This window comes from Haliotis cracherodii, unplaced genomic scaffold (assembly GCF_022045235.1).
Source record: "Haliotis cracherodii isolate W230 unplaced genomic scaffold, xgHalCrac1.p SCAF_27, whole genome shotgun sequence".
NCBI classification, from domain to species: domain Eukaryota; kingdom Metazoa; phylum Mollusca; class Gastropoda; order Lepetellida; family Haliotidae; genus Haliotis; species Haliotis cracherodii.
Window position 1 is genome coordinate 774,033 of NW_027266283.1, and position 60,948 is coordinate 834,980.

General features: G+C 39.5%; 5 protein-coding genes and 2 pseudogenes across 5 annotated transcripts; 3 read left to right on the forward strand and 4 right to left on the reverse strand.

Moving 5' to 3' along the window:
* Nucleotides 1–24,255: 24,255 nt before the first annotated feature.
* LOC139473124 (ice nucleation protein-like) lies at nucleotides 24,256–29,547 on the forward strand (annotated as a pseudogene).
* Nucleotides 29,548–29,563: 16 nt separating this feature from the next.
* Nucleotides 29,564–32,121, forward strand: LOC139473125 (ice nucleation protein-like). Its single transcript, XM_071255643.1, is given in 3 exon segments — nucleotides 29,564–29,567; nucleotides 29,777–30,769; nucleotides 31,052–32,121. Coding segments are annotated over 3 exon segments (2,067 nt in total).
* Nucleotides 32,122–32,137: 16 nt separating this feature from the next.
* LOC139473126 (cathelicidin-B1-like) lies at nucleotides 32,138–32,508 on the forward strand. Its single transcript, XM_071255644.1, has 2 exons — nucleotides 32,138–32,141; nucleotides 32,231–32,508. The coding sequence occupies exons 1-2, from the start codon at nucleotides 32,138–32,140 to the stop codon at nucleotides 32,506–32,508; spliced, it is 282 nt and encodes a 93-aa protein (XP_071111745.1).
* A 44-nt stretch (nucleotides 32,509–32,552) lies between these two features.
* LOC139473128 (cornifin-A-like) lies at nucleotides 32,553–32,903 on the reverse strand. The gene has a single exon (XM_071255645.1). The coding sequence runs from the start codon at nucleotides 32,901–32,903 to the stop codon at nucleotides 32,553–32,555; it is 351 nt and encodes a 116-aa protein (XP_071111746.1).
* A 66-nt stretch (nucleotides 32,904–32,969) lies between these two features.
* On the reverse strand, nucleotides 32,970–33,359 carry LOC139473129 (proteoglycan 4-like). Its single transcript, XM_071255646.1, has one exon. It carries the CDS (start codon nucleotides 33,357–33,359, stop codon nucleotides 32,970–32,972), a length of 390 nt encoding a protein of 129 aa, XP_071111747.1.
* A 1,931-nt stretch (nucleotides 33,360–35,290) lies between these two features.
* LOC139473181 (serine/threonine-protein phosphatase 6 regulatory ankyrin repeat subunit B-like) lies at nucleotides 35,291–54,063 on the reverse strand (annotated as a pseudogene).
* Nucleotides 54,064–54,801: 738 nt separating this feature from the next.
* On the reverse strand, nucleotides 54,802–59,604 carry LOC139473289 (uncharacterized). Its single transcript, XM_071255821.1, has 2 exons — nucleotides 59,580–59,604; nucleotides 54,802–55,886 (listed from the first exon to the last, which is right to left on the reverse strand). Exons 1-2 carry the CDS (start codon nucleotides 59,602–59,604, stop codon nucleotides 54,802–54,804), a joined length of 1,110 nt encoding a protein of 369 aa, XP_071111922.1.
* Between the last annotated feature and the right edge of the window lie 1,344 nt (nucleotides 59,605–60,948).

Consider the following 60,948-nt stretch of genomic DNA (forward strand, 5'->3'; position numbering starts at 1 on the left):
AGGCAATCTAGGCTTGCCAAATCGTTCTAGACTTGAGCTGGATTCCTTTTAAATTTATTCTGTATGGTCTGGGAGACGAACGGGCGTCAGTATCGCATGGAGAACTGGGACAGCCTTAATCAGTGTAATCGGATATGTTGTGGAGTTTCGGTTTTGGGCTGTTTGCTGAATATATAGAATTGCGAGTTATGTATACTCTGTATTCTTTCGTCATGGTAGCATATATATTTTCTATGTTGCTTTTTGAATTATCCACAAATAATGAGAACTACAATGTAAACCTCTCTCTTAGAGATATGCAATAATACTACTGAAGGGCATATCTGAAAAATGGGTCTTCTTGACAAATATTTCTCTCTTAAATACTACCCGTTACAGCCATTCTGATTATTATATCATACTTTGTACAGTTTAAAAGTCCAATAATGGCAAATTGTGTATCTTTCTACATTTTGAATTAATTATATTTTCTGAAATAAAACCTAAGCATCAGATAGTGATATACACGAATATGATCTATACTAATATAAATGAATTATCAATTTCGTATTAAGAATTAGATAAACAGAAATATGATAGTAAAACAAGTTATTTTAATCTATTCTTGTGAATAGGTAACGAGAGATCTAGGCAACGCACTAACGTAGCCATTTATGAAAAATGAAATATTAAAAGTTTAGGGGTTTGAACATGCACATTGGATGACAGGGAAGAAAGCAACGCAATAATTAAATTATGAATCAAATTATGTTATAAATATAACAGAATATTTAGAAAATATAAGTTTAATTTCTCATTGTTGGAAGGTGTTTAATAATTATATAGATTTTGTTTGATTGTTTGTTGTTTAACGCCGCACTCAGCAATATACCAGCTATATGACGGTGGTTCGTAAATAATCCAGTCTGGACCAAACAATTTAGTCATTATCATCAAGAGCACCGATCTACGCATTTGGGATACGATGACATGCATCAACCAAGTCAGCGAGCCAAGTCGCCTTCGTACAAGCATGGGTTGTTGAATGCCTATTCTAACCCGGATCTTCACGGGTATTTTTTAAAATAATAAGGTAGAATGAAATTCTGTATATGTCCATAATAAGTGTGTATAAGTAGATGGATAATATGTCCATACACGCCAAGTAAATGGTATATGCATTAATTTAAATGCAAATGATTCAATGATGAGTTCTTTCACAAGTCCATATTTCAAGGCATGTTTTTGATATTCATAATAACTCCACAAAAGCTACACAATGGCAACAAAACGGTACCAGCATCACAGACACCAATAATACATGAGATACATATTATTACTTTAAAGTTAAAACATGTATCTAAATAGAAAATTAGAAGGATACCCTTCCGACATTTTTCGTATTTTGCACTGCAAACACGAAAACGTCGTTTTTTTCCGTATATGGTCATTGGACGGAAAAACGACGTTATTTGGACGTTTTCAAACCATCGTTTTTCCGTCCAAATAACGTCGTTATTTGACATCGGAATTTACTGGGAGAGAACGATAGCGTTAAGCTCCTCCCTTTCTTGATTGACATTGTCAATCAAGCAACAGCGTCTACCGGTATTTCTACTTCTCAGATTTCATTGGTCAGTCCCCGCGTGTTAGATTACAGGCCCGCGTTTGACGCTGCACTCGAAGCGCTTAGCGGAAGTACTGAAATCAATCGTTCTGCGCATGCGGATTACTTAATGCCTTGACCAAATTTTCCGTTCTTTGCATGCGCGATTTCGCGTATTGTTTCCTAGATTTAATGTCACCACTATTTGACAATGGTTCATAAACACAGTCACGTGAAGGTTCGGAATCGTAACGAGTAACTCCATTTAAATTGAAGAAGATCCCCAGTGATATGGGAGATTCCAAGATGAAACTATTCTATGGCTATCTAGGCTGCAACCCAAACCGATCTAAACGGGACCCGATAGCTTATTGTATGCTATATAGTCATATGGAAGTGGACAAGAACTATACATTGTATTCTGGCCGATTGTTCTTGCATTTACTTATAAGTCAGGAAAATGGACTTTAAAGGGGAGTTGTTGAATGTAATTATTTTAATTATTAAATGTTGCCTATACACTAATCTGGACGAACTTCTCATTGTTCTGTTTATGTCATCCTATATACTATTAGTATGTTACCGTTCTAAAGTCAACCTCTCACATAACATTATATTGTTCATAGTATCAAAGTTTAATCAACAATATCAAGAGCAGCGATTTAAACCACTGAAACACCCAATCACAAGGCTGTTATCAAGCGCTAGTGCAGACGTGATGCATCGTAAAAACTGTATCGTGATGTCTTCAGAAATTCAATTATACTACGAGATAGTACGGCTAACGCTGACTCACCGGTGGAACAAAGACAATATCGCTAATACAGATATAACGTATTTGAATGTTAATACTAAAGACAAACAATAATTATTTTTGCAGTGACGATACAACACGTATACACGTTTATTGTTAACTTTCATCAGTTTTGCTCTTCATTTTAATAACTTTGTTTTCACATATATATGTAGCAATACCCGACAAGCATGTCATACATAATTATGGGGCAGTTTTCAATCTTGTACTGACTTACTCTGGTGTTAATGAGCGAAGTTTATTGGCTCGTGTGTAAAACCCCGTTTTTCTGGTAATCCTATTATTACTTAGTTTATTTCTATCTAATGACACCCTGTTCTCTGGATCATGGCTCCGTGACTATCTATAACAATTAAGATGAACATTCAGTTCAAGTAAATGAATGAGTTTGTTTTGACGCTACAGTCAGTAAAAAAACCAATGATGTGAGGTTTGATAACACACTTCTACCAGGTCGAACATCGTGGATCCTCATTTTCTGCCTGAAGAGAATCATAGTTCATATGCTAATCCATCTGCGAATACCCTCCCACTCAAGATGACCTTACTTGTTGCTAAATCTATGATCTACCCCCCAAATCTCACCCCCACGCCCCCCCCCCCCCCCCCCCGCCCCCTGCCCCAACCCCCCACCCCCACACGCACACGCACACACACACACACACACACACACACACACACACACACACACACACACACACACACACACACACACACACACACACAAACAACTGACCTAAATAACATGGACAGGAAATACTGCTGATAGCCTCTGGTTTACTCAGCCGCGCCACCGCAGAATGTTCGTCCAACTCCGCAGGGGGCATTCTCAGTGGCTTCAACCGCGCTGAAATGTTTTCGCCTTGCATCCAAGATGGTGGACAAGTGAAATCGTATGAAATTTGGCTATTTTAGGTCCTATCTCTTTTTTGATTACCCAATAAAGTCAATTCATAGTTACACGGTTGTGAAGAAGCTTACAACTTTATAACACTTATTCATCTCATTCCAAAAAAGCTACTCGCGCTCACATAAAGTTGTAGTTATTATGTCACTGTTTTATTTCTTTAAAAATATATTACATGTTCAACAATAACAATTAAGATGAACATTCAATTTCCGATATAAGTAAATGAATAAGTGTGTTTTACGCCACAATCCGTCAAAGACCAACGTTGTCCGGTCTGATGACACACAATCTACCAGGTAGCACATTGTGTACACCCTATCCCCATTGAAATCTCCACTGTGGGTATTCCTGGGGACGAAAAGGCCCCATGTACCTAGGAATTTCATCAATACATTCATGCGCGGCATTCTCTGCCTAAATAAGATCATATAGTTAACATGCTAATCCAACACGAAATACCATCCCGCTCAAGATGAATGTTTTATGTAACATCCAACAGGCCCACATTTACGCACGCACGCACGCACGCAAGCACGCACGCACGCACGCACGCGCACACACATATTTGGATTTACCAATCCCTGAATTGAGAAGACGTGCGTTACGAAGCTCCTCCAAGTCATCATCAACATCCGTATATGTCTGTGATATCATTACCCATCCAAAGCCGAATATACATTTATTGTGTTTTCTTGACAACAAATGTTATAATTGGGATAACACTTTCTGAGTAAAGTACAGATTCTCGTACTTTCTTGGGTTGAGTCCCGTCCGGGATTTGAACCCACACTGTGAGTGAGGCACCTAATCGCCAGAACACAAAGTTGGCGATCTAACCCAGCCACCGAACCAAAAATGTTAGTCCAGATGACGTATACTTTGTGTACTCCTCTGACAAGAGAAAAATGGCACGGCTTCTATGACCGAAAGCTTTGAACCAACAATGCCATTAAGAAAGTGGTCAACAGTGACACACATTATATTTGGATACCACTTTCTCAGCAAACTACATATTTTTAGGGTGGAGATAATAGACGTTGATGGTTGATTATCAATGGACAAATTAAAGCCAAAACTTAACTTATGAATGATTGGTAATGGGAAATGGACAATGGGCAAACGGGAGGCGGGGTAATCAGCGCCATGCCAGTTATCTGTTGGCTTCCCTTGTTGCGTTCCCTTCTTTGCTATCTTTTTACTTTTGTTGTTCTTACAGGTACAAATATATGTTCTCTGCCTCATAGCATTTAATAATATGCACCTGATGAAGGAGAAAGTATATATTCCGAAACGCAGTGTTCCTCCGTTGACATCCATAAATAGTTTTCCTTGTGTGTATCAGTTCTTAATGCCCTTTAAAGACTCAATCTAGCTTTGTTTTTAAATGTGGTGATATTTGCGTAGAATATAATATGGTCATGCCTATATACATTTGGGTCTTTGTCTACATAAGCATTTAGACATACAATTTAGAGCTAAGGACATTGCTAATTCTGCAGGCATGAAGTACACGTCATAGCAAGCTGTGATCTTTATTCATACTTTAGATATTCGTAATGGAGATCTGTAACTGAAGTTTACCGTAATCTTCCGCAACTCTCACCTCCTGACCAGTTGAACGTCTTAGTGCATTCAGATGCCATTGTAAAATTCCATGCTGCCCCTCTTTCTGTGATGTTTTGACGGATGAAATCTATTGCGTTATAATAATCTCTGTTTGCTGATATATGATATGTACATGTTGTAAAATATTTACGATATTTTAAACGTGTAATTCGATGCATATGCAATGCAATGTGAACATAAGTGCGGATGCACGAAGGCGGTTATAGTCATAGTTATACTGCGATGGATGTAGGGGAATGGTAGGGGGGTGTATGTATGTATGAAAGCACGAATACCGATAGATGAGGGCGGATATAGTTATAGTTCGATGGATGTTGGGGAATGGTGGGAGGATGGATTATGTATGAAAGCATGCGCATGGATCCATGATGGCTGACGTAGACATAATGGTGGGGAAAGAAGAATATGTGTGTGTGTGTGTGTGTGTGTGTGTGTGTGCGTGCGTGTGTGTGTGCGTGCGCGTGCGCGTGCGTGCATGCGTTGTGATACGAGGGTTGGCGAACATGTTGTCAGATGATTGTGTGAGTAAGTTAAGTGGTTGAGGATGTGGCAGGTATGAGTATTGATACATGCAGACTTGGGGTTGGGGGACTGGGTGTGCCTGTACTGAGGTCTTTTGTTTCACCCACTTATAGTGTTTTCTTTCACTCAAATACTGTTTTAGGCATTTTAATGACTGAAACTGTAGTGACTCAAAGGTCATACTGGCCGGGCATTCAACATATCTACCCCAACTACATACGTAGCCATTTTTATGGTGTACAATTATCCTTCTACCTCACACACACACACACACACACACACACACACACACACACACACACACACACACACACACACACACACACACACACACACACACACACACACACACACACACACACACACACACACACACATTAATTGTTTTATTAAATGTATCTTCGAGAGTCAGAAAGAAACTAGAAATAACTGCCTTTGTTCTGTAAACCTCACCAAGTTTCAGCTTTCGCCTCTTCCTTTGTGGACTGAGGTTTCACATTTGTAAAATGATCTCTCTTATCTGTCTGTACCATCAACTTAACTGCCCTCACCCCTTGCAGTTTTCTCGTCCCATATTGCCAAGCAGGTGACCCACAAGGAGGAATACCGCCCTCCCTCAGTCCAGTGATACTGTGCCTAGCATAGTCTGTCTTACAGACCCTGATACAAATACATATCAAATACAGCCCATGCAAGTCTATAATGTTTGGCAAGTCTAGATCACTGCAGTATCAGGATGAAGAGAGTCACTGGGCTCCTTTTTATTATATTTTTATTAAGATAACTAAACAACTGTTTTTTATGTACGATATGTTCATTTCAGAGACTAGATTTTAGTCTATGCCTAGCACAATATGTTGGGGATACGTAGCCTTGCTGTGGGCAAACATTTTGTAACAATTTGGCAAACTTTGATATGTAAACAGCAAATATTATTCAGTTTTATTTCAACAAAAACGGAAAAAATCGGATCCTACTTATTTTGTGGATACCATAACAATAAATCAAGCCAATAGATCTTTTGAGCTGGCATGAATATAAAAAATAATTAGCAAGTCGATAGTCATAATTCCCTCTGTTGGTCCCACGTGAAATGTTCTTCATGAATAGAATAGATGGCTGATAGACGTTCGACCGAATAATACCATTTGCTAACTTCATCTAATTTCCATGAATGTATGTTACATAGTTCATATGTTCATGGGCTTCTTCACTGAATGTATAGTGTGGACGACTACTTCACTTGAGGATAAGTAACATACATAATGATGATAATTATGATAGTATTGCCATTATTATTCCTTCAGGTTATTAAAAAAAAATGTATTATGTTTTCATAGAGAGAAAGAGGTATGGAGATTGTGAGATTATTTTCAGCATCGGAATTGTTAACATAATTCTTAAACATATTATGTTTTGTTTGTTTGTTGTTAAATGCTGCACTCAGCAACGTAAGGATATTAAAACATTACATCTAGGTTCAGTTGTATTTTTATATTTGTATCATTTTGCAAATGTTACAGGGACCTGATAAGGGATGTATAATAATGTATAGTCGCTATTCTTAAAGTAAGAATATGTTAGATTTATCAACCAGAAATATTGCACACAAGAGGATAATCATATTTCATGACACTTTTCAACGTCGAAGTCAACGATATTTGTGTATGTTATTGCTACATGACACGGATACGTCATGATAAAGCAATTAGAAATTGGCATTTGATGATATAAGATAGCTACGCGATAAATCACAAAGAACAAAGAAGGAAGCGATATTTATTTCACGATAAAACATTGTTCTATCATGACGTCATTTATTGAGATTCGAACATGCACTCGCAACTTGAAAAGTAAAATTTGTTAATTTGACCTTATTTTTGAGAGGTATGTGTCTAGTGAGTTGTTCCCAATAAATATTGCTGGAGAATCCGAAAGTGAGAGTGATATGACAATCGGTATTGGGAGAAAAGGTACAGATGATTGACGAGAAAATTGTGAGAATATGCGGGACCAAACTCAAATCCTAAAATGGATTTATCTAGCATGGCCGCTGTCGGATTCTATTCAAGGAATCATCATTATTTAAGTACGGGTAAATATTGTAAAGCGTGTATTTTTTCCTAATTTAACACCCTAAAAGAGGTTGTACGTAATGTTGATATCTCATATAGAAATAAACGAGTCTCGGTCGTTGTTTATCGTACAATAAACAACTCCCACTCGTCGTTTGTTTCTTAATTACATGACCATATACACTAACATGATATATTTTCATGTTTATCGGTCAACAAAAGCGACATAAGCATTTCCATTATCATGAGAAACCCTTGCCAAAAGTAGCGCCAACTGCACCATTGCGACAACATCAGGAGCATGTTTCATGATTCATCATAATGAATGATGACATTAGATGCTCGCAAAAACGCGAGCTCATTCCGATCCACTAGTGGCACGCGCCACAAACACATCCAAAGGCAAGCCAGTTGTTCACCCGAAAAGGCAGAGAATTGCATCTCACTCTGACATCATTTTTGTCATTGATACGTCAAACCTGGAAATGCCGTCTACACGTCCAACACAAAGCCCAAGCCAGGACCCAAATCCTTCAAACCCGGCCAAAGTTCTGTTAATTACATACATTTCCCCCTAACCTTAAATAATCTATACTAGTTCTGAAGTAAATCGTATATACCCGTATGAATCGTCTTATGTTATTTATTGCCGATAAACAGAATATGCACACTTTCTGAAAGTACTGTGTGATAAGTCACGCACCAAACCTATACTCTCGATATACATGCTGCTCTTACTTAAAAAAGAATATTGGGTTAACAAGATACGTATATTAAAGTACCATGCTTTCCTGATGTGCTCTCATTCTAATTTGAAATAATGGCATAAATAGTTACCACTCATCTTTCAATATTTTTCAAGGTTGGGTTAATCACGAACATATTTGAATATGTACAACATCTATACTTACTTATCTTTATACTTAAAGGCATCAGGTTTGTCTGTCATAAGACCCCCAAAACAAATATGTCCAACACAGCCCAATATTTGACTCTTGGCTCCTTGTTCTTATATTTTATAAGTATTGTTTAAACAACTGTTTTTTTCTGTAAAATATGTTCATTTCAGAAATTAGATGTTATTCTAGCATTAGGTCTGTGGTACGTTTACTGCATCAGCATTACATTAAAACGATATTTACATATATAAATACATACAGAGGAAATGCTTAACATTTATCTTTTTAAGGAAGAGTGCAGGACGACTTGCTTTATACATATAAATGTGGACATATATGTATGGACATTTGGATGATACAGATATACCTCCTTAAAGATAGTGTTCGTAGATGACTGTAGAAAATGGAATAATTATGTGAGTAATCGGGTTAATAACACGTTCAGCAATATTTAGCCATATTGCGATATTGGTTTCCAACATACAAGACGGACCATGAAATTATGACTTGAATTTGGACCTGGCTTTCTGGTGTGATGTAACACCCCATAATCTCCTGTAGAAAAAGGGCTCAAAGCAAGAATTAAGAACACGAGATGATACTGATGTATGCATCTGGACATGTATTTGCGTAGTATTACTACCTTAATTCATAAGTATATATGTATTTTGCATAAAAGGATCTTATAGGATCGACGCTGACATGCGCATATAACCTATTCACCAGTGCTGTAATATTTCATTTCTTCTGACACATATCGACACGAGAAATTATATTTAAATTTAAAAGGAGCCCAAGTGGGATAGAAATTTGAGTCTGAACCTGTTGAACAAGGCTTGTTTCATTTTGGGCTATAGCATTGCCGCAAGGCCTGGGCGGAAGGGAACACCTGTTTGCACCCATCAGATACCAATCACAAATTCTATCTCAAAACGAAAACAAAATACGAAAAATGTCGGAAGTGTATCCTTCTAATTTTCTATTTAGATACATGTTTTAACTTTAAAGTAATTATATGTATCTCATGTATTATTGGTATCTGTGATGCTGGTACCGTTTTGTTGCCATTGTGTAGCTTTTGTGGAGTTATTATGAATATCAAATACATGCCTTGAAATATGGACTTGTGAAAGAACTCATCATTGAATCATTTGCATTTAAATTAATGCATACACCATTTACTTGGTGTGTATGGACATATTATCCATCTACTTAATATACACACTTATTATGGACATATACAGAATTTCATTGTACCTTATTATTTAAAAAAATACCTTTGAAGATCCGGGTTAGAATAGGCATTCAACAACCCATGCTTGTACGAAGGCGACTTGGCTCGCTGACTTGGTTGATGCATGTCATCGTATCCCAAATGCGTAGATCGGTGCTCTTGATGATAATGACTAAATTGTTCTGGTCCAGACTGGATTATTTACGAACCACCGTCATATAGCTGGTATATTGCTGAGTGCGGCGTTAAACAACAAACAATCAAACAAAATCTATATAACTATTAAACACCTTCCAACAATGAGAAATTAAACTTATATTTTCTAAATATTGTTATATTTATAACATAATTTGATTCATAATTTAATCATTGCGTTGCTTTCTTCCCTGTCATTCAATGTGCATGTTCAAACCCCTAAACTTTTAATATTTCATTTTACATAAATGGCTACGTTAGTGCGTTGCCTAGATCTCTCGTTACCTACTCACAAGAATAGATTAAAATAATTTGTTTTACTATCATATTTCTGTTTATCTTATTCATAATACGAAATTGATAATTCATATATAATAGTATAGATCATATTCGTGTATATCACTATCTGATGCTTAGGTTTTATTTCAGAAAATATAATTAATTCAAAATGTAGAAAGATACACAATTTGCCATTATTGGACTTTTAAACTGTACAAAGTATGATATAATAATCAGAATGGCTGTAACGGGTAGTATTTAAGAAAGAAATATTTGTCAAGAAGACCCATTTTTCAGATATGCCCTTCAGTAGTATTATTGCATATCTCTAAGAGAGAGGTTTACATTGTAGTTCTCATTATTTGTGGATAATTCAAAAAGCAACATAGAAAATATATATGCTACCATGACGAAAGAATACAGAGTATACATAACTCGCAATTCTATATATTCAGCAAACAGCCCAAAACCGAAACTCCACAACATATCCGATTACACTGATTAAGGCTGTCCCAGTTCTCCATGCGATACTGACGCCCGTTCGTCTCCCAGACCATACAGAATAAATTTAAAAGGAATCCAGCTCAAGTCCAGAACGATTTGGCAAGCCTAGATTGCCTTAATTCTATCCATGAAAGTAAGCATTAATAAAAAAAATATTGTTCTTGTCTGCTTCAGATTATATTTTGTAGATACTTATTTTAACTGGGAAAATTGTACTGACACCGGCGCTGTCCCTATTGAAGCTATCCATAAGAATTTCGAATTGCCGTCCATTGTTCGATGTCAATACATCGATGACAAGTGAGGATATCATAAAGTAATCGTTGATGCCGCGCTACACTTTGATAAAAATTATAATCAAGTTGACTGGTGTGTACATTACTACAGTGAACATGTACATGATCATGCCCTAATAATCAAATTCCGTAATGCCAAATACTAATTTATTATTGTGTGATGAATTTAACTGGATCAGTGGTAACATGTGATATTAATATTCCATCAATTTCTTTCCTAGTTGGTCCATCCATGTCTACAAAATGAAAATAATACAATTAAAATGGAGCATAGAACAATTCTTAATTTCAGGCTAGAGCTGTGGAAATCTAGACTTTCCCAATCATTATAGACTTGAGTTGGTCTCATGTTTTACATTATTCTCTTGGGTCAACGTCACAGCTCATACCATACACTAACAAGACCAGCTTGCCCCCCGCCGGAGCGCCTGGATTTTGGTTATATCATCTAACATGGCCAACTCTGCTCTTCAGTAAACAAGAACCTAATCAGCGAGGGGTCCTTTATCATCCCTATGTGGCTGCTTATAAAAATCTGATATCTTTTCCCAAAGACCTGGTTAATAATATATTTTCTGCTGAATATTCGAAACAAATAGAGTGAGTTGGTACTACATGTACATATGTATACGGTTCTATTTTAAATGACTGCAGAGCTCCATTATGAAAACAATTTGTTTTAACGCCGCTCTCAGCAGTATTCCAGTGGTATATGACGGCGGTCTGTTGTATATGAAATATATGCAAATTGAATCTTGAATCTTGAAAGTTGTAACATTTCCGCAAATAAGTATCACATGCAGTATACAGTATATCAACTGCAATATGCTGTATACATCAGTATACAGTGTGTCGCGAGCTCTCCGCTGGGCTGGAGCACACATTTCCTACACCTCTCCCTTCGGCAAACACATCACGAGGGTTGCAACGAGGTCACAGGTCAGGCGTGCCCTCGTCAGTTGTCTAATACGGTCAAGAGTAAGATCTTCCGGAAGACCACTGCACTGGAGGTATGTGGATTATTGAGGAGGTACGACGTGTTTGGAACTGGGAGTTGAACACTAAGCACTTTTAGAGAAGAGCTCACAATAAAACGTTATGGACTCGCGGACTTGTGTTTTCATTTCAAGACGTACATTTATCAGGTTGAACTTCCTAACTGTAACAATAACTGAACTTTACGCCTTTTATACACATTTGTGATGGGGCGACAATGCGACAACGAGACATATTTTGACCTTGAAAATGTCGCGTTACGGCATCGTCGCCCTTTTGTAAAATAAAGAAAAAGATTATCAAAGAGCGACAATGCGAACACGCGACAATGCGACAAATGGCCAATTGTCGCGCTTTTGTTAATTTTGACACGTTTTGCTTGTTTTTGTAAAGGCGTCAATGCGACAATGCGACAACGAGACAATGTCGCTTCCATAGTAATCCGTGCAAATAAAACTGAGTAATGAAATAGAAGTCTGACATGCGAGTTAAAAGATAAAAGAGTGTTGCAGCTTCTAATTTCATAGATCTTCAAGAAGGGTTACCAATAATGGGATGGGTGATGAGTTCAACTGCATACGCTGTGATTAACAATAATGCTCCGAGTCAATACATTTTATCAAATGTATGACATGTATTACGTGAATGAACATATTGTTTATATTCGTCCATGTTTTTGACGGACAAAATAATTTACATGCTCGGTAAAACTGAGGACGGGCATCATTGTGTGTTTCCGTGCTTTGTTCAGGTGAATCATTGACTTGTCCTTGCATGTGTTTGTGACGGGTGCCACTTGTGTGGCAGGATACGCTCACCTTTTCCCGAACACCCATTGGATGACCTGAACCACTTCGGATTTTTATCCCACATCAGTCTGATACACCATGATGTTATGTAATATGTAAAAGAAAGCATATTCAATTATCCAATTGATTTGAATAGAATATACTTGCGTCAGTGTATTTTATTAACGCCCCAAATCGTAATCTAAACACATAAAATAACAGATCACGCATGGTGCCTTGACTTACTACTAGATTTAATGGGCCACTCCGGAATAAAATAGTTCCCCCCAAAGAGAGGAACATATGTTTTAGTATGTTTACAAGAAATATATTCCAAACAATATCCTCATTAGATGAGAAGATCTTTTACAGAATTACCTCAGTAAGTCAATTACAATGACAGAGCGTCGTAATAAATTTACATCAAGTACAATACGTCAAAATGGCCGACACGATAAACGTGACGGGAGATATTTTCGAAGTTGTTAATTAACCTGTGGCTATTTCAAGCCTTGGGCATCACTGATCAATTGGCCGATCATTGAAAGGTGATTGTGAAGATGTGTCAAATAGATACTAAGGTAAATTCATAGATTTCTGTAAATTGTCACTGCGACAGTTTGGATTTTTTTTCGTGTTTTTTCTCTCTGGGATGGGTTGTAGCATGGACCTATACAAGTCCGTGGTTGTAGCGAGGGTATCCTTAAATGGGCTTGCAACCACGCTTCTGTATGAATTCGTACCAGGGAATTCAAAGGGTTTTCCCCTGGAATGTGGAAGTAGTCAGTGTTTACGCCTTTTCAAGAATACAGTCACGTGAAGAACGTCATGTGACCGACCTCGCGTCCAAGTCGTATATCTTGTAAACTTCACATTAAAAAATTTGTTATTGTTATAACCAAATGAAACACAACCCATTATCCGCTAGGGGTAACTGTACATAGCCGTTACCACAATAAACTTCGTAACATTGTTTGGTTTGACTTCTTGGCGCGTATCTGAATTCCATTAACATGTAACATATCCTAAAACTAGCTTATAAGCAAATCTCGCTGCACTGCGCGCGACACATACGAGAGCAAGGCATGCCAGAAATACGAAACCTAAAGCTTCCGAAAGGTAGCCTTGGACATCACGTGCGTCGGGGGACCGGCGCCATCTGATTGGCCGTTAACAGTTGTACAAGGCGGAGCAAAAAGCATCGTTTTTCCGTCCATTTTACGCTTGAAAAACTCGACCCTTTTCTGGACACTTTCTAGACGCTGACCAATTAATCAATTTTAATGAATTTTTAGTCGTTTTTCCGTCCAATGACCATATACGGAAAAAAACGACGTTTTCGTGTTTGCAGTGTTGTTTTCGTTTGGAGAGAGAAGTTGTGATTGGTATCTGATGGGTGCAAACAGGTGTTCCCTTCCGCCCAGGCCTTGCGGCAATGCTATAGCCCAAAATGAAACAAGCCTTGTTCAACAGGTTCAGACTCAAATTTCTATCCCACTTGGGCTCCTTTTAAATTTAAATATAATTTCTCGTGTCGATATGTGTCAGAAGAAATGAAATATTACAGCACTGGTGAATAGGTTATATGCGCATGTCAGCGTCGATCCTATAATATCCTTTTATGCAAAATACATATATACTGATGAATTAAGGTAGTAATACTACGCAAATATATGTCCAGATGCATACATCAGTATCATCTCGTGATCTTAATTCTTGCTTTGAGCCCTTTTTCTACAGGAGATTATGGGGTGTTACATCACACCAGAAAGCCAGGTCCAAATTCAAGTCATAATTTCATGGTCCGTCTTGTATGTTGGAAACCAATATCGCAATATGGCTAAATATTGCTGAACGTGGTATTAACCCGATTACTCACATAATTATTCCATTTTCTACAGTCATCTACGAACACTATCTTTAAGGAGGTATATCTGTATCATCCAAATGTCCATACATATATGTCCACATTTATATGTATAAAGCAAGTCGTCCTGCACTCTTCCTTAAAAGATAAATGTTAAGCATTTCCTCTGTATGGATTTATATAATGTAATATCGTTTTAATGTAATGCTGATGCAGTAAACGTACCACAGACCTAATGCTAGAATAACATCTAATTTCTGAAATGAACATATTTTACAGAAAAAAAACAGTTGTTTAAACAATACTTATAAAATATAAGAACAAGGAGCCAAGAGCCAAATATTGGGCTGTGTTGGACATATTTGTTTTGGGGGTCTTATGACAGACAAACCTGATGCCTTTAAGTATAAAGATAAGTAAGTATAGATGTTGTACATATTCAAATATGTTCGTGATTAACCCAACCTTGAAAAATATTGAAAGATGAGTGGTAACTATTTATGCCATTATTTCAAATTAGAATGAGAGCACATCAGGAAAGCATGGTACTTTAATATACGTATCTTGTTAACCCAATATTCTTTTTTAAGTAAGAGCAGCATGTATATCGAGAGTATAGGTTTGGTGCGTGACTTATCACACAGTACTTTCAGAAAGTGTGCATATTCTGTTTATCGGCAATAAATAACATAAGACGATTCATACGGGTATATACGATTTACTTCAGAACTAGTATAGATTATTTAAGGTTAGGGGGAAATGTATGTAATTAACAGAACTTTGGCCGGGTTTGAAGGATTTGGGTCCTGGCTTGGGCTTTGTGTTGAACGTGTAGACGGCATTTCCAGGTTTGACGTATCAATGACAAAAATGATGTCAGATGCAATTCTCTGCCTTTTCGGGTGAACAATTGGCTTGCCTTTGGATGTGTTTGTGGCGGGTGCCACTAGTGGATCGGAATGAGCTCCCTTTTGCGAGCATTCAATGTCATCATTTATTATGATGAATCATGAAACATGCTCCTGACGTTGTCGCAATGGTGCAGTTGGCGCTACTTTTGGCAAGGGTTTCTCATGATAATGGAAATGCTTATGTCGCTTTTGTTGACCGATAAACATGAAAAGATATAATGTTAGTGTATATGGTCATGTAATTAAGAAACAAACGACGAGTGGGAGTTGTTTATTGTACGATAAACAACGACCGAGACTCGTTTATTTCTATATGAGATATCAACATTACGTACAACCTCTTTTAGGGTGTTAAATTAGGAAAAAATACACGCTTTACAATTATATTTACCCGTACTTAAATAATGATGATTCCTTGAATAGAATCCGACAGCGGCCATGCTAGATAAATCCATTTTAGGATTTGAGTTTGGTCCCGCATATTCTCACAATTTTCTCGTCAATCATCTGTACCTTTTCTCCCAATACCGATTGTCATATCACTCTCACTTTCGGATTCTCCAGCAACATTTATTGGGAACAACTCACTAGACACAAACCTCTCAAAAATAAGGTCAAATTAACAAATTTTACTTTTCAAGTTGCGAGTGCATGTTCGAATCTCAATAAATGACGTCATGATAGAACAATGTTTTATCGTGAAATAAATATCGCTTCCTTCTTTGTTCTTTGTGATTTATTGCGTAGCTATCTTATATCATCAAATGCCAATTTCTAATTGCTTTATCATGACGTATCCGTGTCATGTAGCAATAACATACACAAATATAGTTGACTTCGACGTTGAATAGTGTCATGAAATATGATTATCCTCTTGTGTGCACTATTTCTGGTTGATAAATCTAACATATTCTTACTTTAAGAATAGCGACTATACATTATTATACATCCCTTATCAGGTCTCTTTAACATTTGCAAAATGATACAAATATAAAAATACAACTGAACCTAAATGTAATGTTTTAATATCCTTACGTTGCTGAATGCAGCATTTAACAACAAACAAACAAAACATAATATGTTTAAGAATTATGTTAACAATTCCGATGCTGAAAATAATCTCACAATCTCCATACCTCTTTCTCTCTATGAAAACATAATACATTTTTTTTTAATAATCGGAAGGAATAATAATGGCAATACTATCATAATTATCATCATTATTTATGTTACTTATCCTCAAGTGAAGTAGTCCTCCACACTTTACATTCAGTGAAGAAGCCCATGAACATATGAACTATGTAACATACATTCATGGAAATTAGATGAACAGTTGAAGTTAGCAAATGATATAATTCGGTCGAACGTCTATCAGCCATCTATTCTATTCATGAAGAACATTTCACGTGGGACCAACAGAGGGAATTATGACTATCGACTTGCTAATTATTTTTTATATTCATGCCAGCTCAAACGATCTATTGGCTTGATTTATTGTTATGGTATCCACAAAATAAGTAGGATCCGATTTTTTCCGTTTTTGTTGAAATAAATATTTGCTGTTTACATATCAAAGTTTGCCAAATTGTTACAAAATGTTTGCCCACAGCAAGGCTACGTATCCCCAACATATTGTGCTAGGCACAGTATCACTGGACTGAGGGAGGGCGGTATTCCTCCTTGTGGGTCACCTGCTTGGCAATATGGGACGGGAAAACTGCAGGGGGTGAGGGCAGTTAAGTTGATGGTACAGACAGATAAGAGAGATCATTTTACAAATGTGAAACCTCAGTCCACAAAGGAAGAGGCGAAAGCTGAAACTTGGTGAGGTTTACAGAACAAAGGCAGTTATTTCTAGTTTTTTACTGACTCTCGAAGATACATTTAATAAAACAATTAATGCGTGTGTGAGTGTGTGTGTGTGTGTGTGTGTGTGTGTGTGTGTGTGTGTGTGTGTGTGTGTGTGTGTGTTTGCGAGGTAGAAGAAGAATTGTACACCATAAAAATGGCTACGTATGTAGTTGGGGTAGATATGTTGAATGCCCGGCCAGTATGACCTTTGAGTCACTACAGTTTCAGTCATTAAAATGCCTAAAACAGTATTTGAGTAAAAGAAAACACTATAAGTGAGTGAAACTAAAAGACCTCAGTACAGGCACACCAGTCCCCCAACCCCAAGTCTGCATGTATCAATACTCATACCTGCCACATCCTCAACCACTTAACTTACTCACACAATCATCTGACAACATGTTCGCCAACCCTCGTATCACAACGCATGCACGCATGCACGCACGCACGCACGCACGCACACACACACACACACACACACACACACATTCTTCTTTCCCCACCATTATGTCTACGTCAGCCATCATGGATTCATGCGCACGCTTTCATACATAATCCATCCTGCCACCATTCCCCAACATCCATCGAACTATAACTATTTATCATCCAAAACTGGCTCCCACAGGAGATATCCTTGGATGAGATCAAGCGATATCTACACTGTAGATATCGCTGTAATGAAATTACATCACAATGCTTTGCAGACCATTGTGACGTCACTGGTTACCATGACGTCACAATCAAATGACATCACTAATGACTCTGCTACTGAAGCTGTTAGCAGTACTTTTTACACTGAAGACACTGCTAATTACTGTCTACAAACTGAAAAAGTTGGAAGAATGATGTTGGATGATAAATAAAATCTCACCCTTGTGTCTTTTGATATCAAATATATCAACACTCGTTGATAAAAGTGGAAAAAATCCTCGGCAAGCCTCTGAATTTTTTCACTTTTATCAACTCGTGTTGATATATTTGATATCAAAAGACACTCAGGTGAGATTCTCTATATCCGCCCTCATGTATCGGTATTCGTGCTTTCATACATACATACACCCCCCTACCATTCCCCTACATCCATCGCAGTATAACTATGACTATAACCGCCTTCGTGCATCCGCACTTATGTTCACATTGTATTGCATATGCATCGAATTACACGTTTATAATATCGTAAATATTTTACAACATGTACATATTATATATCAACAAACAGATTATTATAACGCAATAGATTTCATCCGTCAAAGCATCACAGAAAGAGGGGCAGCATGGAATTTTACAATGGCATCTGAATGCACTAAGACGTTAAACTGGTCAGGAACTTCAGTTACAGATCTCCATTACGAATATCTAAAGTATGAATAAAGATCACAGCTTGCTATGACGTGTACTTCATGCCTGCAGAATTAGCAATGTCCTTAGCTCTAAATTGTATGTCTAAATGCTTATGTAGACAAAGACCAAAATGTATATAGGCATGACCATTTTATATTCTACGCAAATATCAGCAGATTTAAAACAAAGCTAGATTGAATCTTTGAAGGGCATTAAGAACTGATACACACAAGGAAAACTATTTATGGATGTCAACGGAGGAACACTGCGTTTCGGAATATGTACTTTCTCCTTCATCAGGTGCATATTAATAAATGCTATGAGGCAGAGAACATATATTTGTACCTGTAAGAACAACAAAAGTAAAAAGATAGCAAAGAAGGGAACGCAACAAGGGAAGCCAACAGATAACTGGCATGGCGCTGATTACCCCGCCTCCCGTTTGCCCATTGTCCATTTCCCATTACCAATCATTCATAAGTTAAGTTTTGGCTTTAATTTGTCCATTGATAATCAACCATCAACGTTTATTATTTCCACCCTAAAAATATGTAGTTTACTGAGAAAGTGGTATCCAAATATAATGTGTGTTACTGTTGACCACTTTCTTAATGGCATTGTTGGTTCAAAGCTTTCGGTCATAGAAGCCGTGCCATTTTTCTCTTGTCAGAGGAGTACACAAAGTATACGTCATCTGGACTAACATTTTTGGTTCGGTGGCTGGGTTAGATCGCCAACTTTGTGTTCTGGCGATTGGGGGCCTCACTCACAGTGTGGGTTCAAATCCCGGACGGGACTCAACCCAAGAAAGTACGAGAATCTGTACTTTACTCAGAAAGTGTTATCCCAATTATAACATTTGTTGTCAAGAAAACACAATAAATGTATATTCGGCTTTGGATGGGTAATGATATCACAGACATATACGGATATTGATGATGACTTGGAGGAGCTTCGTAACGCACGTCTTCTCAATTCAGGGATTGGTAAATCCAAATATGTGTGTGCGCGTGCGTGCGTGCGTGCGTGCGTAAATGTGGGCCTATTGGATGTTACATAAAACATTCATATTGAGCGGGATGGTAGTTCGAGTTGGATTAGCATGTTAACTATATGATCTTCTTTAGGCAGATTGGGGGATTTGGGGGATAGATGATAGATTTAGCAACAAGTAAGGTCATCTTGAGTGGGAGGGTATTCGCAGATGGATTAGCATATGAACTATGATTCTCTTTAGGAAGAAAATGAGGATCCACGATGTTCGACCTGGTAGAAGTGTGTTATCAAACCTCACATCATTGGTTTTTTGACTGACTGTAGCGTCAAAACAAACTCATTCATTTACTTGAACTGAATGTTCATCTTAATTGTTATGGATAGTCACGGAGCCATGATCCAGAGAACAGGGTGTTATTAGATAGAAATAAACTAAGTAATAATAGGATTACCAGAAAAACGGGGTTTTACACACGAGCCAATAAACTTCGCTCATTAACACCAGAGTAAGTCAGTACAAGATTGAAAACTGCCCCATAATTATGTATGACATGCTTGTCGGGTATTGCTACATATATATGTGAAAACAAAGTTATTAAAATGAAGAGCAAAACTGATGAAAGTTAACAATAAACGTGGATACGTGTTATATCGTCACTGCAAAAATAGTGATGTTTGTCTTTAGTATTAACATTCAAATACGTTATATCTGTATTAGCGATATTGTCTTTGTTCCACCGGTGAGTCAGCGTTAGCCGTACTATCTCGAGGTATAATTGTATTTCTGAAGACATCACGATACAGTTTTTACGATGCATCACGTCTGCACTAGCGCTTGATAACAGCCTTGTGTTTGGGTGTTTCAGTGGTTTAAATCGCTGCTCTTGATATTGTTGATTAAACTTTGATACTATGAACAATATAATGTTATGTGAGAGGTTGACTTTAGAACGGTAACATACTAATAGTATATAGGATGACATAAACAGAACAATGAGAAGTTCGTCCAGATTAGTGTATAGGCAACATTTAATAATTAAAATAATTACATTCAACAACTCCCCTTTAAAGTCCATTTTACTGACTTATAAGTAAATGCAAGAACAATCGGCCAGAATACAATGTATAGTTCTTGTCCACTTCCATATGACTATATAGCATACAATAAGCTATCGGGTCCCGTTTAGATCGGTTTGGGTGGCAGCCTAGATAGCCATAGAATAGTTTCATCTTGGAATCTCCCATATGACTGGGGATCCTCTTCAATTTAAATGGAGTTACTCGTTACGATTCCGAACCTGTGTTTATGAACCATTGTCAAATAGTGGTGACATTAAATCTAAGAAACAATACGCGAAATCGCGCATGCAAAGAACGGAAAATTTGGTCAAGGCATTAAGTAATCCGCATGCGCAGAACGATTGATTTCAGTACTTCCGCTAAGCGCTTCGAGTGCAGCGTCAAACGCGGGCCTGTAATCTAACACGCGGGGACTGACCAATGAAATCTGAGAAGCAGAAATACCGGTAGACGCTGTTGCTTGATTGACAATGTCAATCAAGAAAGGGAGGAGCTTAACGCTATCGTTCTCTCCCAGTAAATTCCGATGTCAAATAACGACGTTATTTGGACGGAAAAACGATGGTTTGAAAACGTCCAAATAACGTCGTTTTTCCGTCCAATGACCATATACGGAAAAAAACGACGTTTTCGTGTTTGCAGTGAAAGTATACTAAAATACTAATTTTCCATCAAGGTGATGGTGGTTCATCATACTTATATATTCAATGATAACATAGTGTAGAGTAATTAATGATAACATAGTCTCCACACAAGTGAAGCTTTACAGAATTTTAGCAAGTTTTCTACTATAGCTGGATCATAATCATTCATTAAATAAACAAAACATTTGGATGTGCATTTCCTTAAGTATTTCTTTGGTACAAAATGATTTCTCAAATCATTAAAACATGGGCATCTCATTATTATGTGGAATTCATCCTCTAGCTCATTTAAATTACAATTCTGACAGACTCGTTTACTTTTTTCAACATTTTTCCATCTTCCAACATTTATGTAAATTTTTGCACCTCCAGTTCTTAAAAGAGCTAAGTATCTTCTATGCATTAAATATGTTTTGCAATACACATATGGTTCAGCATTTAATGAAAATTTGTATTTACTGTAACTATCGAATCTTGAACTTTCTCTAAATTTTGATTGCCACTCTTGAAAAGAAATATCTCTTAATCTAAGTTTAATCATGCTTATTAAATAATCAATATTACCAACACCTTAGGAGAACCAGACTTCTCCAAGACCTATCAAACATAAAGACTCTCTAACATTTGTTACCCAATTTCTCCTATCACATTCATCTAAGTGTTTTAACATATTATACGACTTTTTTGGTATTCTATCATCTGACATGTGTATTAATCTGAGCCAATATTTTACACATTGCACAAATGAATCAACATATAACGGGTATCTACCACATTCCCCACATCCATAGCATTTGGAGTTTGTGACGGTAAACCAAGAAATCTTTTATATGCATAAATCTGCATTTTCTCAAGTGGATCAAATGTATTGGTGCCCCAAATATCTGCACCGTTTAATAAAATAGGCTTCATCTTTACGTCAAATATTTTGAAGAATATGTCATAAGACAAGCACCCAAGTTCATTTAATGATCGTAACATTTCATAAAGTGCTCATTTACCCTTTTGGCATGTGTATTTCACTGTTTTTATCATATTCATATTTGAGTAAAACATAACACCAAAATATTTATAGTGTTTTACTATTTCGATATTTTGGTTATTAAAAGTCCATCGTTCGTGTTTTTTTCAAAATTCCATATTTTCTAAATACCACTTTTTTTGTTTTGTCTAAATTAACTGTCAATTTCCATTTGTTACAATACTTATTGAGAGTATTTAATTGGTTTTGTAAACCTGAAATCGTATCTGAAAACAATACAATCCATTAGACTTTACGATATTTCTAACCTTTTCATACACAGATTTAATAGCATTAAACATATTTCCTTTTATACCTATATGTTCCAAGAGATATAATAAATATTTTGTATCTACGGAATCAAACGCTTTTTTAAAATCTACGAAAGCGGCGTAGAATCTACCTTTACGCTTAGACCAATGTTTGTCGATTAGAGCATTCAAAACAAAAATATTATCAGAAGTAGAGTAACCTTCGCGAAAGCCAGCTTGTTCCTCCGATATTTTCTTAGAACTATTTGCCCAACTTGTAAATCTATTATTAATGATTGATGTATAGAGTTTTCTTAATACATTCATTAAAGTGATGCCCCTATAGTTATCTGGCTTTGTTTTGTCACCACTCTTATGCAGAGGAAGTATTATACCTATGTTCCACGGATCCGGAAAAAGACCATTTTCAAAGAGATAATTAAATAAATCAAGGAGATAAGGAATAAAGTAACACTGTCCTGCTTTCACATTTTCTCCTAAAATTTGATCTAAACCTGGAGTTTTCATATTTTTAAGATTGCTGATAGCTTTTATAAGTTCATCGTTGCTTATTTCCCTGTTATAATCATCATCAAAATTCATTTCATAATTGTTTATTACATACAAATGTTAATATCACAATCAATCTCTATATGATCACTATGCAGTGTTGAAAAATAATCAAACCAATCCGTTATCTTTATATTACATGGAGTATGTTGATACCGACGACTTCTAATTTTTCGCCAAAAAGTTTTCCCGTCTTGTTTTACTAAATTATCTAGATAACTTACAGTCTGTTTTCTAAATGTGATCTGTTTTTCTCTCCGTATAGCCTTATTCTTATTTCTTACCGATCTATAGTTTCTAAAGTTAACAGTTGTTCTTTGGCAACGCAGTTTTCAAAGCGCACGTCTCTCTTCTTTTCTTCCTTTTCTGCACTCGTTATCAAACCACGATTTTCGGCTTATATCGTTTCGACATTTAACAGTTTTACGGAAACAACTACTTGCTTTACGAATTACGGTTGTAAAAATTTCAATTGATTCGTTAACATTATGTTGTATGATAGATTGAGCATATTCTATTTGGTTAAGAGATTCGTTAGATGATATATTCAAAGCAAACTCCCCTGCTTTATCATCACTCCATATATTTTGTTCCATATAACTGGTCGACTTCTCATCAAATGATTCTATTGTTTTCATAACTAATGATTTTTGTAGATGACTAGATTATAGATGAGTGCGGCGTTAAAAAAACAATCAAACACACAAACAAATCATTAGAACTGCAGAAAATTAAATCTGAGAAAGATATCGCGTGGAAACGTGATGGCCATAAAATACAGTGTAACTTCAATGCTAACACTGTAAACAATTTGAAGCAAATTAAATCTGCTTTTGACTATGGAAAAGGGGGGTATCTTCACGAGCTGATCGCTACTGAGATTTCACGCACTGAAAGAAGAAATGAGCACATCAAACAAGCACATACGTCAGAAGCTTGGTGGGAAAGTGCGTCAATGTGAAAACTATGAGCTGGCTACAATTCCGACGATGAAAGAAGGATGATCCGAGCTGAAGCCAGAGCCGTTAAGAAAATTGAGAAGAAGCGATCCAAGTTTTACAGGTTTTCTCCGTATAGGAAATCTACAGCGACTGTTACCCACTCTGTGGCTCACCTTCCAACTCAGCATGCCTTGTCCCAGCGGCTCTTTCGTACAAACTACAGAACAGGTACGTGCGGCGGAGACCCGTCACACAATCGAGTCTGGACCCGACAATCCAGTGATTGGCATCATGAGCATCGATCCACGCAATTGGGAACGATGACATGCATCAACCAAGCCATCGAGCCTGACCTCCCGACCCCGTTAGTCGCCTTTTACGGCAAGCATGGGTTGCTGAAGTCAAATTCTAACCCGGACCTGAGCGGGTTTTGAGAATAGGTGGAAACCACACTGGAGAGTTGATTATGATTATGCATGTAACACTTAAGCTCTGCTTTGGCACCAGATCACTGCACTTCAATTTGTTCTTGTCTCTGGTCAAACTCAGTTGTCTCAGGATCAGAAGGTTCAGTTTTCTCAGGATAAAAAGATTCAGTTTTCTCAGGATCAGATGGTTCAGTTGTCACTGGTTCAGATGGTTCGGTTGCCATAGGATCAGATGGTTCAGCTGTCTCGGGATCGGATGGTTCAGTTGTCTCAGGATCAGATGGGTAAGTTGTCTCAGGATCAGATGGTTAAGTTGTCACAGGATCAGATGGTTAAGTTGCCATAGGATCAGATGGTTCAGCTCTCTCGGGATCGGATGGTACAGTTGTCTCAGGATCAAATGGGTCAGTTGTCTCAGGATCAGATGGTTAAGTTGTCACAGGATCAGATGGGTCAGTTTTCTCAGGATCAGATGGTTCAGTTGTCACTGGATCAGATGGTTCAGTTGCCACAGGATCAGATGGTTCAGCTGTCTCGGGATCAGATGGTTTAGTTGTCTCAGGATCAGATGGTACAGTTGTCACTTGATCAGGTGGTCCAGTTGTCTCAAGATCAGATGGTTCAGTTCACTCAGGATCAGAAGGTTCAGTTGTCTCAGGACAAAAAGATTCAGTTTTCTCAGGATCAGATGGTTCAGTTGTCACTGGATCAGATGGGTCATTTGCCATAGGATCAGATGGTTCAGCTGTCTCAGGATCGGATGGTTCAGTTGTCTCAGGATCAGATGGTACAGTTGTCACTGGATCAGGTTGTTCAGTTGTCTCAGGATCAGATGGGTCAGTTGTCTCAGGATCAGATAGGTCAGTTGTCTCGGGATCAGATGGTACAGTTGTCACTGGATCAGGTGGTCCAGTTGTCACTGGATCAGGTGGTCCAGTTGTCTCAGGATCAGATGGTTCAGTTCACTCAGTATCAGAAGATTCAGTTGTCTCAGGATCAGAAGGTTCAGTTGTCATAGGATCAGATGGTTCAGTTGTCACAGGACCAGAAGGTTCAGATATCTCAGGACCAGTATGTTTAGCTGTCACAGGATCAGATGGTTCAGATGGCACAGAATCAGATGGTTCAGTTGTCACAGGATCAGATGGTTCAGTTGTCTCAGGATCAGATGGTTCAGTTGTCACTGGATCAGATGGATCACTTGTCACTGGGTCAGGTTGCTCAGTTGTCTCAGGATCAGATGGGTCAGTTGTCTCAGGATCAAATGGGATAGTTGTCACTGGTTCAGATGGTTCGGTTGCCATAGGATCAGATGGTTCAGCTGTCTCAGGATCGGATGGTTCAGTTGTCTCAGGATCAGATGGGTCAGTTGTCACAGGATCAGATGGGTCAGTTTTCTCAGGATCAGATGGTTCAGTTGTCACTATATCAGATGGTTCAGTTGTCTCAGGATCAGATGGGATAGTTGTCACTAGTTCAGATGGTTCGGTTACCATAGGATCAGATGGTTCAGCTGTCTCAGGATCGGATGGTTCAGTTGTCTCAGGATCAGATGGTTCAGCTGTCTCAGGATCGGATGGTTCAGTTGTCTCAGGATCAGATGGTTCAGCTGTCTCAGGATCGGATGGTTTAGTTGTCTCAGGATCAGATGGGACAGTTGTCACTGGATCAGATGGTTCAGTTAACTCAGGATCAGAAGATTCAGTTGTCTCAGGATCAGAAGGTTCAGTTGTCATAGGATCAGATGGTTCAGTTGTCACAGGACCAGAAGGTTCAGATATCTCAAGATCAGTAGGTTCAGCTGTCACAGCATCAGATGGTTCATCTTTTACAGAATCAGATTGTTCAGTTGTCACAGGATCAGATGGTTCAGTTGTCTCAGGATCAGATGGTTCAGTTGTCACTGGATCATATGGGTCAGTTGTCTCAGGATCAGAAGGTTCAGTTGTCATAGGATCAGATGGTTCAGTTGTCACAGGACCAGAAGGTTCAGATATCTCAGGACCAGTATGTTTAGCTGTCACAGGATCAGATGGTTCAGATGGCACAGAATCAGATGGTTCAGTTGTCACAGGATCAGATGGTTCAGTTGTCTCAGGATCAGATGGTTCAGTTGTCACTGGATCAGATGGATCACTTGTCACTGGGTCAGGTTGCTCAGTTGTCTCAGGATCAGATGGGTCAGTTGTCTCAGGATCAAATGGGATAGTTGTCACTGGTTCAGATGGTTCGGTTGCCATAGGATCAGATGGTTCAGCTGTCTCAGGATCGGATGGTTCAGTTGTCTCAGGATCAGATGGGTCAGTTGTCACAGGATCAGATGGGTCAGTTTTCTCAGGATCAGATGGTTCAGTTGTCACTATATCAGATGGTTCAGTTGTCTCAGGATCAGATGGGATAGTTGTCACTGGTTCAGATGGTTCGGTTACCATAGGATCAGATGGTTCAGCTGTCTCAGGATCGGATGGTTTAGTTGTCTCAGGATCAGATGGGACAGTTGTCACTGGATCAGATGGTTCAGTTAACTCAGGATCAGAAGATTCAGTTGTCTCAGGATCAGAAGGTTCAGTTGTCATAGGATCAGATCGATCACTTGTCACTGGATCAGGTTGTTCAGTTGTCTTAGGATCAGATGGGTCAGTTGTCTCAGGATTAGATGGTTCAGCTGTCTCAGGATCGGATGGTTCAGTTGTCACTGGATCAGATGGATCACTTGTCACCGGATCAGGTTGTTCAGTTTTCTCAGGATCAGATGGGTCAGTTGTCTCAGGATCAGATGGGATAGTTGTCACAGGTTCAGATGGTTCGGTTGCCATAGGATCAGATGGTTCAGCTGTCTCGGGATCGGATGGTTCAGTTGTCTCAGGATCAGATGGTTCAGTTGTCTCAGGATCAGATGGTTAAGTTGTCACAGGATCAGATGGTTCAGTTTTCTCAGTATCAGAAGGTTAAGTTGTCACAGGATCAGATGGGTCAGTTTTTTTCTTAGGATCAGATGGTTCAGTTGTCACTGGATCAGATGGATCACTTGTCACTGGATCAGGTTGTTCTGTTGTCTCAGGATCAGAAGGGTCAGTTGTCTCAGGATCAGATGGGATAGTTGTCACTGGTTCAGATGGTTCGGTTGCCATAGAATCAGATGGTTCAGCCGTCTCAGGATCGGATGGTTCAGTTGTCTCAGGATCAGATGGGTCAGTTGTCTCAGGATCAGATGGGATAGTTGTCACTGGTTCAGATGGTTCGGTTGCTATAGGATCAGATGGTTCAGCTGTCTCGGGATCGGATGGTTCAGTTGTCTCAGGATCAGATGGGTCAGTTGTCTCAGGATCAGATGGTTAAGTTGTCTCAGGATCAGATGGTTAAGTTGCCATAGGATCAGATGGTTCAGCTCTCTCGGGATCGGATGGTTCAGTTGTCTCAGGATCAGATGGTTCAGTTGTCACTATATCAGATGGTTCACTTGTCTCAGGATCAGATGGGATAGTTGTCACTGGTTCAGATGGTTCGGTTACCATAGGATCAGATGCTTCAGTTGTCTCAGGATCAGATGGTTCAGTTGTGTCAGGATCAGATGGTTCAGCTGTCTCAGGATCGGATGGTTTAGTTGTCTCAGGATCAGATGGGACAGTTGTCACTGGATCAGATGGGACAGTTGTCTCAGGATCAGATGGTTCAGTTTACTCAGGATCAGAAGATTCAGTTGTCTCAGGATCAGAAGGTTCAGTTGTCATAGGATCAGATGGTTCAGTTGTCACAGGACCAGAAGATTCAGATATCTCAGGATCAGTAGGTTCAGCTGTCACAGCATCAGATGGTTCATCTTTCACAGAATCAGATTGTTCAGTTGTCACAGGATCAGATGGTTCAGTTGTCTCAGGATCAGATGGTTCAGTTGTCACTGGATCATATGGGTCAGTTGTCTCAGGATCAGATGGTTCAGTCGTCACTGGATCAGATGGATCACTTGTCACCGGATCAGGTTCTTCAGTTGTCTCAGGATCAGATGGGTCAGTTGTCTCAGGATCAGATGGGATAGTTGTCACTGTTTCAGATGGTTCGGTTGCCATAGGAACAGATGGTTCAGGTGTCTCAGGATCGGTTGGTTCAGTTTTCTCAGGATCAGATAGTTCAGTTGTCACTGGATCAGGTTGTTCAGTTGTCTCAGGGTCAGAAGGGTCAGTTGTCTCAGGATCAGATGGGTCAGTTGTCTCAGGATCAGATGGTTCAGGTGTCTCAGGATCAGATGGGTCAATTGTCTCAGGATCAGATGGTTCAGCTTTTTCAGGATCGGATGGTTTAGTTGTATGAGGATCAGAAGGGTCAGTTGTCACTGGATCAGGTGGTCCAGTTGTCTCAGGGTCAGATGGTTCAGTTCACTCAGTATCAGAAGATTCAGTTGTCTCAGGATCAGAAGGTTCAGTTGTCATAAGGTCAGACGGTTCAGTTGTCACAGGACCAGAAGGTTCAGATATCTCAGGACCAGTAGGTTCAGCTGTCACAGGATCAGATGGTTCAGATGTCTCAGGATCAGATGGTTCAGTTGTCACTGGATCAGATCGATCACTTGTCACTGGATCAGGTTGTTCAGTTGTCTTAGGATCAGATGGGTCAGTTGTCTCAGGATTAGATGGTTCAGCTGTCTCAGGATCGGATGGTTCAGTTGTCACTGGATCAGATGGATCACTTGTCACCGGATCAGGTTGTTCAGTTTTCTCAGGATCAGATGGGTCAGTTGTCTCAGGATCAGATGGGATAGTTGTCACAGGTTCAGATGGTTCGGTTGCCATATGATCAGATGGTTCAGCTGTCTCGGGATCGGATGGTTCAGTTGTCTCAGGATCAGATGGTTCAGTTGTCTCAGGATCAGATGGTTAAGTTGTCACAGGATCAGATGGTTCAGTTTTCTCAGTATCAGAAGGTTAAGTTGTCACAGGATCAGATGGGTCAGTTTTTTTCTTAGGATCAGATGGTTCAGTTGTCACTGGATCAGATGGTTCAGTTGTCATAGGATCAGATGGTTCAGCTGTCTCAGGATCGGATGGTTTAGTTGTCTCAGGATCAGATGGGACAGTTGTCACTGGATCAGGTGGTCCAGTTGTCTCAGGATCAGATGGTTCAGTTAACTCAGGATCAGATGGTTCAGTTGTCTCAGGATCAGATGGTTCAGTTGTCACTGGATCATATGGGTCAGTTGTCTCAGGATCAGAAGGTTCAGTTGTCATAGGATCAGATGGTTCAGTTGTCACAGGACCAGAAGGTTCAGATATCTCAGGACCAGTATGTTTAGCTGTCACAGGATCAGATGGTTCAGATGGCACAGAATCAGATGGTTCAGTTGTCACAGGATCAGATGGTTCAGTTGTCTCAGGATCAGATGGTTCAGTTGTCACTGGATCAGATGGATCACTTGTCACTGGGTCAGGTTGCTCAGTTGTCTCAGGATCAGATGGGTCAGTTGTCTCAGGATCAAATGGGATAGTTGTCACTGGTTCAGATGGTTCGGTTGCCATAGGATCAGATGGTTCAGCTGTCTCAGGATCGGATGGTTCAGTTGTCTCAGGATCAGATGGGTCAGTTGTCACAGGATCAGATGGGTCAGTTTTCTCAGGATCAGATGGTTCAGTTGTCACTATATCAGATGGTTCAGTTGTCTCAGGATCAGATGGGATAGTTGTCACTGGTTCAGATGGTTCGGTTACCATAGGATCAGATGGTTCAGCTGTCTCAGGATCGGATGGTTTAGTTGTCTCAGGATCAGATGGGACAGTTGTCACTGGATCAGATGGTTCAGTTAACTCAGGATCAGAAGGTTCAGTTGTCATAGGATCAGATCGATCACTTGTCACTGGATCAGGTTGTTCAGTTGTCTTAGGATCAGATGGGTCAGTTGTCTCAGGATTAGATGGTTCAGCTGTCTCAGGATCGGATGGTTCAGTTGTCACTGGATCAGATGGATCACTTGTCACCGGATCAGGTTGTTCAGTTTTCTCAGGATCAGATGGGTCAGTTGTCTCAGGATCAGATGGGATAGTTGTCACAGGTTCAGATGGTTCGGTTGCCATAGGATCAGATGGTTCAGCTGTCTCGGGATCGGATGGTTCAGTTGTCTCAGGATCAGATGGTTCAGTTGTCTCAGGATCAGATGGTTAAGTTGTCACAGGATCAGATGGTTCAGTTTTCTCAGTATCAGAAGGTTAAGTTGTCACAGGATCAGATGGGTCAGTTTTTTTCTTAGGATCAGATGGTTCAGTTGTCACTGGATCAGATGGTTCAGTTGTCATAGGATCAGATGGTTCAGCTGTCTCAGGATCGGATGGTTTAGTTGTCTCAGGATCAGATGGGACAGTTGTCACTGGATCAGGTGGTCCAGTTGTCTCAGGATCAGATGGTTCAGTTAACTCAGGATCAGATGGTTCAGTTGTCTCAGGATCAGATGGTTCAGTTGTCACTGGATCATATGGGTCAGTTGTCTCAGGATCAGAAGGTTCAGTTGTCATAGGATCAGATGGTTCAGTTGTCACAGGACCAGAAGGTTCAGATATCTCAGGACCAGTATGTTTAGCTGTCACAGGATCAGATGGTTCAGATGGCACAGAATCAGATGGTTCAGTTGTCACAGGATCAGATGGTTCAGTTGTCTCAGGATCAGATGGTTCAGTTGTCACTGGATCAGATGGATCACTTGTCACTGGGTCAGGTTGCTCAGTTGTCTCAGGATCAGATGGGTCAGTTGTCTCAGGATCAAATGGGATAGTTGTCACTGGTTCAGATGGTTCGGTTGCCATAGGATCAGATGGTTCAGCTGTCTCAGGATCGGATGGTTCAGTTGTCTCAGGATCAGATGGGTCAGTTGTCACAGGATCAGATGGGTCAGTTTTCTCAGGATCAGATGGTTCAGTTGTCACTATATCAGATGGTTCAGTTGTCTCAGGATCAGATGGGATAGTTGTCACTGGTTCAGATGGTTCGGTTACCATAGGATCAGATGGTTCAGCTGTCTCAGGATCGGATGGTTTAGTTGTCTCAGGATCAGATGGGACAGTTGTCACTGGATCAGATGGTTCAGTTAACTCAGGATCAGAAGATTCAGTTGTCTCAGGATCAGAAGGTTCAGTTGTCATAGGATCAGATCGATCACTTGTCACTGGATCAGGTTGTTCAGTTGTCTTAGGATCAGATGGGTCAGTTGTCTCAGGATTAGATGGTTCAGCTGTCTCAGGATCGGATGGTTCAGTTGTCACTGGATCAGATGGATCACTTGTCACTGGATCAGGTTGTTCAGTTTTCTCAGGATCAGATGGGTCAGTTGTCTCAGGATCAGATGGGATAGTTGTCACAGGTTCAGATGGTTCGGTTGCCATAGGATCAGATGGTTCAGCTGTCTCGGGATCGGATGGTTCAGTTGTCTCAGGATCAGATGGTTCAGTTGTCTCAGGATCAGATGGTTAAGTTGTCACAGGATCAGATGGTTCAGTTTTCTCAGTATCAGAAGGTTAAGTTGTCACAGGATCAGATGGGTCAGTTTTTTTCTTAGGATCAGATGGTTCAGTTGTCACTGGATCATATGGATCACTTGTCACTGGATCAGGTTGTTCTGTTGTCTCAGGATCAGAAGGGTCAGTTGTCTCAGGATCAGATGGGATAGTTGTCACTGGTTCAGATGGTTCGGTTGCCATAGAATCAGATGGTTCAGCCGTCTCAGGATCGGATGGTTCAGTTGTCTCAGGATCAGATGGGTCAGTTGTCTCAGGATCAGATGGGATAGTTGTCACTGGTTCAGATGGTTCGGTTGCCATAGGATCAGATGGTTCAGCTGTCTCGGGATCGGATGGTTCAGTTGTCTCAGGATCAGATGGGTCAGTTGTCTCAGGATCAGATGGTTAAGTTGTCTCAGGATCTGATGGTTCAGTTTTCTCAGGATCAGAAGGTTAAGTTGTCACAGGATCAGATGGGTCAGTTTTTTTCTTAGGATCAGATGGTTCAGTTGTCACTGGATCAGATGGTTCAGTTGTCACTGGATCAGATGGATCACTTGTCACTGGATCAGGTTGTTCAGTTGTATGAGGATCAGAAGGGTCAGTTGTCTCAGGATCAGATGGGATAGTTGTCACTGGTTCAGATGGTTCGGTTGCCATAGAATCAGATGGTTCAGCTGTCTCAGGATTAGATGGTTCAGTTGTCTCAGGATCAGATGGGTCAGGTGTGTCAGGATCAGATGGGTTAGTTTTCTCAGGATCAGATGGTTCAGTTGTCACTGTATCAGATGGTTCAGTTGCCATAGGATCATATGGTTCAGCTGTCTTAGGATCGGATGGTCCAGTTGTCTCAGGATCAGATGGTTCAGTTCACTCAGGATCAGAAGATTCAGTTGTCTCAGGATCAGAATGTTCATCTGTCACAGAATCAGATGGTTCAGTTGTCACAGGATCAGATGGTTCAGTTGTCTCAGGATCAGATGGTTCAGTTGTCACTGGATCAGATGGTTCCGTTGTCTCAGGATCAGATGGTTCAGTTGTCACTGGATCAGATGGATCACTTGTCACTGGATCAGGTTGTTCTGTTGTCTCAGGATCAGAAGGGTCAGTTGTCTCAGGATCAGATGGGACAGTTGTCACTGGATCAGATGGTTTAGCTGTCTCAGGATCAGATGGTCTGGTTGTCACAGGATCAGATGGGTCAGTTTTCTCAGGATCAGATGGTTCAGTTGTCACTGTATCAGATGGTTCAGTTGCCATAGGATCATATGGTTCAGCTGTCTTAGGATCGGATGGTCCAGTTGTCTCAGGATCAGATGGTTCAGTTCACTCAGGATCAGAAGATTCAGTTGTCTCAGGATCAGAATGTTCATCTGTCACAGAATCAGATGGTTCAGTTGTCACAGGATCAGATGGTTCAGTTGTCTCAGGATCAGAAGGTTCAGTTGTTACTGGATAAGATGGTTTAGTTGTCTCAGGATTAGATGGTTCAGATGTCCGGGATGGAATGATTCACCTGCCTCAGGATCAGATGGCTAATATCTATCAAAACAGATTCCACTTTTCGTAAAGGGCAAAATATCTGTACAACATTTGTGAATGGACCACTGAAAACAATATAGAAAGGTCAGTGTCCACATACTTGGGCTAGTGCAATTATTGTACCATTACATATAAAGGGTAGTGTAACTTCAAGAGGAAGTAGAAATGACAGAACCCCCAAGAAAATTTTAAAACATCATTTATTACAAAGACAAAAGATATTTACATAAATATCTACAAACTACTCCTACTAATGCTACCTTACTCTACCAGTAAACTGTAACACTGTCCCACAACCACTTCTTCTACTACAACACAACAACTAAGCTTATGTCCACTACGATTAATACTACTACCACTACTACTTGTCTTCACATACAAATGTTGGTACAACAGCCATCGTTGTGCTATACCACAGCAAATCAAATACAATTACATATACACACAATGCAATCAGGTATAAAACATATCACACCTTATTTCACATCACAATCATATAGTGATAACAGACATGTGTAAAGGCATAGTTGCTCATGATGTTAATCACTGGATCGTCTGGTCCAGACTCGATTATTTACAGACCGCCCTCATATAGCTGGATTACCTCTGAGTGCTGCATTAAATACTCTGAATACTACATTCACTCAATACACTCTGTTACTACTTTGAAGGCAACATCTACACTGACCACAGCAACCGTGTAGTAGGTGATGCCTGCCTCCCTTCTGACGTTCTCCCAGCTACACATCTAGGTGCGTAACAAGTTGTCCCCAGGGTAGGAAGGAATGTCCTGCCTGTATGACATCTACACTGACCACAGCAACCTTGTGGTAGGTCATGCCTGCCTCCCTTCTCACGTTCTCCCAGCTACACATCTACGTGCGTACCAAGTTGTCCCCAGGGTAGGAAGGAATGTCCTGCCTGTGTGACATCTACACTGACAACAGCAACCTTGTGGTAGGTCATGCCTGCCTCCCTTCAGACGTTCCCCCAGCTACGTTCTTTCAGCTACACATCTCGTTGTCACTGGATCAGATGGTTCAGATGTTATCTGCGTTGTCCAACAACATCTATGGGGAACAACGCACGAGACACTTCCTTAAAAAAATAACGTTGTCCAATTTATGATGCGAGCGTATGTTCGAATGTGCAGAAATGACGTCATGATAGAACGATGGCTTAATCGTGAAATACACCATGCTTCGTTCTTTGTGATTTAGGGTAATATCGCCAATATCTGCAATTCACCTATGCCACATTGCGCAATGTTTATATAAATTGATGTTATGGGAAACATTGTAAACAACATAAGTATTGGATTGTAGAATGTGCTAAAACCACTTCAGCATATTCAAGCTATAAATTACTATTTTCTGATTGTGCTAAACATAATATAACAGTTATTTATCTATTGGCGGTCATAGTTCAGGAAAAGAGAAAATAAGGCCTGACTTGAAGTTTGTGTTTGTTGTACAAAAACATGCTACTTCATTCAAGGATAAACCCAGCTACAAAATAAGTTATACTTGGATATCCGTTACAAAATCATGTGAAGATGTATATAAGTGAGATACAAGATATTTGTTCTTTGACAAGAAATCAGACACACACAGACTAGTACTATATATGTCACGATTTGTTCTTCCCTGTCAGACACAGCTGCTGTCCTGTGTTGCTGCCATGAGGTCAAACACTTGGTCATGGTCATTTCTGTCGCCGATGTTCACCACATTCAATGCTTGGACATGCTTCACCATGTCTGCATCTCCCCCAAGACAGGCCACATGAAGAATGGTGTCTCCGTGATCGTCCACTAATAATACATCAGCTCCTTCTCTCACAAGTAAGTCAAACACTTGTCTGTGTCCCTTCTCTGCTGCCATCATCACGGGTGTCCTCTCGCACTGCCCCCTACCGTTCATGTCTGCAGCCTTCTGTGAGAGGACATATTTCACTATGTCCACATTTCCTTCAAGACAGGCCACATGGAGGATGTTGTTTCTGTTATCATCAACTAATGATACATCAGCTCCTTCTCTCACAAGTAAGTCAAATACTTTTCTGTGTCCCTTCTCTGCTGCCACCATCAGGGGTGTCCACCCTTGCTGCCCCCTACTGTTGATGTCTGCAAACTTCTGTGAGAGGACATACTTCACTATGTCCACATGTCCTCCAAGACAGGCCACATGGAGGATGTTGTTTCTGTTATCATCCACTAATGATACATCAGCTCCTTCTCTCACAAGGAAGTCAAGCACTTGTCTGTTTCCTTTCTCTGCTGCCACCATCATGGGTGTCCACCCGTACTGCCCCCTACTGTTGATGTCTGCAACCTTCTGTGAGAGGACATACATAACTATGCCCACATGTCCTCCAAGACAGGCCATATGGAGGATGATGTTTCTATCAACACCAACTAATGATACATCAGCTCCTTCTCTCACAAGTAAGTAAAAAACTTGTCTGTTTCCCTTCTCTGCTGCCACCATCATGGGTGTCCGCCCGTACTGACCCCTACTGTTGATGTCTGCAACCTTCTGTGAGAGGACATACTTCACTATGTCCACATGTCCTCCAAGACAGGCAATATGGAGGATGTTGTTTCCATCAACACCAACTAATGATACATCAGCTCCTTCTCTCACAAGTAAGTCAAAAACGTATCTGTTTCCCTTCTCTGCTGCCACCATCATGGGTGTCCGCCCGTACTGACCCCTACTGTTGATGTCTGCAACCGTCTGTGAGAGGACATACTTCACTATGTCCACATGTCCTCCAAGACAGGCCACATGGAGGATGTTGTTTCTGTTATCATCCACTAATGATACATCAGCTCCTTCTCTCACAAGTAAGTCAAACACTTGTCTGTGTCCCTTCTCTGCTGCCACCATCAGGGGTATCCACCCTTGCTGCCCCCTACTGTTGATGTCTGCAACCTTCTGTGAGAGAACATACATAACTATGCCCACATGTCCTCCAAGACAGGCCACATGGAGGATGTTGTTTCTGTTATCATCCACTAATGATACATCAGCTCCTTCTCTCACAAGTAAGTCAAACACTTGTCTGTTTCCTTTCTCTGCTGCCACCATCATGGGTGTCCACCCGTACTGCCCCCTACTGTTGATGTCTGCAAACTTCTGTGAGAGGACATACTTCACTGTGTCCACATGTCCTCCAAGACAGGCCACATGGAGGATGTTGTTTCTGTTATCATCCACTAATGATACATCAGCTCCTTCTCTCACAAGTAAGTCAAACACTTGTCTGTTTCCTTTCTCTGCTGCCACCATCATGGGTGTCCACCCGTACTGCCCCCTACTGTTGATGTCTGCAACCGTCTGTGAGAGGACATACTTCACTATGTCCACTTGTCCTCCAAGACAGGCCATATGGAGGATGTTGTTTCTGTTATCATCCACTAATGATACATCAGCTCCTTGTGTCACAAAAAGGTCAAACACCTGTCTGTTTCCCTTCTCTGCTGCCACCATCAGGGGTGTCCTCATGTACTTCCCCCTACCGTTGATGTCTGCAACCTTCTGTGAGAGGACATACTTCACCATTTCCACATGTCCTCCAAGACAGGCCACATGAAGGATGGTGTCTCCGTCATCATCCACTAATGATACATCAGCTCCTTCTCTCACAAGTAAGTCAAACACTTGTCTGTGTCCCTTCTCTGCTGCCACCATCAGGGGTGACCTCCCGTACATTCCGCTACTGTTGATGTCTGCAACCTTCTGTGAGAGGACACACTTCACTATGTCCACATGTCCTCCAAGACAGGCCACATGGAGGATGTTGTTTTTGTTATCATCCACTAATGATACATCAGCTCCTTCTCTCACAAGTAAGTCAAACACTTGTCTGTTTCCTTTCTCTGCTGCCACCATCATGGGTGTCCACCCGTACTGCCCCCTACTGTTGATGTCTGCAACCGTCTGTGAGAGGACATACTTCACTATGTCCACTTGTCCTCCAAGACAGGCCACATGGAGGATGTTGTTTTTGTTATCATCCACTAATGATACATCAGCTCCTTCTCTCACAAGTAAGTCAAACACTTGTCTGTTTCCTTTCTCTGCTGCCACCATCATGGGTGTCCACCCGTACTGCCCCCTACTGTTGATGTCTGCAACCGTCTGTGAGAGGACATACTTCACCATTTCCACATGTCCTCCAAGACAGGCCACATGAAGGATGGTGTCTCCGTCATCATCCACAAATGATACATCAGCTCCTTCTCTCACAAGTAAGTCAAACACTTGTCTGTTTCCTTTCTCTGCTGCCACCATCATGGGTGTCAGTCCGTATTTCCCCCTACTGTTGATGTCTGCAACCTTCTGTGAGAGGACATACTTCACTATGTCCACTTGTCCTCCAAGACAGGCCATATGGAGGATGTTGTTTCTGTTATCATCCACTAATGATACATCAGCTCCTTGTGTCACAAAAAGGTCAAACACCTGTCTGTTTCCCTTCTCTGCTGCCACCATCAGGGGTGTCCTCATGTACTTCCCCCTACCGTTGATGTCTGCAACCTTCTGTGAGAGGACATACTTCACCATTTCCACATGTCCTCCAAGACAGGCCACATGAAGGATGGTGTCTCCGTCATCATCCACTAATGATACATCAGCTCCTTCTCTCACAAGTAAGTCAAACACTTGTCTGTGTCCCTTCTCTGCTGCCACCATCAGGGGTGACCTCCCGTACTTTCCCCTACTGTTGATGTCTGCAACCTTCTGTGAGAGGACATACTTCACTATGTCCACATGTCCTCCAAGACAGGCCACATGGAGGATGTTGTTTTTGTTATCATCCACTAATGATACATCATCTCCTTCTCTCACAAGTAAGTCAAACACTTGTCTGTTTCCTTTCTCTGCTGCCACCATCATGGGTGTCCACCCGTACTGCCCCCTACTGTTGATGTCTGCAACCGTCTGTGAGAGGACATACTTCACTATGTCCACATGTCCTCCAAGACAGGCCACATGGAGGATGTTGTTTTTGTTATCATCCACTAATGATACATCAGCTCCTTCTCTCACAAGTAAGTCAAACACTTGTCTGTTTCCTTTCTCTGCTGCCACCATCATGGGTGTCCACCCGTACTGCCCCCTACCGTTGATGTCTGCAACCGTCTGTGAGAGGACATACTTCACCATTTCCACATGTCCTCCAAGACAGGCCACATGAAGGATGGTGTCTCCGTCATCATCCACAAATGATACATCAGCTCCTTCTCTCACAAGAAAGTCAAACACTTGTCTGTTTCCTTTCTCTGCTGCCACCATCATGGGTGTCCACCCGTACTGCCCCCTACTGTTGATGTCTGCAACCGTCTGTGAGAGGACATACTTCACCATTTCCACATGTCCTCCAAGACAGGCCACATGAAGGATGGTGTCTCCGTCATCATCCACAAATGATACATCAGCTCCTTCTCTCACAAGTAAGTCAAACACTTGTCTGTGTCCCTTCTCTGCTGCCACCATCAGGGGTGTCAGTCCGTATTTCCCCCTACTGTTGATGTCTGCAACCTTCTGTGAGAGGACATACTTCACTATGTCCACTTGTCCTCCAAGACAGGCCATATGGAGGATGTTGTTTCTGTTATCATCCACTAATGATACATCAGCTCCTTGTGTCACAAAAAGGTCAAACACCTGTCTGTTTCCCTTCTCTGCTGCCACCATCAGGGGTGTCCTCATGTACTTCCCCCTACTGTTGATGTCTGCAACCTTCTGTGAGAGGACATACTTCACCATTTCCACATGTCCTCCAAGACAGGCCACATGAAGGATGGTGTCTCCGTCATCATCCACTAATGATACATCAGCTCCTTCTCTCACAAGTAAGTCAAACACTTGTCTGTGTCCCTTCTCTGCTGCTACCATCAGGGGTGACCTCCCGTACTTTCCCCTACTGTTGATGTCTGCAACCTTCTGTGAGAGGACATACTTCACTATGTCCACATGTCCTCCAAGACAGGCAACATGAAGGATGGTGTTGCCGTCATCATCAATCACGTGTGTCCTCCCGTACTTCACTCTACTGTTAACGTCTACCAGACACTTAGATAAGATGCGTCTAAGCCGGTCCAGGTCTCCCTTCTTGCAGGCAAAATAGAGGTCTGTATCAGCATGTAGGTGGTTCTGTGTCACTAAAAGAAAAGGATTAATTTTGTCACAACAGGGAATAACATCAAAGCCAGATACGAATAATCTATATACTGACTATACGGTATTACCCAACCATAAACACTAAGCTCCATGTGCAAAATCAGTGCCCTTTGCCCTCTTTCACGTCTCCCTGTACATCAGCTGCCCACATAGTAAGAAGATCCAATGTTACCCATGAACATCTTACCTCACACATGAGATCTACTCCCAATATAGGACTTTGAACCCTGTCACCGTCAATCTAAATAGTGAAGATCAAAATCCAGACTTTGAAACGACTGAATGATCAATACTAATCTACATTAAATTCTTTATATTTGTATTTACTCAGAACGGAATTGAAGTTCCAGTGTTTGTTCAACCTTAACAAGATCAATCCCAACATCCAGCATGTTTAAGGAAATCAAGAAAAGCGATTTTGCTTCATTTGCATCATTTCTATTGAAAGACAGGTGCGGCAAATTGTAACAAACTGCGGCAGATTGTAATACCAAGTGCGGTAAATTGTAATAACATCTCGTAATCCTTCCGATTTCAAACTATATTCGTGTTACAGTGTTTGTTCGACCTTAATCAGATCAATTGCAACCTCCAGCATGTTTAAGGAAATCGCAAACAGTCATTTTGTTTCAATTCCTGTCATTCATATTGAAAGACAGGTGTGGGAAATTAAAATAACATTCCGATCCTTCCGATTTTAATTTTAATTCAAGTTCCAGTGTTTGTTCGACCGTAACCAGATCAATTCCAACCTCCAGCATGTTTAAAAAAAATTAAAAAATGATGTTGCTTCGATTTCTATCATTTCTATTGAAAGACAGGTGCGGCAAATTGTAACAAACTGCGGCAAATTGTAATACCAAGTGCTGTAAATTGTAATAACATCCAGATAAGGGAGCCCCAGGTTCACTTTCAACATCGCATCTAAAGGCAGAACAAAATTGTGTGAATCTAAAAAGTGGCAATATTGACACATGCTTTAATCACATATTGAGTAAATAAACTCATTGTTTTGGTATAAATTTTGAAGTTTGCACGATATTAATTTATAAAAAAAATGATATATGAAATCAACATTTAATGTCATGAACAAATACATCTGACTAATTTTAATTAGTTAGAATTACTCAGAGTTAATCTCCAGAATTAGTTATGAAATGTGGTTATTTAAAATTTGCTAATATAGAGCTTGTTAACATATTCAATACTGTTTTATATATTTCAATAATTAAACGTGTGTTTAATTTCAAAATGAACTTTGAACTAATAACATCCAAAATGAGAAGTAGGATCAACAAGTCTTATATTCTCATTATGTATCTGACAGATGGGGTAAGATCGAGACTAATCAGTTTTACCACTTGGGTAACGAGCACTGGATACAATGGTAGTGATCCAGGTTCAGTCATTCGGGGTAAAAAATATGTCGCCGTTGTCTTGTCATTGTTCGTTTATGATGTCTAGTCCCATATCTTTTATTGTAAGGGTGTAACGGTTAAAACAGTTTGTGGTTGCATTCAAATTCTAGCTTTAATATACCCTGATGTCACTTTTACTGCCGGATATGCTTAAAGATCTGCAGTTCAGAATCGAGGATTTCACGAATATTGTAATTACTAAACGTTAACGCCAGAGAGTAATTAGGATTTTTTACCGATCCAATTGGCAATAGGCACTTTTGCCGCAGGGAATGTAAAGAAGCTGTTCATTTTGCGCCAACACAATTTGGACTTATTTCTTCATAATTTAAAGCAAATTTTATACATATATATTAAATAAGCGATTGACATTTTGGTCGGAGGCATATGATAGAATATATTAATCGCAAGAGACAAATTTCTTATTTTGCCCTGTAAAATACAGAGGTATATGTAGGAAAAACGCGGCAAGCTATATGTGGCTTTAGTGGTTTTTACTGAGGCGTTCGATTTAGTAAACAGAAATAAACTATGGTATGTTTATAAAATGTAGAGGAGGGTGCGTTCTTATTCCACTATTGTTCTCAACGTTTATTAATGAACTTAATCATAACCCACAAATAGAATGTGTTACATTATATTCGTACCTTGGAATGATATTTTCTAAATCTTTGTCATGGAATAAGAATGTTGCAAATGCCACGTTGCAAACAAATAAGGTTATGTGTGGTTTATTTAAGATATTGTCAGCAATTCAACCCCTGCCAAATGAGACATATTTCAAAACGTTGTAAAGAAATTGAGGTGATTCATTTATCGACATACAAGCGTTTCTTACGCGTAAAATTATCAACTCCAAGTCATATGGTTAGGGGAGAATTTGTCAGATATCCGTTATTTATTACTTGCCCGTGAAGAGATCACCCGTTTAATAAACATACAGCTTTATTACACATTGTTTAATACCAAAACGCGTGCTTATGTACTCTCGGAACACGTTTCACGAACAAATATTGAAAGCTCTCAACATCCCTTGGCGTATTCAACGACATTGTGTGTGGAGATGATAGATCACTGGGAGGAACTTATGCACACTGGATAACTCCAGCAACCTTGTTGCTAGGCTGACGTCACATGGCATTGTTTCGCCGATGGATCTCGCAACTAAATTCCACAAATTACGTCATCGGGTATTGTGACGTAATTGTAAACTTTGAGGTGCAAGGCCCGTTCCACAAGGCGATCGTACTCTAGCGCAACGATAGTCGTTAGTCTAAGTTAAATTATGTGAGTTGTGATAGCCTTAGCACTACGATAATTTTGTGGGACGAACGCCTGAATTCTAAAGGTGGACCATTGTATGATATTAAATTCATACGTTTCAACTTTTGACGTGTTTGAAGTATTATTCTGTTAAACTCAATTGGATTATGCCATGGATCGTGTAGGTGTCAGCCTATTTACACTCAACAGTATAATTCTAAAAACGTTATAAATGACAAGTAATAAATAAAATACTAAACTCGCTCTCGTGTAAAACCAATTTTGTGAAACTCGTGAATAGTTGTGGTATCTGACTCGCTTTCGCTCGTCAGATACCAGAACTATTCACTCGTTTCATAAAATTGGTACTACACGGGGGCTCGTTTAGTATTCTATATATATGATATGCTTACAAACGTGCTGTAAAATACTGGTGACGAATTGTAAATTTTGAAAACAAATGTTAGAATATGTTGTTGTTTTGGCTATATTTAGGAACATCAATCTGTCGGTATTGTTCTAACATTTCTTTCAGAATTTACAAGTCTTCCTACGAACAAAACTGGCTTGACGCCCTCCAAAACGGTTAAAAACGTATATTCATTCTTTGTAAACAACGTCATTTGGTCTTGAAATGTATCTAAATGTAATCAGTATCTCTAAATTTAGAAACTGTCTTGCAAAACTAAGATGTTGTTAACATCGGTTAAGAATTGAAACCGTACGACAATGCAAACAACCAAGATGTGAGAGAGTATGTTTACTGTCACAAATTGTATACAGAAGATAACCATTTTATCCTTGTTTGTGAACTATTACATACCAGCAAACGTCTGTGTCAATCCTTCAATAAATAAATGTTATACCCTCATGTCCAGTAAACATGAAGATATTTTAAAGAATCTAGCATTGTATGTTAGTCTGCAAAACTAAGAAGAGCTGTGATTGAACAAAATAACACTGTCTCTCTGTTGTAACAATATAACAAGATGTTAATACACTTTGCCGAAGTTTGTTGCAATTTGCTGCACCAGCCTCTCAATATGAATGACAAAAATTGAAGTAAAATCGCTATTCTTGATTTCCTTGAACATGCTGGAGGTTGGAATTGATCTTGTTAAGGTCGAACAAACACTGGAACTTCAATTCGGTTTGAAATCGGAAGGGTTAAGAGATGTTATTACAATTTACCGCACTTGGAATTACAATTTGCCGCAGTTTGTTGCAATTTGCCACACCAGCCTCTCAATATGAATGACAGAAATTTGAAGTAAAATCGCTTTTCTTGATTTCCTTAAATATGCTGGAGGTTGGAATCAATCTTGTTAAGGTCGAACAAGCACCGGAACTTCAATTCAGTTTGAAATCGGAAGGATTACAAGATGTTATTACAATTTACCGCACTTGGTATTACAATTTGGTACAATTTGCCGCACCTGTCTTACAATACGAATGATAGAAATTGAAGGAAAATCGCTTTTTTTTTATTTCCTTAAACATGCTGGATGTTGGAATTGATCTTGTTGATGTCAAACAAACAGTGTAACTCGAATTCTGTTTTGAGTAAATACAAATATTAAAGAATTTAATGTACAACAGTCGTTTCAAAGTCCGGATTTTGATTTCCAAACAGCTCAGTCGCACATTTCAAACTTCATGCAGGTTTCTTTGTATGTTTGCAAATGAATAATCTTTAATACAATTTGCCTCAGTTTTTATTACAATTTACCTCAGTGACGTTATTACAATTTACCACAGTATGTATTACAATTTACCACAGTGTAACATTTACCGCAGTGTTATTACATTTTACCGCTGTCTTTTACAATTTACCGCGTTATTACAATTTACGTTGTAACAATCACCTCCCCTATCAAGTGAAGCAAATTTATACATGATGATTTAAATGTCCATTTAGTTGTTTGTTTCCCAGCTTTACCATGAACTGGTTCAGCCACCATCTGTGTAGCATTTGACATCCGTTGCTCGCCTTCATTTCCAACACGCAAGACTGAGGTTGGGTGGAAAACGTCATCTGCAACGGAAAAAAGTAAATAGATAAGCTTCCAGTGTAGTCGGTGTTTCCCAGTTTTCATCTCACCACCATCCTAGAGATAAGCCTCCCCCCCCCCCCACCCCCCAACCCCTCATCACCCTCCGTATCACAGTAACGTTCTACATGTCATATCAAGGCATATATAATATGTCAATCCTGTCCCCTCCTCGGCATTATTAACACAAGGTCAAAGTCCAGTATCGCTCTCTCATGTATTGCCAGTTTAGTCCGATAGCTGACGTGTCCTCGCACCTCCACTAGTGTTGTGCCACTTCCACAATTAAAAATTAATAAGTTCTGTGTTATTGGTTAGAAACAAACATTTAGGTCTCCAGGGAATGGTAGGCATGCTAGTATTCTAAAGGCACACTCTGGTGCCTACGCACAGGGAGCCTCGCCATTCCACATGTGTAGTAGTTTGAGGTTCTTCTGTTGTTATATCGCTTGAATAGGGATACAAGCGGTGATGTATTAACCTCACATATTCACTAACCTGTCTGTTTTGGCGGTCTGGGATTGAAAAGCCTCTTTAGATTGTCTTTTATCTTGCCAACATGGCCTACTTTATCCTGTTGACGTCTGTGAGTTGTTGGACCCCTGCCCCAGGATGCCAGACTGCTTGTTTCACTGTGGAAGCCGCTGTCCCAAGAAGCAAGACTCAGTCCATCGAAGTGCTCCAGCTCCTCTATTCTCTACGGATGCAAACAGTGCAAAATCAGGAGTAAATATCAATGTAAGAAATGTAGAAAAGGGGGTAACATCCCTGTTGGAAAGAAGAAGCCAAACAATTATTTTTACAAAGAACACATGTAATGCAGAAGATCAAGCATATCCAGTAAAAGATGTTTTCTGTAAAACCCTAGAACTCTTTTTTCGAGTGCTTTCGAAATGAGATTACTTTTTAAAATCAAATCCTCAGGTCATACGAGAATTTCCAATGGTCGGTCCCAAATATTGTTGGAAGAATCAGCTCATCTCTATTTGATAATGAAAATAAATAATTGACCAAGAAAGGCCATTGCTCTGTAATCAGCTATCCAGGAAAATATGATCTTAAGAATATGGTATATTGATTGAGAAGAAATATGGAAATACGTTCACAAAATGGGATACTTGCATATTTTATTGCCTTATCACTCTGCTATGAACCAGGTGCCTATCATTTTGTTTCACTTTCAGATGTTTGGATTAAGTTACCATCATCTTGGTTCATAGGAACTGAAATTTATTCTTTAAAAATATTTTTTTTAAGTTTCCCTTTTTTGTTCAAAATATTTTCTTTATTTTCGTTTAAAGATTGTTATACTGATTACTATCTCGATCGTTATTTTTTCAAAACAAAAGATGCTTTATCTTTAGACTGCTTTTTTGATTTTTTTCAGTATTTATTGAAGACTGATTGATCAATTTGTTGTTTTTATTTCATGTGTACGTGTTCTGTGTTATCATAGCAAGTATAACGTTATATTACTGCCTCCATGGGATAGTGGATACGGTATCTGACTGGAGAGTGGAGGTTGATGGTCAAGACACTTGTTACCCTGCCTGGCGATTGGTATTGTCTCGACACAATAAAACCGGACACAAGTCGAGACTAGTATGAGCATCCACACACACATTCATTGACGTCGCTATGTGATTGAAATAATCTTGAACGCAGCGTTTAACCCTATTTCACCACACGTCACCTTAACATTGTATTACTGATCAACAGTTACCTTTTTCAGTTGAATATTTTCTTCCTCAAGTCTGACGAGGCTACCTGATAAACAATAGTAATTTCGTGAAACATGTAATATTCTAACATGATAAAAAGAGATTCCTGCATTTTGATTTGTCGTCCAGAAGTATAGGATATATGTTAGACCATGATCGTTCTAATTACCGCTTTACCACAACTGTAAATATGTATTCAGATTTTCGACTTCTTTCACAAACTTACCCTTTTGCCAAATTCAAATTTCTTATATCTTTAAAGTTAAAAGTTCAAGCTAAATAACTCGTAGCAGTTCCTTCATCCTACACGCCTGAAATGGGCTCCACTAAATCATTAAATGTTCCTGAATTTGTACTTTGCAAACATGGGCGTAGATGCTTTGAACAAAAGTAACAATCTCAGAAAGAAGACAATTTCTCAAAATGTTCCACAATATTTCAAATTTCAGAAACCATCAAACCTTTCCCTTTACTAACACCAACAAATCCAGGAAGGTGTTGCAGGACATTGACTTCTAAAGTACACACCCTATTATGATGTCATATAGTTCTTCAGATTGGAAGTCTAAACAGTGTGACGTACTTGAAAGGGTAGTGGTAAAGGTCAAGCCATGTTGATGTTATTAAATTTTACAATACACTCTCAAAGTGATCAACGAGTCCAAGTACGATTCCGACAATATCATGAGCATGTGTCCATGAATCGCTATCAAATAGTGATGATAGCAAGTCTATTCTGCTTTAACACTGGCCCCACAAGTTCGCTCAGGGTTAATTTCGGTATACCTTAAGGTACCTAGATGATATCTGTGGTCGACGACACCTTCAGCGCCACATGGCAACAGATGCAGCAGTTTCAGTTTGTCTGTCGGTATTGGATTATTTAACTCTGCCTATGCTGCTTCAGAGTATCTGAATCTAACGTAAATCTTTTTCATTTTTCAGCTGCCAAGATTGGATTTTCAAGTTGTAAATACTGAATCCTAATTATGAGTAGTTTGTGGTAATTCTACAGTGACAAGTATCTTCTGAACTTGTTAAGATGATTTATTATCAAAACACTTATGATGGAAACGTTCGCACCTTGAGGTATGTCTGTTGAACATCCTGCTCCGTCAAGGCTTGGTTTATTATCCTGCTCGTCACGTCCTACCTGTGATGACAAAATTCCAAACTGTTTGCATATATTTGGTATTATTTACATAACAAGTATATGGAATCAAGATGTGCTGAAGGTCCAGAGTGCGTTTCATAAATATTATTCACATTTAAAGCTTGTTCGAGCTGCAGAGTTTTTATCTGTCTATTGTCATTGCCTTACCGTGTTACTGTCATTACTGTGTCTTGCATGTGTGTCTGCTGAACCTGTAAGTAATTGTAGAGTTCAATTAACGTCATGTTGCACATCACTGATATCACTAGCAACATACAGTTGCAGCTTAACCCGCTGGATGCCGAGCTATTTTTCTGTTGCACATTTTCATGAGATGATGAAAAGGTAAACGTTGTGCGAGACGTGCGGTCGCGCGGAACCGCATCTATCTTTAACTATAAAATTAGAATATTACATTTCCTATCAGAGTGTGTACAATAATTGCCAAATATAAGATTGATCTGAAAAACAGACTGATATTTTGTTGAGCGTGAACACACAGCATTTTTCAACACTTTTATTCGTACATCGATACAAGTACTGTGCGTCGAAAAGTGTATTTGACAACTTCGTGTAGACTATAAACGAACAAATTACTGGCTAATATTTTAATGACATTGTGATAAATCAAATACATTTGTAAGGGTATTGATAACGTTACATATTCGATACAAATGGTAACTTGTTGTGAATGAGGGATATCGAGTTTTCATTATGACGTCAAAAGAAGGCAGAGAGGTATACACATGAGCGAAGAAAAGGGGGCTTTACTCCGCTGTCCTGTTGATAATTTGCTATGGATTACAACACTGCATTGTCTTTTTCAGAGTAACCAAACTGTCAATACAAACATCAACAGGAAACCTTACACTTGTAGGTATAATGACAGATCATTAAGTATGATAAAATCGTACGACATAAACATGTAAATCAGTCCTTAGATCCCCGGATACACCTCATTGTGTCTGTGATTTGACTCATGTTTACCCATTATTAATGGCGTACAAGTATCATCAAATGTACTGACGCAAGCGAACCTGTAAGGCATCACATGTACATAAATCATATATTTAAAAGATTGTTTCAAAACAAACAAATGTAATGTAATATGTGATATTTATATATTTCGGAATGTTTTGCCATCCGGCCCGTAATTCACAAACAATATATTGGTGAACGGTCCGCCTTTGTACATTCAATGCATTACTATCAATATGCATTATCAACAAATGCTATAAATTCATATCATGATGTTTTTTAATTTATTGATTTCTCACATTGAAAACATAAATATTTTGCACCTAGTTTCCATGCTTGTTGGTTATTATAAATTTTCATGATGACGTTAAAATGTATGTTCACAATGCTAAAATACTGAATCCTCAAATTATCCTTCAAACGACAGATCAACAGAAACGATAACTATATTTAAACAAACTTTGTTAAAACATAAACATAATCTTCCTTCATACAAACTATTTTCAGATCGTCTAGACTCAATATGCAAATTAAGATTTCCACAACGGAATTTACATTTCTTAAAAATCTGACTCTTAATATTGATTCGATATTGTTGTGGTTGTAACACAGATTCACGCTGTTCATAAAAACTTATTTTTATTTTCCCATATATAATACAAAGCCAATCTTTATGTGACATCTTTCAATCATTGAGCAAAACAAACTAATCGTATTTGCACCTTCCCGACACCATGATTTAACCAAACGAATCCATACCCATATTCAAACTAAATATTTCTAACAAATCCGACTCTTGTTTGCCTTCCAGCTTTATCAATTGAAAGCAACATATTTTTTTATCAAATTTTGGATTACGTATGGCATTGCGTGGACAACAATTTTATTCAGTAGGATATACAGTTTCATGTCAAACAATAGATATAACGGGTCCCTTCCTAATTGACCGAGTTCACCATCATTGCTTGAAATGCCTAAAACTCGTTTAGAAAAATATAACTGTACCCTTTAAAACACGTTACACATTGATATCCTCAAACGTCTGAGACGTAGATTACAATAGGTGCGCAGAACATTGATATATTTACATTGAGTTTAAAACGCTCAATAAACCTTAAAAGACCAACTGTAGCTTTCTCAGCTTGTGATAAGTGCAGACAGGTTTTCCACCATCTTAGTGTACATGTAGGTGTGACATAGATACCAAGATTTATTATCGACGTGGTGAAGGTACATATGGTAAGATACTAAATCCGTACGTCACACGTGTGTCGTACAAGGTTGACCTCGTTTTATTCGTTTTGATTGGATAACCGTGACCTCAGTCTCACCGGAACTACTTTTTGCATTCATAACAAAAATCACGAGACTTCCTTCATTTTTACAACTAGGCAGAACGGAAGTTACCTCATGAAAGCAAGAGACACTGACACACACTTTATTAAACAAAACAAGATCGTCGTCACACGCATCAAATTCTCTTTTCATTCATATTTGTTATGCAGAGAGCTACGACAGACATTATATTATCGAGCTATATCCATATGCAATGAACGACTACCGATAGATCGAAATTTCCCTATGAGCGTGACACACCCGACTACTTTTGGGACTTTCAATATGATTTAACTAAGACGGTAATGCCCGGTGAAATGAAGTCAGTTTAAACTACCTAGTCAGATATCTAGACTTACGTTGGATGCCCCAGTTGTGCCATCAGTACCCCTATTCGAAGCGTATTTTGTGACATGTCTTCCGAAGGTGTTTGTTCATGATACACGAATGTACGATCACTCTAAGTGAACAGTTCCGATACGAATCATTCGAAAACTCCGTGGAAGTGTGCCTGACTTCTGTTTTTGTGGCCCAAACATCACAAATGTGAAAATAATGCTCCCTATGTTTTCTAGCGCAAAACGCTGTGAGTAGATGACGGTTGTCTTTTCTTATTCCGATGGTGACCTTGTCCTTCGTTCGAAGCTGTTACTGACATGTAAGCAGACTTAAGTTTGTTGATTTCAGTTAACATAAACGTCTTTGGCGATTACTCTGATTTCCCTTTTTCAAAATGGTACGGACAGGATATAAATTCAGCTGATAGATGAAGGAAACCGAACCATTTTGACTGCACAGCCGGAACCCGTCGGTGCGGAGGACCGAGTGTTAATCCGAGATTCAAAACACAGCGCTAATTGACTTTTAAAGTTTTCTGGTAGTTGTCATGCATACCAACAACAATGCTCTTGAATTACCATAAGTTCAAATACATTCTTAAAAAAAAATCTTGAGCGTTGATGCTGTCATTTTTGCACACACAACAACAGAAACATGTTGTGAATGCGTATGCATAGAAATGTTAACAATGCCCATATTTGGGCATATACATGTATCAATAATCATGAGCAACCAGATTTGCAACCGGTTTTAGTTTGATCTGTCAACGAACGAAAGTCTTTTTTATGTATTTACACTTAAATGCACATTTGACTTCGGTAATAAATGAAACACCACACTCATTCTCTTCAGATACCAGTTTTACGAAACTAGTGAACTTTCGATGGTATCAGACCGAGCGAAAGACACTCGTTTCGAAATAATGGTATCTAAAGAGAATGAGTGTAGTATTCTCTATGTATATATTCAGATAGTGTTTCTAAGATATGTCCGTCATAGTTCCATTTTTCAGATGTTTTAAGTTGCCGAGCTCTTCTGGATATCATGATCTTAATCTTTTGTCTTTTCACTTTCATGCTATAATTATTGTAAAACGTAGTACATAACATATAAATATGTTCATGTAATATATACATGCTTTCGGCAGCATTTACCATGTCATCAGCAAATAATAAGGTGGGGAAATCTTCTGGAAGATAACCAACATATATACCAGTGCAGTCAGAATACCATATCAATATTAGACATATATATTTGTTCATTACATAGAAGTTGTTTACCTTCATTTCGTCTCAGAATAAACAATGAAAGATGCGAATAACCTCCCTTTGTGTAGAATTATCAGGAGTATCGTATGAAGCTTGTCACTGGCAGACGTGTACGTCAGCGTCAAAATACACCCACCACTCTCAATGAACTTGATTTTTCTCTTACAGATGAGTGGAACAACATGAGTGGAGTCAAGCTGACATTGATTGACTCAACACAAGCATGCCTCAAAGAATTCGTGCATGTCTGACCAACGGAAGTGTTTTTACCCGTGCTGTTGTCTGCAAAAGGCAATTTTGAATTTGACCCCCACCCCTTAAAGACTTATTGCTCCACCATCTCACCAGCTATTTGAACCCATTAGATCGCTTACTCCCCAGCAGGTATGATCAGATCATTGCCATTTGCTAATACCACATACATCAGAAGATATTTCTTGATGATACCCACTACCCCTTATTTTTTTCTCATCGTACAACAATATTTACACATGTCATCACTTCTGGTGACCGACTTTCACTCAATGGCGTCATCACTGACATTAGTACGCGGGATTTTCAGAGGAGGAATTTCGTTTATTCAGGAATCGTATCAACATAAATGTATCATGTAAGTAAGCAGAAACAATCTGGCCACCTGCGTATTGTTTTTTGCTTTTAAAGTTTGTCATTGTAACCAAGAGAACTGGTCAGAAATGCAGATAACTACCGTCGTCTTGATTTTGTGTCAGTCATGGCGTCAAGCAATTTACAAAATCTATGTAACATGTTTCTATTTTTAATTCCATAATCATAACTACGATTGCATTTCAATGCATATGAAATATGCCAATCTATGCAACTAATAGACGATGGATCTCTCGAAATAGGAGAAACACTGTAAAATCTAAATTTTGCTAGGTTTACATTTTAAACAAGTACAGATTTATTTAACGATTTTCTGGTTGTGCGTTTTGTACAATATAGTCAGCTGTTTCACCCCTTTTTAAATATTGTAATCACGGGATATTTTTAACTGTTTATTATTTTGTTGAAGAATTGTGAAAAGTATATAAAAATATATGTCATGTACACCGATGGTCGAACCTTATACGATTATATTGATAATTCCATATAAAAGTTTTGGTTTTCGCACCTTTCATTGAATAAGTCCGAGACGTCACGGTGAGAAATAAGCACATAATCATGAACAAATACATTTCCAAAATTAATAAATATATTTATTTGTTTGTTTTGAAATATTCTCTTGACTATTTGATTTATGTAAAAAGTGGTGCCTGACAGATTCGTTTCTTGTCCAGTTAAAAAACTAGTAAACGATCAACCTCTGTATTGTTGTATCCATTCAAGACATTAACATTTACATTACGTTCATCTCAGTAACATCCCAGCTGGCGCTATGTTTGCTGGTTTTGTATGTGTAACATAACGATTAATCTTGTTATACCTCCAGTTGCAGTCAAACGACGTCGAAATTTTCATCGAAAGTGACAGCGACACCGACTACAATACGTACAATTAGTGGCTAATGTCACGGGCAGATGACCACGGATGACCACGGATTAACGAGACTGATTAATAAGTGACTTCAGCAATTCGTTGCAAATAAGGCGCGTCCGTGTCGGAGTACGAGACTGTCGGATTAACGGGTCTAAATAGCACTGATTTAATCGGTTCCCATCATGTGTCGGATAATGCCGATTGTCGGATTAACAAGTGTTGGATTAACGAAACTTGACTGTATACTGTTAGGATATAACAGCCGTTCCACAAGTGAAGATTACACCACCTGTATAATGAAATACAACACTCGTTAGTGTTGTAACTACCGTCATATAGTTTCAGATATTTTCATATCGAAGAGTTCCAGGAACTTATTTCTCCGCGAAGGAATTTTTCCCAAATTAGATATGGGGATATTTGTTTCGCAAGACATATACGCATGTCAACGCATAAGGCGCAATAAGTTTTGAACAATTTTGACGTATTTGTTTCTAAATGGGGAAAAGTTTAAGGTGGAAATAACACAACTCGTGGTTATTAATAAGGAGCATATGAACTTTGTAATCCCGATGATCGCAAAAGGCTAGGCTTAAAACCGTTGATTAAGACACGATTGATATTTCCAATATTAGAAAAAAATACTTGTTTTAAATTGACAATAAGTTGACAATTGATTTCCTACCTGTATCCCTGGGGGGGCATGATTCAAAGGGTTGACAATTGATTTCCTACCTGCATCAATGGGTTGGGGGTGGGGGTGGGGTTGGGGGGGGGGCATGATTCATAGGGTTGACAATTGATTTCCTACCTGTATCCCTGGGGGGCCTGATTCATAGGGTTGACAATTAACTTCCCACCTGTATCCCTGGGGGGCATGATTCATAGGATTGACAATTGATTTCCTACCTGTATCCCTGGGGGGGCATGATTCATAGGATTGACAATTGATTTCCTACCTGTATCCCTGGGGGGCATGACTCATAGGGTTGACAAGTGATTTCCTACCTGTATCCCTGGGGGCATGATTCATAGGATTGACAATTAATTTCCTACCTGTATCCCTGGGGGGCATGATTCATAGGATTGACAATTAATTTCCTACCTGTATTTGTGTCTTCTCCAACCATGACGTATGTTATGACTTCCTGGTCAGACTGGTATGGGCTGGACCCGACTGAGGTGTCACTACTGCTGTCGGACATGGTGCTGCTTGTGTACAGCTGGTGTTGTCTAGTGAGTACAGCTGGTGGTGCTACTTGAGTACAGCTGACGGTGGTACTTGAGTACAGCTGACGGTGCTACTTGTGTACAGCTGATGGTGCTACTTGAGTACAGCTGATAGTGCTACTTGTGCACATCTGATGGTGCTACTTGTGTACAGCTGATGGTGCTACTTGAGTACAGCTGGTGGTGCTACTTGTGTACAGCTGATGGTGCTACTTGAGTACAGCTGACGGTGCTACTTGTGTACAGCTGATGGTGCTACTTGAGTACAGCTGATGGTGCTACTTGAGTACAGCTGATGGTGCTTCTTGTGTACAGCTGATGGTGCTACTTGTGTACAGCTGATGGTGCTACTTGAGTACAGTTGATGGTGCTACTTGTGTACAGCTGATGGTGCTACTTGAGTACAGTTGATGGTGCTACTTGTGTACAGCTGATGGTGCTACTTGAGTACAGCTGATGGTGCTACTTGTGTACAGCTGATGGTGCTACTTGTATACAACTGATAGTGCTACTTGAGTTCAGCTGATGGTGCTACTTGAGTACAGCTGATGGTGCTGCTTGCGTACAGCTGATGGTGCTACTTGAGTATAGCTGATGGCGCTATTCATGCTTCCTGAATGTTCTTCCTGAGTTCAGCTGATGTCTACTGAACGGTATCCTTTCATCATGCTTTCCACAATATGATATACTATTAAATAAGCGTTACTTTCAAGTTAGAATGCACGAGTGCTGCGGAATTTCTCAAGCCATTCAACTTTGTTCATTCGCCTTACCGTGTTGAGTTTTTCATCGAGAATGTAGGATCTCGGCCCATCTTTATCATAAAACACAACTCCATCGCAATATCGAACAGCTACTTCCATAACAAAATGTTGTCTTTGGGTAGGATGAAACGCTATGTTTATCAGGTTTCTAGGAGCGTCGGTAAACTTTCCATGCTTTGTCAGTACACACAGATCAGTCTCAACCTTCCTGTAGATACTCTCTATCAAGGATGCTTGATTCACGAGTAGCTTGAAACCAACAATGTCTGATACTTTTGTTTGATAACCTCTTTCTGTGAGAACTTTCTTTTCGTTAACACCCAAGTAGTATGACCCGCCTTGAACCAGCTTTGACATAGAAGTTATATTGTCTTTCAGCTTAAGAGTGTGCCAGATATGATCAGTCAGTTTTCCCACATCAGCTCGTTTTCGCTGAATCTCTTCAGTGTTGTCTTTAAATGCTTTCAACTGTATATGTCGATTCTCATGAAACGTTTTCACATTATCTGGCAGATTCCTAAGAGAAGCTTGGTTCTTTGCACTTGTTTCTGTTTTATTTAATACTTCCAAAAGGTTCAGTGATGTTATAACCAGGTTCTCATTATCATTGTTTGCCTTAGTGTTGAAATCAACTGTTGCTACACCAGCTGTTTTGTTAACGTCAACTACAAGAAAGTCACACGCGTCTGTGAATTTCGGTTTCTCGCTAAGAAAATAACGTTCATATGAGTCAGTATACAGTTCGCCACCTTCCAGTAAGTTTGTGAATGTCTTTACTACAAATTCATCAAAGTATTCGAGACACTTATCTTCTGATGATATCCCCTCCAAGTGTACCAACAACACTCCCCCGCCACTGTTACGTAAAGCTGACACTGCTTTTGCTACTTTCCACAGAACTGACGACTTTTCTTTGCTTTTCTTTCCCCTTATGATGCTGTATCCTGCATGTAGTTGTATCTTAGCGTGCTGACGACCTCCCTTGTGTTCGTCTTCGTACCTGTGTCCTATTGACGCGCAGACTTGGCATTCAACTGTAACAAAAATATTGCCATGATTAGAGTACAAACTGCTGAATATCGCTAAATACCCTGGGCCCATCGGTGACGACTTATTTGATCTTAAATCAGCAATCATACAGCAGATTAAAGACTCGGAAAACAAGATATCAAAATATATTACCTCAGTGAAGGCGGAAATACAGCCGATCAAAGAAGAGGTACGTGTTATTAGAAACGAGATCGATCACCAGAAAGATGAACAAGCGATCCTAAGACTTGATATAGATGCTATGAATAATAGAGTAGACATAGAGAGTTATTAGGATGGTATCAGTGAGTTGGAGTCTAGAGTCGAAAATCAAGAGAGACAAAGTAGAAGGAATAATATTATCCTCTACAACGTGCCCGAGAGTGGGGATGAGTCCTACAGTACTTGTAGAGAGAAAGTAGTAGACGTAATTAACAGAGCTAGAGCCAAGGACGAGAAAGCGCCACTACAACATAGAGACATTGAACGGGCCCACAGAATCTTTTTAAAAAGTGACCATAAACCACGCCCACTGATTGTAAAAATGTGTCATTTGGAGGACAAGATGCACACTATCCGATGAAGAGAAACCCTGAGAGACATGGGATATGGCGTAGCAAATGACTTGACATACACTCAAAGACAAGAACTCAATAAATTACGAACTGAAAATCCGACTAAAAGATTTTTCTATAAAGGAGTCAAAATCATAGAGGATATTAGACGCGAAAAAGGAAATGACAACACACAGCAGAGTCAAGGTAGAGACATAAGCATTAGACAAGGTGACAGGAGAGACACACGGACAACACAGGATGACTCTGGGAGCGGGGAGCGAAGGAGACGTTATCTTAGGTCAACCTCTCGCTCCCAGACCCCTGGTCGGAAGGCTGTGAGATAGGGGTGTGGCCAGGGCCATGACAATTTACGGGTGCTTCAAACAATTGTACCCCACAGTACTATCAACAAGGATGTACAATTTTTATTTTGGAATGTATCAGGGCTGATGGCTAAATTACAGGATCGTGACTTTGTAAGCTTTATATGTAAATGCGACATCATTGGGTTGACAGAATCCTGGTCCAAAGAGATTGACTTACCATCCATATTTCCAGATTTTAAGGTTATAACAAAACATGGAGAAAAAATATCTGACTTCGGCCGCCTTTCAGGTGGAATAGTACTTCTTATAAGAAAAAAGTTTGAGAATTTGGTGAAATGGACAAAAATCCGTAAAAGTGGAATTTTTTTGTTATTAGACAAAACCATGTTCAATACAGATAAGGATGTAGTGTACTCATGTGTGTATATTCACCCAGAATCCTCACGCTGGTACAGTACGTTATCACCCGATTGTAGTAACGGTGTGCTATTGTTGCAGGAGGAGCTACTACATGTTCTTTCTCACTGCGGCAACTATTATATTATGTTAGGTGGAGATTTCAACGCACGCACAGGTACTGAGCCGGATTTTGTTGAAGATGATATTCTTGAATATTTAGAAAATGATAATTCTTCCGTGTATAGTTTCCTTCTCGACCATTTTAACATGGTACGAGCGTCAGCAGATGATGTGTTAAACAACTTTATAAGTTTTCACCTTTATATAGCCATTTTTCTCGTTTTGATAATTTCCCTCCATTTTTGAAAACTATAACCTTTGTCTTATCGATATTGACCTTCAATTTCCATTTGTTACAATAATACTCAAGTTCTTTTTGAAGTCCAGGTACTATGCACGAGAACATAACTATATCATCAGCAAAAAGGAGTAGAAAAAGTTTATACCTCTGAAGTCATGAAATCATCTTTGAATGTCGCCATGAAGCCTGAGCCGCTTAATTGTATTTCATAAGAAAATGACGAAGTTAATAATTTACTGACACTCACACACTTGGTTCCTGAATGTAAACAGCACACAATGATTGATTATCTATACGGTACTCATGAAAACACTTTTGTTTAACCGTAAATAACACTTAAGCTGTGCCGCGGCTTGCTGGAAATCAACGTCTACGTGCCGTTGGTATATGCTAGCAGGAATGTTGTCCGAAGGCAAGACTGAGACAGTATGCTCGTCAGTTCTGATGGTCGGGTAAAGGTTTTCAGACGTCCAGGAGAACGGTTTTGCGGTGTATGCGTTACTCAACGTCGTCGATGGTGGCATCACAGCTCATGGGAGAACAATCTCATTATTGTTAATGGCAATTAATTGATAATGTTAATGGCGTACGCTACGGTACGTTGTGCAAATGTAGGGACATAACGTCACGTTGCAGCAGGATAATACCCGCCCACATGTTGCATCCTATTTTGACGGTACCATAACATTGCCGTACTGCAATGACAGGCTGTTTCTCCAGACCTCTCCCCCACAGAACTAGTCAGGGTAAGGATGGAGCGAACCAGTCGGTGACGCTAGCTCTGTTAGTCCAATATAGGGTTTACAATTAGAACAGCATCCATCCAAGCTGTTTTCAATAATCTAGTGTCTTCAATGCACCTCTGCTGCCTGTATCAACGCAAATGGTGTTCACACCCGATATTGACATTGTTAATTCAGTTGTTAGACCACCCCTCGTGTCTCTCTACCTCCTGTTACCAGGTATGGGTTGCGTCAATGAATTTGGTATGATAAACATTGACGAATGACCAAATAGCACGTTGATATTTTCAATAACATAACATTTACACCACTGAGAAATTAATCATGGGATCGTCTGGTCCAGACTCCATCATTTACAGACCGCAATATTATAGCTGGAATATTGCCGAGTGTGGTGTTAAACAAAAAATAAACAAAACGCCACTTCATATGATTGAAACACAGTTACCCTTATTATTCCCCGGATCTTCACGGGTCATTTCTTTTCTTTACTAAAACGACTCACAATGGTCAACAAAGTTCATTCTTGTGCATTGTGTTTTATCTCACCGCGTCCTGAACATCTGGAAATCATGGAAGTCATGGAAATCTCCTTCATACATCCATATCATGTGCTCAGTAGCATTTATTAATAACAATATAGAGTCATCTGTACAAGAAATATTAGGGCATTAGACATATTAAGACACTAAAACGGCCCCCACTGTGTTGCGGAACGAATATATTTCTCAAACGTTTTTCTTGCAGCATAATCTGTGCAGTTGTACACGGCAAAAGTAATTCAATTTTTTCATATAGTTTTTACTAACAACGAAATCAGTAATTGCGCTATCGTCTCATTGGATATTTCTGTTCCATCACTTGATTGCCTGGTTTGTGTACAACGCAGTCTCAACGCAGGAGTACTGCTGTACAATAAGGAAAAAAATAATCTACAATATAAATTGAGTGGTGCGTGCTCCCCGTAAGGCAGGACACGCTTACCCTATTCTCGAAATCATTGTATTCACGGACGTTTAGTGACCTATTCATATAGGTTTCACTTGTGCAGCCAGTGGATACTGTTTTGTCGGATAATCGAGCCTTTGAAAGTCTTTTTGAAGTGCTCCACATGAGAGAGAGAATTTATGGATGTCAATTTCTTTGTTATGGAGTTCCTCATTATAAAGAAGTTGACATCCATAAATATCCTCTCTCTCTTTTGGCTTCTTCCCGTAATTTATAACTTTTAGGTATTGAATGCAGCACAGCACCCATCCGGACATCCGGACAATGATGATTGATCTCTATACTGTAGAGTTAGAATACTTACAGGTACTATCAGGATCAGATTGCATGTCATCGAAACTGGCGGCGGAGAACTTTGCTCATGACACCAACCACTGATTTGAATTGGCTTGATAATTTACAGGATGCCTTGGCATAGATGGGACTCTGGTGACTATGGCGTTAGAAGACATTCACTCCTATAATTTAAAAAAGAAACAAGAGGAAAGTCAGCTTCGAAAAATAATTATGTCAAAATACAACTACAGGTCATGCGAATAACACACGAATACACTGAATGTTTGCCGCTTTAGTCCTGAGGCCCTGGAGGGGGCACGGGTGGCCCAGGCGTCTAAGGCGCCGCGATTTGCTGTGCAGGATTGCGTCTCTTGGATACGCCAGAATCCTATGATTGGGGTTTCGAATCCCGGTTCGCCCTGATTATGTCTCTAGGTTTGTCAGCACCATACCCGTGCTCGTGGGTTTCACCGAAGTGGTAAACTTCTGAGACCTGCATCACTTGGGGCTTTCCTCCCATATTAAGGTGACACGCCGCGATATAACTGTAATACTGTTTAAAGCGGCGTTAAACCCAACTTCCTTTCACTCCGAACCAGTGGGTATTTTCGTTGTTCTTTGCTAACTATCATATTTTCATGGATTCATATTGGTGCGTTTTCAAAGCGGGTCAGTCTATAACGCTTGACATCCATCCACGCTATTCCGTAACGGAAGTTTACACATAATTCGAGCATCTAATTATAATAACTTCCTCACCACTGCTTACATTATATAGTACTATATTCCTGACAACAAATCATTCTTCAAATAAAATGCAATGTGCTTATACTGAATCCCAACAGGAATACTGCAATATGGTTACAGTCATTGTTTAACAATAAGTTACACTGTCAAATAACAATATGCAAGAAGAGTCCAAATGGTAAATAGAGGTGGCGCTGGAAATATGCTTTACAATTATATAAATAAAACACCTTTCTATATCCAACAAAAATATCTGTATAAAGCAGAGTCGACCGTTCGACTCAAATCCTGGGCATTTGTTTATGAATCATCATCAAATAGTAATGATACCGCGAAAAGTATATACATTCTGAACCACGTCTAAAACATGTATTATGGTAATTTTCTAATGATTGAAACGGTAAATGTCGAGGCCATGTTTCTCATTGTCACTGGCGGAAATCACCAACGGTATGATCAGTTCTGGACCCCCTAGCCGTGATATTGCTGGAATATTGCTAAAAGCGGCGTAAAACCATACTCAGTCACTCACTCTGGACCCCCTCATTGGGTTGTTTCAATGTTATTCGAGTTCTGAATATCATTGACTTGTATGACCAACTATCTTCATTTACGCCGCACTGTGGCAGAAGCATGTACACCCTCCGGAC

What these genes read in the sequence shown, in the direction of transcription:
- LOC139473128 (XM_071255645.1), bottom strand. Translation starts at nt 32,903, where the DNA reads ATGGCAACTGAACCATCTGATACAGTGACAACTGAACCATCTGATCCT.
- LOC139473129 (XM_071255646.1), bottom strand. Translation starts at nt 33,359, where the DNA reads ATGGCAACTGAACCATCTGATACAGTGACAACTGAACCATCTGATCCT.
- LOC139473289 (XM_071255821.1), bottom strand. Translation starts at nt 59,604, where the DNA reads ATGCAATCTGATCCTGATAGTACCT. An exon ending in ATCTGATCCTGATAGTACCT is followed by an intron (nt 55,887 to 59,579) that starts GTAAGTATTCTA and finishes TTTTTGTTACAG; the next exon opens with TTGAATGCCAAGTCTGCGCG.